The sequence below is a fragment of the Camellia sinensis genome, chromosome 11 (genome assembly GCF_055761805.1).
Source record: "Camellia sinensis isolate YWXY chromosome 11, ASM5576180v1, whole genome shotgun sequence".
Taxonomy (NCBI): Eukaryota; Viridiplantae; Streptophyta; class Magnoliopsida; order Ericales; family Theaceae; genus Camellia; species Camellia sinensis.
In genome coordinates, this window is record NC_138971.1 from 12040163 (window position 1) to 12107938 (window position 67776).

Consider the following 67776-nt stretch of genomic DNA (forward strand, 5'->3'; position numbering starts at 1 on the left):
AAGCATAACACATACTCATATCGTCCATTGTTATAATACCACGAACAAGAATAATGACACAGAATCATTACTATCTCACTTTTGGCCACGCCTCCGAATCATCAAATCGCTTCTAAGCCACACACAGTTTTGTATCACTGTCAACATGAATGTCGAGTTAATCTGTTACACTGCCTCACCATCCAAATCACCAACACAATATAAACTCCATCGATTTCTCAAAATTTGAAAACACAATACCTAGGGTTTCCTAATCTTTCTCAACTTTCCATCTAAGTGTGGGTGGATATGAAAACGGAGTTGCATACATTTGATTACAGGTGTGGATATTGTGGGTCACATGTCCATCGACCCACATAAACACTACAGCATAAAAACCCTCAGTGCGCTCTTACGTTCTATGACACCAACCCATTTGTCACGTGCCCGTCATCAACCGCAAACTACAAGATTGAATCACACCCTTACCATACCATAACCATGCAACACACGTGCTTAATCAATTACATATGTAACGCTTACACCAACAACCCATTTTCAATGGCAACTGTGTCATTTCATACACGAAAGGACCAACTGGAACATTAGAAAACATATGGGACTAATTGGATCATAAGTTCAACAATTAGGATTTATTGGTAAATTTTCCATTAAAAAAAAAGAAAAGAAAAATTACAAAAATCTCATAGTTATATCATTATAACAAATTAAATTACGAAATTTTAACTTTCTTAATTTAAATCTTAATATTTTGATTATTTTCAATTTAAATCATCAACCTACTTTCGTTAAATAAAATTGACAGAAAAATGATATTATATTAATTAAACTCAATATAAGTGTACATATAACGTCAAAAATATTTTTTTCGTTGAATTTACTGGCTAAAATATAATTTTTAATCAATTTTAAGAGACAAATAATTTAAATTGAAAACAAATAAAAAAATTTAAAATTTAAATCATGAAACTAAAATTTTAGAATTTATTTTAGGATAAATTACACTTACACCCCTAAGCTTTGGGTTTAATACATTTCACCCTCTGATGTTTGTGAATTTACATTGACCCCGTCATTGTAATTAGACGGAATTAACGTTGGTATCAAAAAGACATTGAATTCATGCACTGTCTCTTTTCTTACTTTGTTTTACTTCTATTTTTTTTTTCTTTTGCTTTACTTTTTTTTTCTTCAATGTAATTGCCCCTATTTTTCTATTGGAAGTTGTTATCTTTTATATAAAAAAGGGATTGTGAAATGAAACTATTAATCTCATGGGTGAGAATGTAATTTCTACAGGTGCTCAGCGGATATTTCGATTCGCTCAACCAACCGAACCGATCTGATCCGATCCGCCGCATTTTAGACGGATGTGTGATGACGAATGGATGATTGCGGATTGATTTTTTTCAATCTGCCTAGTTTTGGACGGATGACGATTTTGAGGTTCTTTTGGCCACAATTGAACCGCCAAATCACAAGCACCTTTAATAATTTAGATTTTGTGTTTTCAATTGAAAAGAGTTTAGATATTATGTTGTATTTTCAATTTGAAAATCCTTTTATCAAATGACAAGTGTTGATATTTGGTATTTTCGTGTAGAAAATATAAGATTTAATTTTGTCATTTATTTAAAAAATCCAAGTAAATAGTTTTTGAATAAAAAAAGTAATAAAATAATTTTGATAATGCATAGTTTTCTTATATGTATTTATTATTGGTGTTTGATAATTTACGTGATAATCTTTTGATTATGTTGATTGTTATCCAAAAAAAATGTTATTATGTCCAAAAAAATGTTATGATAATTTATGTTGAGTTGGATTGTTATCCAAAACAAATGTTAACAAGTTGTTGTATATTATGTCCAAAATTTGTAAAAAATTAAACCACCAAGCCGATTCGCATTCATTTACCAATCCATCAATTCGTTCAATCTACATCGGCCAATTTAACGGACAGATACGGATTGATTTTTTTCTAATCTGCCAATCCAACGGACAGATGACAGATTAGAAATTCCCTAATTGTAACTGAACCACAAGTACCATTAATAATTTCTATAACATTAGGAGATGAGATATAATCAGATTAAATCTCCAGAGTATCAGTGTAATTTATCCTTTCTTTTATTATAAATATCAAATCTTTTTATTATTATTTAAATTTACCCAAAAAAAAAAAAAAAACAGGAAAAGTGAGAGCTCTCCCAAAACATACTCGGGTGGGTGAGCTTGAGCTCTAGCCTCGCCCTGTAAAAATTCCCAAACATACAAAAAATAATAATAATAATAATAAAATATATATATATATATATATATCAACAACATGAAAAACATTATTAAAATCCAATTCTCACAGCACACTAGTTTTTCTCGAGAAACAGACAGTGTTTGAGAATTCAGGACACTCATACCAAACAATCTCTCATTTCCTAATTTCCCTCAAAACCCTAATCAAAATTCACATTCATCTTTCACTTTTGGTAGTATCAGAATGATCGTTGATGCTACCACTCACCGTGACGATGCAGACCTCTGCAATGCCCGCCACCGCACCACCACCACCTCCCCCCACTTCTCTCATCACTAGACCCCCTCCACCACCGCCACCACCTTCCTCCGCCACCGCCACTCCTTCGCCGCTCTCTCTCGGTCCTGTTCCGCCACCGTCAGCGGCGGTGGCCATTGATCACCATGCGAATCCCTCCTGCGAGCCTGTGGCGGCGCCGCCGCTGGCTAGAGTTAGGCTTGCTGATATGGTGGCATATGATGGGACGCTTACTCGGACCTATGTGAAGGCGGTGGAGGCGTTGTCTGGGTCGTTGATGAGGCATAACGCGGCGATTATTGAGCTGGGAAGTGAAGATGCTGCTTTGATGAGATGTGGGTTGGAGGCTGCTAGGTTGTATTTTAGGACTAGGGCTCAGAATTCTGGAAAGGGTAGTCGAGGTGTCTACATTTACAGGGCTGGAAGGTATAATTTTATTTTCACTCGCTTCTTGTTCTGTTTTTATCCATCTTTGAACTTTTAGCATCTCCAATCCAATCATTTCATCAAACTTGTAAGAGCATCTCCAATGTTGAATAAAAAATGTCATCAAATTTGAGTAAAAATTTGATTTGATACTGTTCACTCCAATGTTAAATTAGAATTTTTGTCAGATTTTTTACATCCCCGTTGTCCAGGATGACGTCGGCCTTGGAGGTCATCTGGACATGAACAAAAAAATTTGATGAAATTTGCTCGTGGGTGGGATGTCCGGCCCAACGGTGACAATTTAAATTTGAAGACAGATGAAAGGATCCTTCATTTGATGAAATTGTTGATTTTTCCCTTATTTGATATGGGTTTGATGACAAGGTTGGAGCAGAAAAAATGAGCCTCTTTCATGAAATTTAAATTCGATGAAAAGTCTGAGTAAGGGTTGGGGATACTCTAACAAATCAAGGGTGGGGCAAAATTTTCACCAAATTTTCAATAGTTATATTTTTACTCAAATTTGATGAAATTTTCAAAAGAGTGGTTGGAGATGATTTTCTTTCATAAAAAATGGTTAAAACAAGGTTTTATAGGGATAAGTTTGGATTTTTTCAAAATATTTGATAAAAACGAAGAGTAAGTAAAATCATCTCCAACCCTTCATCAATTTTTTCATCTAATTTGATTCCAAATTTGAGTAAAAATTTTAATTTGATATGAACTACTCCAATCCTTTCATCAAATTTTCATCAAAATCTTTTTGAAAATTCTCCTCTCATCCCAAATTTTCCTTTTCATCAAATTTGTTGAAAAAATCTCTATCTCCAATGCTTTATCTTTTTAAATTTTCATCATATTCACATTGGATGAAGGATTTGATGAATTCTCAATTTCATGAAAAAAAATTACTCTCCCTTTGATTAGACGAACATTTGATGAAAGGATTTGAGGTGAATTTTGAGCACTTTTTCATCAAATTTAAATTTGATGAAAGAAAAGGTGAAGGATTGGACATGCTCTTATATTTTTACTCAAATTCGATGAAATTTTGAAAAGAGTAAGGGTTGGAGATGATTTCTTTCATAAAAAAATGGTTAAAACAGGTTTTTAAGGATAAGTTTGTATTTTTTCAAAAATATTTGATAAAAAGAGAGAGTAAGGATTGGAGTGCACCACACCAGATAAGGATTAGTGGTGCTCTAAATTGTTTTGTTGTTGAAACTTAGATAAAGGGTCACGTGCTGTTGGTAATGGAATTGTGTGTTTTTTTTCACAAATTAGAGTACCGCTGGCTGTGGGCTTGACATTGTGTCCTTGGTTATTGATTAGAGTCTTGGTCTTGCATAGCATTTTTTTTTTGTACGTATTATAGAGAAGTGCCAGAAGGGGCGCAACTTTGTACATGCAGAGGATAAAAAGGCTCATCAAAACTTGAATGAGCTAGCTTTTTGCTTTTGTTGCTTTTATGGTATTTTTCAGCCTTCCTGAGCCTTGAGTTGATTTAGAGTTCACCTTCCTTTTTTTTTTAAATGTTTTGATTTTGTATGTGGGTGGTGTGCCCCATTGGTGCTCCTCATTTAATTTAAATCTCGCTTATAAAAAAAAATCAAAACCTCTATAAGGAAAGTGAAGGTAGAACATAGAAGGCCTTGCTTGGATGGTTGGATTTATGGGAGGAGAGGGGCAGGTTGGAAGGAACGTTCTTAGAGGAAGTAGTGGAAGTTTTGAAGAGTCGTAATGGAGATAAGGCTCTTCATCTGGATGTGATGACTAAGGCTTTCTTCAATTAGGTAGGGTTTTTCGAGGATGCACATCATCGTTATGTTGTGTTATTTCCATAAGCATGGGACTTTTTAGAAGAGCTTGGTTGCCTCCTTCATTGTTCTAGTTCCAAAAATGTGGTGGTGCATTTTGGAGCTTAAAAAAAAAAACTTAGGTGTGTTGGACTTAAAAGGATCTCATGCCTATCAGTCTTGTGGGTTTTTTTTATACAAACTAGTGGTGAAAGTTCTTGCAAATCAGTTGAGTTTGGTGGTGAGGAAAGTTGTTTAGAGCTACAAAATTCTTAGTGGAGACCTAGGGTAATTTATAAGCTAGACAAAGAGAGAAGACGTATGGTCATGTCAATTGTGATTTCTTATTATATATGTTGGAGAGTTTGAGTTTTGGTGAGATGTGGAGATCTTGGATTTTGTTTTGCGTACCCTTTCCCCTTTTCTGATATAGTTTGCGGTTCTTGTTAGACTTGTTATATGTGAATGTAGTGTTTATTAGCTCTTGTGACAGGGCTTTGGAAGATTGGGATTCTTCACCCCCATGCATGGCTGATATTTTTAGATGCATGGGAAAGACTGCTCGTGCTGCTGTGTCTGTAATAGCGAGGCATCTTCGTTTGCGAAGCGAGTAAGGATGGTTTTGGTGGCCCTTTTGCACTCACGTGGCATGTTTTGGTTCTTACTGTTATTTTGACATTTCGTTTTTGCTTCTTATGAAATGCATATGATGCAGTGTTTTTAACCATTTACTTGATGATAATCCATTGGCTGCTAATGAGGCATCCTCATCAGTGCTGGTTGCAACTTACTCTACTCTGTCCTGGCTAAGTAGCAAAGGTTCTGTAGGGGGAGGCAAGCCACAACAAAATGCAGAAGTTGAAAAGGGATTGTTGACATTGATTTCCTCTGACAGTCCTGGTCTTCAGGTGTCTTTTCTACTACAATTCTGTGTATATAGTGCATTTTTATTTTGTTAAGGAATAACTCGATATTATTATACATGGAGTACTTTGTTTATAAGAAGTTTTATGTCAAATATTGAGTTATACCTACAAAGAAAAATAGTTTCTGGATTTGGATGTTCTGAATATTGTGATCCTTAAATCATATTTTACAGTTGTTTTCTTCCATAGGTTTGTGATCCCAATAATCGTTGGTACCTAGCAGATGGTGGATCAGCCCCTGGGGATCTGTTGCTTCTCACAGGCAGGGCTCTCAGTCATGCCACTGCTGGCCTTCGCCCTGCAGCGTCCTATAGAGCTGCTCCTGATTGTTCTTCTGGCACAGCTATTGGTGGAAGGTTTAATTACCGTTTTCGTGTTTATGATAGTTATTTTGATTGACTTGAATGCTTCAGTAGTTGCAATTGCATTTTTGTACAAGGCTTCTTTCATTACTTATTAAAGCTTATTTTGTGGTTGTAGGACATCTTTGGCATTCAGGTTAATGCCACAGGGCAATGCTATACTGGATTGTTCTCCTATTGCTGCAGCTGGTCATGTCATTCCTCAGAGCTATGTACCAATCTCTGTTAGTCAGTTTATGGATGATCTTTCTGCTGAGGAAGATATCCCGTGCAACCATTCTGAAAATATTTATGTAAGTTTTAAGTGTTATTAAAGGCGCGCCTAGGCGTGCACCTAGGCCCAAGTCCCATCCAGGCCCAAGATTTGCGCCTTGTAGTGTTCCAGGCTAGGCGACTTCGATAAGGCTCGCCTAGGCGTGCGCCTAGGCCCAAGTCCCGTCCAAGCCCAAGGATTGTGCCTTGTAGTGTTCCAGGCCAGGCAACTTCGATAGCACCTAACTGGCCCAAGGCTTGCATCTTGAGTGCTTTTTTTTTTTTTTATTGTTGCTTTAATTGGTTTTGTTTAAACATCTGACCATTGATTTAATATAGTGTAGTTACAAAAGATCTCTACTCTTATTACATATGCCAATACATTGGGCATTCAACCCCATATCAATGATAGAAGAAAAATTAGTCCTAATTCCTAATCTCTAAAAAATACTAAATGTTTAACATTTCATTTTGTTTATGTTGAACCCTAAATTATTTACTTATATTAAATTATATATTTTTTTCCGTACAAGGTCCACCTCACTTCAGTGAAGCCTGCGCCTCGCCTTGCGCCTTGAGCCTTGAGCCTAGGCCCCAGGAGACCTTGGCGCCTTGGTGCGCCTATCGCCTTTGATAACACTAAAGAAAATCTACTTGTAACAAAAAGCAAAAAATCAATAAAACAAAATTAAAAATGTCAAACTGAGTGCAAGTGGTATTATCTTATAATTCCTCCTTTAGTCTTCTTGGTTATTGGAAGGTGTGAAAATCTGAGATGTTTTAGATTAGTCATTGCGCATTTGTTTGTGAATAGTAATTCGCATCTGATGATAAAATCTACGTTTCAGAATAATAGAGGGGAGAGCATTGACAAAATAAAAGAACTTAAAGTTTGGAAACTGAATTACGCTCTCAGAGAGGTAGGGATGAATAGAAGGCATTCATGACCTCTGTAGCCAAACAATTAAGTAGCATTATGAAAAAGCTTTATGCTTGTTTTGTGTTCAAGCATCGTAATCAATCATTGTGTAATTTTTAAGAATTGTACTAGGACTTTAGTGGAACAGGATCTACACTTCTGTTGGTTAATGACCAACTTAGGTGGTAGATCTTGCTGGCTTGTATGTTAGGGATATTTGGGAAGTTAACAAGCATAATATATGAATACATCTCTTGGTGCGCATCATATTTGCTTTATTTCTTGAAACAAGTTGCAGTTCTCTTGAAAATTATGGTGCTTTTAAATTATCTTATTTATTTATTTATATTTTTAAAGTTTAAATCTAGTTTTACTGTCAAGGAAACAAAGTTTTTTTTTTTTTTTGATAAATAAATAAATAATATTATTAAGAAAGCATCAAGATGATGCGATGAATACAAAACGGAATCCCCAACGAGGGAAAACCAGAAAAGAGCACTAACCAATCACCTCATCTAAAAATTTTAAAAGAACAAACATATTCGGATCAACCTTCCTCTCCAACCAACTATACATAATTACGAGAAGACGATTTTCTAACCAAAGGATACCATGATACACCTCTAGAAAGGTTCGTCTATTCCGCTCTAACCAAACAAGCCACATCAAACATAATGGCGCCAACAACCACACCCACCGACGTTGATGCCCAATCCGAGCACCCCTCCAAGCCCAAAGTATATACAATACCCCTTTTGGTTAAACCCAAGCAATCCCAAAGAGCGAACAAATAAAACCCCACAACCGCGAAGCCACGGAACAATGAAGAAACAGATGATTCACTGACTTCGCATCAGCACAACACATACAACACCAATTTACTAAAACATGTTCACGCCGCGCCAAGTTATCCAATGTGCGATTCTGCCCCAAAGTTGCCGTCCACATGAAGAAAGCCACCTTAGATGGAACACCCGGCACCCAAACACTCTTCTAAGGAAAAACCCTACAACAATTCCCCACCAAGCCCCAATATAATGATGAAAGTGAGTCCCACTCCAGTGATCCCCAACCCATATAAGAATCCCCATAGCTCCACCAATTGAGCAACCTCCCAATCTTGCGCCTACCGCATCAAGTATGAAATGATAGTGAACTTGCAGAAAGTTGCAGTCACTTTTAGTGGGAATACAAAGAGAGCCCTAGATTACTTTTCTCCCAATCAACAAAATCCTATGACAAGTGGTTAACCCAGAAAAGGGTTATCTCATATCTTGAACATTCAATTTGAAACCTGATGTTGTTCTCTGTTTAAAGTTAGCCTTTTTTGAACATGCCCGTGATCCATGTATCTATATTCACCTAGGTTGTGTTTGGATTTATGGGTTTGAAATGAAAGGATTTGACACTATTCATTCAAGGAGAATAACTCAAATTTAGATTTGACAGTTGATATGGAATTTAAGATTGAGTTTGCAAGCTTCCTCATGATAGATTTGAAATATCAATGTAGAAGTAGTTATTTGAAATCCTTCATATAAGAAGGGTTCTAGATCTACAAGAATCCTAATAAGATATTTGTTTACTAAAAATCATTGGGCATAATTAATCATTTCGGTATATACCTCTATTAGAACAACCTAGCTAGTATGAGATGACAACCTATGAAAGTATGAAAACACAATTTTTATGGTATTTAAGCATGTGTTTTAAAAAAAAACTGTAATCTAGAAACAAAAACACTTTTGACAACTGTTTTCACTTCCAAAAACACAAACAGTTAAAAAAATTTACAGAATTTAAGGAAATAAACAAATTGTGGCTATGTTTGACTTGATTTTCTGAAACTATTTTCTGAATTTTTTTTTTGAAAAAATCGAAACTAGTTTGACAAAAATAAATATTAAAAATATATTTTAAAATTTTAAAGAAATTATTTATGCCCTCGAAAAAGATGAAACTATTCAAAAATGATTAATGCTTTTGATTTTTTTGAATTTTTTTTTTTACGAAACTAATTTTTAGTTTTTTCAAAAAGATTTATGAAAACAGATTCTGCAAACCAAACCAAACATGGCCTGTGTTTTCCTGTAGCCTGGCTTAGTAGTTCAGATTAAGTATGTAAACGGTCTTTGATGTGCTTTTGTAAAAAGTTGTTGGTGGATTTAGGCTAGTAATTCTTTTGTTGAATTTGTGGCACCAGAGTGTTTTCATTGCAGATTCATGGGCTTTTCTGATACAGTTTTATGGACTGGCTTCACTTGAGATCTTTCATTGTTTGGTTATATTTAAGTTTTCCAGGTCTCGTTTTGTTTCATGCATTGTAAGAGTTAGCATGGCTTTTATACAGTCAAATCATGAAGTCATAGTGTTTAGCAAACAACATTAGTAAGAAGCATGAATACTTCTATGAATGTGTCTTGCCTGTGTCTTACACCCCATAGACATTTGTAAACATGTTTGTTATCACTTGGATGCTCTGTAGACACATCTCAAACACTTCCAAACACAGCCCAAAGTGTCGCAACATTGTTTTTTATTTAACATTATGCACTTGTCAACCACAAATCAACCACGCAAAGGATGGTTTTGAATATATGACAGAAACATAAAGTTGTAATACACATAATTTAGTATTAAAAAGAACTCGTCAAGCTTCATTTTCTACATCATAAAATTCTAATGTAGTGTTTGGTTCTGAAATCAAATGGTCATTCTGTCGGGATACCCATTCCCATGTTTGGTTCAATAAAAAGGAAAGAATATGTACATTAAATGAAATTATGATTCACCAATTTAGGAGAATGACCATTTCATTCCGTTAGGAGGCCAAAGAATAGCCATTTCATTCATTCCCAAAATAATTCCAACAAATCAAATACTACGGCCTTGTTTGGTTCGCTTTTGAGAAACAAATTTTGGAGAAATTTTTTTAAAATTTTGTTTGGTTTAGTGATTTTGGAAAAAAAATTCCAAAATCACTTTCTATCTCTTACACATCAATCAATCACTTTTTCTCTCTCCTCTCTCCTTTTCAATCACTTTTTCTCTCACACACATCTACTCAACTACAACAAAATATCAAATCATCCCAAACTCCGACACTCCAAAACTATTTCCAAAATATACAACCAAACAAACCAAAAAAATTTCTAAACTCTCTCCCCAAGATTTTTTTTGAAAATGTATCTCCCAAAACCAAACCAAACCAAACCAAACACATCCTACCTTTTTGCTCCATGTTACCTGGCTACATTGTCATTTAGCAAAATGGAATTTTGTCATTTTGCATTAAAAACGTAAATTTTTTATATTTATCTCCTATTTTTATATCCACAGAAGTAGACTCACCTAAACTAAAGTATATGCTAGCAGTTCCTTGATATTTTACCTAGCTTTCTGTTTATTTGTAACTAATAGATTAGGAGATTTTGATTATGATAAGCTCTTTGAAGAGGTTATTCTAAATAAGGTTGAATCTACTTTTTGGTGACCTTCCATTCACTTATAATTGTTGTGTTCACAAAAAGGAATTTTCATTTAGAAAATTGTGGTGGCTATTCTTGTGTCTCTCAAATTTATTGTGTAGAGATGTACAAAACTACTATCATCACGCAATTTCAGTATAATGATAATACTTCTCTAATTTTTTTTTTTTTTGAAAAGAAAATATTCCCATGGTAATCTGTTAACGATCTCTCTATAACTCCTCTCTCTCTCTCTACAAAGTTTTTGACTGGTATTTTATGTCTTGTTTTATCCCATGCTTAACGTGGTGGGACCAAGGTCTTATTTTCACTTGTATAACAGTTCTTGTGGATTTTGGATCACAGGTAGCTCGAAACAATTTGAATAGGGAACTGTCTTTGAGAAGCGTTCTCTCAGATCCTTTATCGTGAGTTAAAATTTATTTTTTCGTTGCTTTTGTTATGCTTCTTCTTTTTTTTGGTTAATGGAATAATTCTACCTGGAACAATATTCCAGAATTTTGGGAATCTCATGTCATGAAAATAAAATTTTGGCTCCTTGCCCTTATACATCCATGTCTTTATATATATATATATATTAAAATAAGGGCAGTCATGTTTTTAAAAGTGAGTTAATTCATACAGCTTATGAGTCAGTTTGACTTTTGCACAAGTTAAACTGGATTTGGTTTTGGTCGACAATATTCAAAGCACAATTTTGGTTTAGACGTGATCCTGATATTTATAAAGCTGTTTTATTCTCATCGAGTTAGGCACTATGGATTCTTCGTCCAAGTAACTTACGGGTCAATATAGCCCTTAAAGGGGATGATATGCGTGTGACTGACAGGTGGGTGCTTAGATATTAATTTAATAAGACGATAAACAGAGAACAATTTTCTAAGTAAAAATTCTGTTCGAGACTCCTAAAATCCCTTTGATTATCTTAGGTTGACTTTAAAAGGATTTAAAGTATCAGAAGAAAAAACCTATGAAGTTTGGTCTCTTGTTTAGGCTAATCAACGCATAATTTGACTGCTTACTCCAGTATTAGAATATACTTTATTAAAAGTATCCACTATCCAATAAGAGAAGTTCTATGTTGTAGACAGTGTATTGGTTTCTTTCAGATTGGAGTGCAGAAATGTATCAATTTTATCCCAGCAGTACATTACCATCCTAGGAACCCAAAAGATTGTTTCTAGTCCTACTCTTCACCACCATCTTAACAAATAATGAGATAGCAACAGTGCGTCGAAATTGTTGATATTTATTATATGATTCTGGGATCATCTTCCTACTAGTACGAAATTGCATGGTGACTGTTTCACTAAGCAAGTGCTTCTACCAATTTTTTTTTTTTTTTTTTACTTCAATGAAACAATCACCCCTGCAATGTTGTGGAGCATTGCTAATTATTTATTTATATATATAAATGTTATATGAGAACACAATAATTTTAACTTAATCTATTTGTACACTTCTTATGTTAGTGAGAACAAACAATCATGTTTTAGGCTCCGATCCTTTCTTTCATGTTACATGGAATGGACCTTTCATTGAATTTCTGAGATAGGGGTTGTGGCTTAAATATGAGCTGAGGCAGTAGACTATTTTGGTAAGGTAACATAGCAGGATGTGTATCTGAACATGCATGATTTGGACATTTGGGCATATGTTTGATTTATGTGTGAGTCTCTGTATCTTGCATAGTTATCGGCAGCATAAAAAAACTTGTGTGAATTCAATCTGTCATCTCAGCACAGAGTTGTAAACACATTTAATTTATGTAGTTTTAACTACTCTCTGTGAATCTATATTGAAGCACCAGGGAAACTTTTGGTTCCCTTTGTTTGAATGAATGCCGCCTATTTTAGTGTACATTCATTACAAATTAGACCAAGCCTAACCAGTCACAACGTGCTAAATTATTTTTTAAAAAATATTTATTGAGGAGTTTAATAGTGTGTGAAAATATCATTATACCCCCACTTCACAAAAATAACAAAGCTACTTTTTATATATTGAGGACTTGTGTAAATTCATAAATTTAATCCCAACCAACTAACACCACATCTACTACACAAACAAACACAATTTATCTTACATCTTCAACCTAATACCACCATGCTAGTAATCCCTTCTCTCAATCCCACCATACTAATAATTCCATCCATCCATCCAACCTAGTCCAGCAAACAAACAGGGTTAGCCCTTGATGGGGGGCTTCCTGCATTCATTTGCTGGGCGCATTATCATAGAGTTACATACTGTCGCACTGGAGTTACTAGTGGGAATGGAAGGTTTTCTTTCAGCCTACTCATTTTGGCCAAATGCATGTACCAGATTCCAGAAGAATATAGAATCACATGATGCAGCACAGTTGACATATAAAAAGCATCTCTTTCTCCCCTTCTCCTTCCCCTTTTGCGAAAAACACACTTCCTATTCTTGGGTTACTTCGGATCTAAGTCACCTAATTCTTGCATCGATCCCAGCGCTTCTGTTCTGAAGTTCACGAATTTGCCCCGAAATCGTGGCAAATTCTCAAATTATCCCCAGCCAATTCACGAATTGATTAATTACTGGGGCAAATTTGTCATTTAAAGTTGATTTTAGGCTTTTGTGTATTTATTATAGTGGACCTGATTTTGTTTTTGAAATAATTGGTGGGGGCAAATTCAATATTTAACATAAGTTTTAGGCTTTCGTGTAAATGAATATGTAGTTTGCAAAGTTGTTTAAAAACCAATGGTTCCGAAGTGTTGAAAAAGAGGCCTATTCAATCATAAATAGGTTTATGGAATACTTGGCCATCCCAGCTACAACTATTTTTGTTTCTTACAAAGTTTAATTTTATTCTTTTGAAAGTTAACTAATCAGAATATTATTTGTAATACATAATCTTATATTATTTAACATATTAAAAATAAGATAAAATAAATTTATTAATGAACAAAATAATAAAATAAATCAATATATAATCATATATAGACACTTTGGAGGTGCTCTCGCTCTCAAGATATTTTTAAAAAATGATGCTCTAGCTTCTACTCTCGCTCCCACACCCTCTCCAGGAATCAGTTAATTAGCTTTGGACAGTGACAGACAGAACAACCCCGACTTCCCCTGTAAACCCTTCCTAATGTAGCCCTAACCAACCCCAAACCCTTCCCTTGCCTCTGAGCCTTCATTTTAATCATTGGAACCCTAAATTAGCTGTTGTTCGGATCTTCCAGCAATACTGCCACTATACACTTTCTAAATTGAGCTGATTATTTCCTTTTTGAGATAGAAAACTTAAAACCTTTCCTCTACCGTATAAACCCCTGACTTGCTGACTTTTGCAAACCTAGCCTCCCATGAAACCAATTATAGAGAACCCTAGTCCTAGTCTTCTGAAGTTGTCTTAACTTATGACTACTCATATTGTGTCTAATTTTGGTTCTATTAGGATATGAAGAATAGAATTTATATTTCTATACTAACTTCTGTGGCATCTATCTGAGAAGCAGCTTTTGAATTGGATTTGCACATGCCTTAGTTTATGAAAAATTGCATTTCCTGAGGAATATATCTTTGGATTGAGGAAAATTGTTTCTTATACTATTTTGAGAATTGATTGCAAAGCAATTGTAAAAAATTTACCAATCATTTATTATCTATTAAATTATTTCTCTGCATGACAACAAATTCATTTGGTGTCACTTTATAATACGAACTTAATTATTTTTCCTCTTTTTTTATTTGTTTTCTTCATTCCTCAGTGGTGCATTCCTTGAAGATGCTACGGTTGTATCATGTGGACATTCATTTGGTGGTCAACTGCTGAGGAAGGTCTTAGAGACCGTAAGTATCAGTCTCTAAGCAATTTATTTTGATAGTTGCACATGTTATTTGCTCTGAATGTTGCTTTTTGTTGTTAATGGTCGTAGTTTTATTTTTAAGGGTTTAATGACTTCAAAATATGTACAAATTGGCCTTCATAGAATTAACAGAAAGATCTACTCAAACTCTATTGCGATCCTACGAGGCTATATTAATGCTTCCCCATTTTTACTTTTGGTATATTTCGCCATATTTGCTACAATATATGTATCATGCAAGTTTGGATTGTGAACACAATTTGTAAAATCTCACAATGTATCCATTGATATATAGAATATTGATGATTTGTATTGCAATATATACATATGTTTTTAAAATTACAAAGTATCAAGGATCTATAGAAAAAATAAAAATTCCACGAAAGGTTTCCATTTGTCTCCACCCATCTTTCCAATAACCGCAACATATTTAATATTCAGATATGTTTCCTTAAACTGTTTCCTGAAATCATCCATGAAGATAAAAAGAAGGCATTGAAATGCAAAGAAAATGGAATGAACAAGACGACATTTTGGTCATTGTACCCATGTTAAAAACGATACTTTGCTCCTCACAGCAATGGGTATGTTGCATTTTGAAATCCGAGGGTGAAAATGTAAAATTGGGCCAAGCCACCACAAAAAAAAAAGTAACTTCGAAAGAAATTGGCTCTGTAACTATTAGCTGCATATTGTGTGTTGTCTGTTTTAATTCTTGAGAAATTTGATAAATAGAGCCCTTGTGTTATGTTGACAAATAAGAGATGTATTTGGCAATTGTTGGAAGAAATTGGCTCCTTAATTGTTAGATGAATATCTACCTTATGTCAATTATAATTATTGAGAAATTTGTTGAATAGATCCCCTTCATGTTGTGTTCACAAGTAGAGGTCTGTTTGATACTTGCGTGAAGAATGATCAGTTATCCAATGTAATGGAGCTTAATTATTTGTCTTCTCACAGTCAAGGTGTAACCTCTGCAGTGCAGAAATTGACAGCAGTTCTTTGATCCCTAACTATGGTACATTTCAGTTTTTCTTTTTAAATCCATTTTTTTTCCTCTTTGATTTCTAGCTTTCCCTAATCATCTCTTTCTCTTTCTCTCTTTCTTGGCTAGCTTCTTATCTGTCTTTTACATGCCATGTTCCAACCCACATTGTTTATTTTTTGTCCACAGCTCTGAGAGCTGCGGCTGCAGCTGTAAAGCATGAGGATGACAGGAGGCTTTTCCACAATGCAGCTCTGCGGAAACGCCGCAAAGAGATGGGTGACCAGATGCATATGGTGAAGAGACAAAACAGGGTACCTTCTTCATATAAATATCTGAAGTTTGTATTCTCTCATCCATTAGCAACTAGGAAAACACCTGCTCGAGCAGTCATAAATAAGGCCTGGTAGAATTAGAAATAATAAAAACAAATTTGAATAGTTGTACTCTAATCTTTCTCCTACAAAATGGCTGTTGGATTTTTTTAAAAACTAAAAATTAATCATTTACATCTGGGTCTAGGTTTTGGGGTGATGAGTAGTGAGCTAAATTTTGGGTTAAACCCAACAACTCCTAGTTACCTATGTGGGTGTTAAGCTTGAGCTGCATCTTGAGGCATTCAGCCTTAACAGAATGCTTTCAAGTTGCTGTTGGAGGTTTAGGACATGACCCTTTTAAACATTGTATGAATTAATTGAATCTTGAAAAGAAACACAAGCATTTGAAACAAATCATGTTTATTATATATATATATATATATGTTGGTGTCAAATTCATAATAATATAACCAAAAGGCAGATTTTTGTGGGATTGTGTATCTCGTGCAAATTTTTGGGTTATTTGGTTGAAGTGTAATACTAGGATTTTTTAGGATGAGTTGATTATTTATGGGAGAAGGTTGTCATTTGGCCTCTATGTGGGTCTCGGTATCTCCCAAGGGAGATACTACTGTTTTTTATTTCTAGAGATTAGAGGGCGGTGTGTTTGTAGCGAGTTTATTAATTTATCTTTTTTCATCTCTGGAGGACTCCCTGTTCTCCCATCCCTGTACTGTTTCTTATTTTTAATGTATATTCTCATTTTGTTGCCAAAAACAAAAACAAATTTATTATAAAAAGTAAAAAAAACTAGTTTTGACTAATTGAATTTTCTCCAGGAAAATGGGGATACTGCTGGCGATGACGTGCTGCAAAAGGGGGTGCAATATCCCTTTGCAGTGAATGAAAAAGTGGTAATCAAGGTGAGTTGTCTAACTATCCTACTTACAGCTAGTTAAAATGGAAGAAATGCTAAATAACTATTCCATGCAGGGAAATAGGAGAACACCAGATAAATTTGTTGGGAAGGAAGCAATAATCACATCGCAATGTCTCAATGGCTGGTGAGATGGTTCACTTCAACTCAAATTGTTGTATAACATCTTAAGATTCGGATTGTTTAACTTGTATCGGCTACATGAATTTTATTTTTATTTTTTTGGTTCACTTTCATCACTTTCTAGGTCCATATGGCTTGTACATTATGGGTATCATGTTTTTTTTCCCCCACTTCCACATTTTTTTGGCATCCTGATTGACATTCTACCCGTAACTTACATCAAATCTCCTTTTCCTGGTCCATTCATTCTACATATTGTTGAACAATTTTTATTATTGGTGGAATGACCATATTCTCATTTGTTTGTCCATTTATATCTGAGTTTGTATTTCCACATATCCACCTCAATGTCCTCGTTTTCGTTGTATGCTTGGTCCACACTTATTTTGTTCTTCATTGTCCAGCTTTCTTACAAGTTGCTCTTGCATTTGAGGACAAATACATTTTGGGGTGGATGACCCTTGACAAAAGAAATTACTAGACAAAAATTATAATGAAAGGGTTACACAGATTTGTAATGGCTGAAACCTTCTATTTACATCAATCTTCACTAGAATATTTTAATCCTTTATGATGTGCATAGAACCTTGTGTTTGTCCGTGTCTGTGCCATTAGGTCATTTTGTTTCTCATTTTGTTCTCATCTTTCTCACAGGTATTTGCTTAAGATTATTGGTAGTGGGGAGAGCGTTCGCTTGCAATACCGCTCTCTTAAGAAGATAGATACTCAGCTGCCAGGAGGCTGTTGATGAGAGAGGCGTTCAATGCAACAAATCGTGAAAACCGGATGATTATATAGAATTCCTTTTGGTTTTTCACTTTTGTCCGTAGGTTATACCTAGTGAACCTCACCTTTGTTCGTTTCTTGTTTGAAATGCGGCATGAGCTTCTTGTTTGTGTTTAAAATCTTTAGCAACTAAAGGGAGGAGTGGAGGTTGTTTGTTTGCACTCTCCTAGAGGAGGTTTTTAGATAGTTGTAAAGAAAAGAGAGAGAGAGAGAAGACTAACGGTTACATATCCACTTTTGTTTATGGTTTTGTTAAGCTATAAACCACATATATTGAGATAGGACAGAAGGAACCTTTGATTAAAGGGGAAAAAAAAGAAACTCTTCAAACAGTTACTAGATATTGAGGGCATTATTGGAAAATACAAAAAGCGCATAATCACACCAAATGAGGTGTATGCTTTATATAATACTAGCGGTGTTTGCACACGTGCTACTAGTTACAAATTTTGATCTGAATCTGAATCTGAATTTGATTAGTTATAAGAGACTTTGATCTGAACAATTACAAAAATAGGACAGTTGCATGGGGTATTATTTTGAAGAAATTAAAAAAATGCAACATCTATCCAGTGGCTTTTCGTTTATATAAGGTATAGATAATAGAGAACAAATGTGTAACAGATGGATGTGAATATAGGAAGGTTTGGGCCATGCAATATGTTGAGATCAAAGCTCATTTCGTCCTCCAATTTTCCGTCGATGTTTCGATTACATTTGTTCATGTTTTTTTGTTTGTGTGTCTTGGAAACTATTTTTGAGATATACCTCAGCTGGTTTTGTTGCTCTTCTACTCTATATGGATGATATGATCATCATTGGTTCTGACTCTTCTGCTATCTCTAAGGTCAAGCAACATCTCGAAATGAAGGATGTGGGTCTATTACGATATTTTCTTGGTATTGAGATTGCCTCTTCTCCAAAGGGCTATTTTTTGTCTCAAGCCAAGTATGCTAATGAGGTTATTCACCATACCAATCTTACTGATATTACGGTTTCTGATACACCTATTGAGCTTAATGTGAAGCTCAACTCTACTAATGGTGTCCCTCTCGATGATCCCACGGTCTATCGCAAGCTGATGGGTTGTTTAGTTTATTTAACTGTCACTCGCCTTGATCTTGCTTGTGTTGTTTAAGTGGTTAGTCAGTTCGTTTTTGCACCTCGCTTTACCCATTGGGTTGCTTTGGTTCGCATTCTTCGCTATCTCCATGGTACCATCTTTTAGGGCTTGCTGTTGTCGTCTACTTCCTCTTTAGACTTGGTGGCCTATGCTGATTCTGATTGGGCAAGTGATGGTACTGATTGCAAGTCAACCTCTGATTTCTGTATGTTTTTTGACGATTCCTTGATCTCTTGAAAAAGCAAGAAACAAACTATTCAGCATGCTTGGTTGCCGTTTTTTGAAAAAAAATTTGAAAAAATGATTTGAAAACTGTTTTTTGAAAAAAAATGCTTGTTTGGTTTTCAAAAAAATATATCATTACAATTTCAAATTTCCCTCTAAATTAATGATTGAAACAATTAAAAAAATACAAAAAAATCACATCAAAACATTCTCTTAGATTTTTTAAATATATATATATATATATATACATACCTATATGTACCTATATGTACCTATTCTACTAAAACCTACCTATCTCATTTTCAAAGCCTACCTATATGTACCTATTCTACTAAAGCCTACCTATCTCATTTATTTTTTTGAAAACATAACTCATTTTTTAGAATAACCAAACAAGTTGTATAAAATTTTCAAAAAACTATATTAGAAAAACCACAACCAAACACAGTGATTATTATTCGCTCTACTGTCGAAGCTAAGTACCGTGCTATGGCTCATGCTACTGCTGAATTTGTTTGGCTTCGTTGTCTTCGCTCTGATTTGGGTGTACCTCAGTCTTCTCCGACCTCCCTCTATTGTGACAACCGTAGTGCTATTCCGATTGCCCACAACACTGTCTTCCATGAACGGACGAAACATATTGAAATTGATTGTCACTTTGTACGACAGCATCTGCAGTCTGGCTCTATCTCGCTTCTTTTTGTCTCCTCGGCTTTGCAACTTGCGGACTTATTCACCAAGACTCAAACTACTGCTCGATTTCAGTTTCTTCGTAGCAAACTCTCAGTGTTTTCTGCTAAAACACCTTGAGTTTGAGCGAGGGTATGAGAATATATATTATATATATGGTATATTAGGAATTAGGCAATTCTCTTTTCTTTGTATTTCCTTTTTCTGTCGTAAATTAGGGCTATATAGCTAATGCACTCTTTGTAAACGTACACAATTGAATATACAGAAATCATTCAGAAATCGTACACTTATTTGTTACCTCTTCTTTGATTGAGACAGAGAGAAAATAATTATAACTTTTATTTTAGTTTAGATGGAATAGATAAAAGAAAATAAATTATTGTTAATTATATTACCAAAATCTTTTTTCAATCTCTCCAAAGTGGTGAGTCAAAAAGTAAGTTTTAATATAATCATATACTAGCGGTGTTTGCACACGTGCTACTAGTTACAAATTTTGATCTGAATTTGAATCTGAATTTGATTAGTTATAAGAGACTTTGATCTGAACAATTACAAAAATAGGACAGTTGCATTGCATGGGGTATTATTTTGAAGAAATTAAAAAAAAACAAACGCAACATCTATCCAGTGGCTTTTCGTTTATATAAGGTATAGATAATAGAGAACAAATGTGTAACAGATGGATGTGAATATAGGAAGGTTTGGGCCATACAATATGTTGAGATCAAAGTTCATTTCATCCTCCAATTTTCCTTTGATGTTTCAATTACATTTGTTCATGTTTTTTCGTTTGTATGTCTTGGAAACTGTTACTGATCAATGCAGATTTTGACTCGGGAGGGGCAATATGAAGCCAAAGCAATCTGTTCAAAGCTTAATTTCGATCTTTAGCCCAACTTTTATGTTTGGGTTGGCCAACGATTATTTCTGTTTCTTACGTTGATGTTTTGAACAGAATATCACGTTTTTTGAAGAGAAAAATGGAGTATATATAAAAATAAAAATAAACATTCAGGGGGCAAATTGAAACAAAATTTCATGACTATAGGTTCAGTAGTAATTTTCAAAGGGTGAGGTAGTCACTGCCCCTCCCGAGCACAAGATGACTCATTTTCTTATTTGTTCATTTATTTATTTTTTTGTATCTAAAGAATATGATTATATTAAGCTGTATCAATTGGTCATAAAACCAACAGAGTGTAGAACAATATTGCAAAATCTTATATGTCATTGTAAGTCATATAGATATATGACAGTGGACTTGTCATATCATGTCTCTACGGTGTTAGCTTATCATATCACTTTATTTGGTTTATGCACATAAATGTAATCATCTTTTTCTTTCTTTTTTTAAATACTACGGAATTTAAAGATAATAGAGTTTTACACTAAAAAGCAACAACCAACCAAGAAGAAGAGAAGCTATATTCTCTCATACAAGGTTCTAATCATATTTGCTATGAGAAGTGGTCAGATTGCATCAGGTGGGTCTTCCGTGACGACCCACCCAGTCTTCGAGTTGCTCGGCTCCAATGTTCGCTAGAGCATCTGGACATTTGTTAGTTTCGCGGTACACATGTTTGAGAGTGCATCGAGTTTGGCCATGCCTCATTGCAATTCACTTCAATTTCCATATCAATCCAGGTCTTTTCAAAAATGATTGTCTACAGATTTCTGCCTCCAGACTAGTTCCTCTTTCAATCTTCCCGGAATAGCCAAGGATCCACATTCGTTTTTTTTCATCTCTGAACAGCCCTCCATATCCCAAGAACATACAAAGCATTCATGAAAAGAAATGTATATTAGCAATCCAAGTCCACAAATTTCATTTGGCACTACTAAATCCACTTAAGCAACTCTAAATCAGCAATTTAAACAAATATACTGGTTGAAAACAAAGTGCTTCAAAGAATTGCAGCATCCCAAAAAATATTGAATCAAAAAGTAACATAATTTTTTTCTCTCCAAAAACTCTCGTAGTCAATATTGTTGGTCCTTTATGCAAACATCATGCTATTGAGAGTTCCTCAAGTTATTAAAATTTGCAAAAATGCTTGCTCTTAATTTGAATCTCTCCCCTTGCATGGGTCTGTTAGTGCTTTGCCCAAGATGTATTGTTAGAAGATCTTAGTTTTCTTGGTGTGGTGTCTTGTCCTTTAGTATCAACCAACGAATCCGAATTCGTTATGTATCCTGTAGTTTCAAAATGACGTCATTTTGAAACATAATAAAATAAACCTTACCCTTTTCCTCTTTACCTTTCTCCACCAAAACGACGTCATTTTGAGACACAAGAAGGTGCACTACATGCAATTGACTACAAAAGATTCGGTTTCCAACCTTGGAACTCTCTTTTAGTATTAGGTCTTACTATCTTTTGTTCTTTTGATGTTCTATTAGATGGCTCTCTAGGATGACTCTAATCCATATTTTTGTATCTTGTTATTCTATGAAAATTTATATAAAAAAAATCATTGCTAGTGAAAATACTTAATGCACAATGGGGTGATGCAAGTTTAGCTTATATGATGTGATCTCATCTTTCAGATCTTGTGTTCATCTTACATCTTATGAGAAAGGTCATGGAAAGCATTGATGATCTTTGTCAAGATTTGCAATTAATGCAAGTTTCAAGATAAACTGAATGCAATGCATTTGGGGTCGAGCAAAAATATTCATCCAAAATATGAGGGACAGTAAAATTATTGTGTGAAAAATGACATAGAAATTCCTACTATTAGCAAACAAGGTTAAGATCAAAATGATTTTTTCCCATCAAATAACCTTATACACCTTGATTCCGTCCCAAAGCATCTTCCCTATCAAGAAACAAGCAACAAAAAAGTCAATTTTGGTTTGAAATTTTCAAAAATAATTTTCTAAATTTTCAATTAGTATTTTTTAATTTTTAGTGATTTTTTTAATATTTTGATCATTTTTTTTTTAATTTTTAGATTCATTTAATCTAGATACACTTAAAAAGTATAAAATTTATACAAAAAATCTTTTAAAAACTCATTGAATACAAAAACAAACAAAAAAAAAATATACAAAAATTCGATACCTTAGTATATTTTGTATTCAATGATTTTTTTAAAAATTTTTCTACAAATTTTGTATTTTTAAAGTGTATCTAGATTAAGTGGATCTAAAAAGTAAGAAGAAAAAAATTGATTAAAATGTAAAAAAATTCACTAAAAACAAAGAAATATGGATAGAAAACTCAAAAAACTATTTTCAAAAACCCAAACCAAAACATTGTCATCACAGAATGTACAATATTGTTCACAAAACCCAAATAAACCAAATTGTTCTTCTCAGTACATAAACCAGATCATTCATGAATTTCAACCCCAAAAAATATACAACACAAAAAGTAATTCATACGATTCAATTACATGTTGCTGAACAAACTTCAAACCATACAGTGCAACAACGATAAAGATGGACCAAAAATATCGGCAAAAGCAACTAAATAGTAACGGAAATAAGTACCGAGTAAATCCTGGAATTCTTGTCTTGCAAGGCAAGTACATCACAGATGTTAATAGTCAGTCACAAAATTCGAGCAGGTTCTCCCAATTATAATTGCCAATCTATAGGAGCCATTCCCATTTGCTCCAAAAGCTGGTTTGTGCAAGAAAAATGCCTGTGTACATGTTAATCAATCGAAGGCAATAAGTATATCACACCGTATGAATTAGGTTTTAACCCTTGGAATATAAAATTCATCTAATATCAATAAAATTAGTTTACATGAAATGAAACCGTCGTGTGTCGCCTAGTAACAACTGCCCAAGTCTTCAGAAATCCGGTACATGCTCAAAACTTAATAAGCATAAACAAATAGAAGTAATCACAAGGTAACATCCACAGTTGAGATTCTATAATGTGACAGCAAAGCTCGGGATTTAGTACTACAGTGAACCCCATTAATGAATAATGTCAACTAGGACAGTTCTATACTTAAATCAACTTTATTTTTAAATCTGCTTCACCACGAAAGTAACATCTTTCTTTGTTAGATGAATTCTGGTCAACCAATATTGATATCGCTGTCAACCAGGGTACATGACATGTAAATTCACTTTTTAGGCTAACCCTAAGTGTACCTCAACATTTCTTAATAATAAGATCAATATCTCCTAGTAATGTCAATTACATACATCAATCTCATCCATCGCCCATTCAATTTAAAGTGCAATAATGTAAAGATTATAGTGATTTGGCACAACACTGTCCTACGTCCATTCTCCGGCTTTGTTGTTGGCATAATCCAGTTATCAACCAGGGTTTTCCCTAGGTTAACAAAAAATCTTACAACTCAAAGAGGTTTTCAGTAGAACAAACTCTAACCTTTACAATCCAAATCACAAATTAAACATTAGGTTTTTTTTTTTGTTTTTTGTGTGTGGCTCAACCCGAAACCCAAAACCACCAAGAAACACAACTTATCACTTAACAAAGATGCTCACTAAGAGCTTCACAAGGAGCCTCTCTATGTGAGATAAGAGTGTAGGTGTGTGAAGGTGGCACTAGTGTATACAACAAAATATTTATAACATTATGATGAGAAATTATACCTCCAATGAGAACTTTCAAGATTTCAAGGAAAGAAAACTCTCCACACAAGGTACAATGGAAGTTTCTTAAGCTCACATTCACTCACATAAAGTGGATGCATTGAAGAGATGTGATTTAGAATGTGCAAGAAGTGCATAGACACTTGAAGAGTTTTTCTCATCAAAAAATACCAAGTGAGGGTACCTTGGTATTTATACTTTCCCAAGGAGAAGGCTAGTCCAACGATTAGTTTTCAGAAACAACCAAACATGGGCAGGCCTACTGTAAGTCCTAGTTGGCCAACAAACTAATGGGAAAGTCAAAATGAGATCCAAGAAGGTTGACCCCTCCACACATGAATTCAGATTGCATAAATTCGTTCCTCATTACTGCATGTGCAAGTTAACTACAACAGTTACAAGGATGCACTGACTACTTAATTGATTTTTATACATGAAGTGTATCATTCCTGTTATTTCCACATGGACTCACAATAAAATGAAACAACCTTTTTCTTTTATTTTTGCTCAAAAGAAACATAAGAAACAGAGCTCACTAAGATGCTCTATACCACACCCCAAGTACACCACTGTGGAAACAAAAAAGTTTACCGTCAAACAACTAATTGGAATAAACCATGCATCAATAGTTAATTTAATCAGAAGAATTAAAATATTGAAGAATTGATAGTAAACAACTCAAAAGGCATGATTTTTGCTATTCAGTGATACCATGATAGACAATCACATCCCAAAAGCAAGGAAACAACATTCCTGAACTAACTCAGGAAGGGCTTGGAGACAATTATTTTGGAGGGGCTCCTCTTAAGGGTAATCTCCGTAAATTTTTATTTATTTATTTATTTAATTTTTAACAAGAATTCAACATGCTTGCTGATCCCAAAAACTAGAATTTGACAAGACAGTTCATTAATGTTACTCGAGCAATCCAAGGGAACAAACAGGGTATGCAAGATTAGAATGGTAATAATAATTTTGGTCAAACATATATTCCCTATATGGAAACATTTATTGCAGAACTGTAATCGCATTCATATAAGGAAAAAATGGACCTGCACCCAAAGAAGCCCCTATTTGCAGATAAACCAGAGGGATGAGCTGCTTTGAGAATATGGTGCTTTGTCTCATCGATCAATCTGCACGAAATTAATAATCATTAGTGTAGCAAAAAAAATTATAAATTATCAAAGATCCCAATATAATTGCTTAAAAATATAATTATAATTAACCATCTTTTTAGTTATAAGTTTCCTACTGACTACAAACTCATCCCAACATCTTTTTTCTTTTTCCCTATTGAGTCCTGTAATTTCTCAACTTCAAAACTCACAATATGTTTACACCAATGTAATCTGATATAAAACTATATAAAACCAGAAGCTCACGCTTTCATTTTGAAGACACATGACAGCTTTATAGATATGGTTTTGAAAATTCAGTTTGGAAGCCCCATGAGAATTCCACATTGTGTCATCTAAGTTTTGTCGTAGTGGAACCCATCAAAGAGTTCCAAACATCACTCTCCTTAAGATGTCATTTGACCTCTCACAAAAAGGTTATAAAGAGACTAAGGCCTCATTTGGCATCCAGCTAAAAAAGCTACATTTTTTTTTTTTCTGAACTTTTGTCTTCAGTGATTTTTTTTTTTTTTCAAATTTGTGTCAAAATTTTTTACTTTTCCGGTCCGTCTAGTGTGGAAGAATCTAAAAAGCAAAAAATAAAAACTCATAAAATTTAAAAAAAAAAAGTTCACTAAAGAAGCTACAAGTGAAGAGGTCAAATGTCTACTCAAGTAGATTCTAAAGTTCACTACAAAATGGAGAACAATAAGTTCCATTTATCTTTTGCAATTGCACAGTGAAGCAACAAGTGGTCCACTGTCCTCCACCATACAGTGCTTGCAACACCTAGTATTAGGTAGTCTGTCGCCTCTTTTTATCAAATTGTCAGTAGAAAGGATAGAACTTAAAGTGGCTGTCCAAACAAAAAATGACACTTTAGTTGGAGCTCCCGACTTCTAAATGAACTTCACAGGAAAGAATTCCTCAACCTTCCACAGATTATTAAAAAATAAATAAAAAAATAAAAAATAAAAAAGGTGATAGGATTTAACCAAGAAATTCCCATTGCCACACCTCCACCGATAGACTGAAATATTATGTAGGTCTAGGAAAACCACAATAAAGGAACATTTTTGCACCACCCCATGCAAAGCTGAATCCTACAACCATCCCCAAGCTCAAACGACATATGCTTCAAGTTTCTTGGAAAAATTCATTTTAATGGTTGCCCTTCCCATGCGCTTCATGGATGCTACATTTCATCACTAGAAGCTGAGATAACAAATAAAAAAACACTTCTCCAAATTTTAAATTCAAGATAATAATCCAGGCAGGAAAAGCAAACAAGTAAAATATTAAAAGCTAAAACAACACCAAAAATCCCCCAACAAAGTTTAGGACAATATTATCACATTAAGCATCAGATGAATAGCAAATTTTTTGTAAGCTAGAGAAACAATGCCAGATTGTTTCATGCAAAGTTGGCTTCATTTTTAACGATGATTAATATCCTGCAGAAACTAACACTAGAACCAATCAATGATGGCCTAAATTCTGCTTAAGAGATTCCATTTAAAAGAAAAATTTAAAGGATATTCAGATTCTTTCCACCTGATTTGAGTGGGTATAATGAACAAAACATCAAGGACTGAACACCAAAAATGATGGATTTGACACATAGAACTTGAGAGCAAAAGAAAGTGAGAGTATTAATATTTCATTTTGTAGTGAGTGGAGATAAATTTAGCATATTTCTTGATCAGCCTTCAGATTTGCCACAATGCCAAGCTTATGACACGAGGTTACCTGGATTTTGCTTGAGCATAATTTCCCCACAGAAGAAATACTACTCCCTTCTTCTTCTGTGAAATTGCTTTGATGACAGCATCAGTAAATTGCTCCCACCCTTTCTTTGCATGAGAATTTGCCTGATGCTGCCTAACTGAAAAGAGGGGAGGGGGAAACAATAAGAGACTTATGGAACAGAGAAAGTGGGAAAGCAATGTAGCAAAATTCATAACTAAGACTATATGACATTGCAGGATTTGGAAGTTCAGAGAAATTAGGAATTTTACCAGTAAGAACGGCATTGAGCAGTAGAACACCCTACAATGTATAGTATTATTGTCAGATACTATTTAAAAAAGAAAAAGGCATCACCACAAGATAACATGCCATTTTGGATGAAATAGGCTAGCATGCACTCCAATGTGGAAAAAAAAAATGATATAGTAGAAAGAGTAGTATGTTCCAATATGTAGTGTTAGAATTTACCATCACCTACCACCACTACCACCTCACCTACTCCACTAAACCTAACCCACTACACCACTACCACCTCACCTACTCCACTAAACCTAACCCACTACACCACTATCACCATCCACTACACCTACATCTATATAAGGAACCATTTGTAATAGACAGAACAAATCAAAAGATCAATCAATAATATACATCAATTTTTACATGGTATCAGAGCTATAAGATTTAGGCCTATACTCCTTTCTTTCCGGCGGGCAGCCGACCGGCAACCTTGCCTTCGCTGCCCGCGGGAGTTTTTCAACACATACCAGAAACTCTCTTTCTCTGACTATCCGTCTCTACTCCATCCTCTCTAATCATCAGAAATATAAAATCGATTGCAGCTTATTACACCCCTCAGAAATTGCACGGAGACCCACATCAGAAACGGGGCCCTCACTATCCTCGCTGGCATCAATAGGGAAAACCCGAAGTTCACGGAGATCCTTACATGTTGCAGCCACCGCCTGAAGTCCTTCATCACACACCGAATCGAGCACCCAAAAGATCTGGAGTTTCTGGCTGATTCGTTTCCCTATTTCAAAGAGCTCGTGCTTGTCTGTTGCGATGGCTTCGGTACCAGTGGTCTCGCTGTGATTGCCAACAAGTGCAGGCAACTTCGAGTGCTTGATCTGATTGAGGATGAGGTTACGGATGATGAAATCGATTGGATTTCTTGTTTCCCAGAGGGTGAAACTTGTCTCGAGTCTTTCATTTTCGACTATGTGGAATGCCCAATAGATTTTGAGGCATTGGAACAGCTGGTGGCGAGATCTCCGTCTTTGAAGAAACTTAGGTTGAACCGGTTCGTTAACATTGGGCAGCTTTACAGGCTGATGATCCGAGCTCCACAGCTCACACATCTTGGTACTGGGTCATTTAGCCCTTCGGAGATTGCTGCTCAAGGTGATCATCAGGAGCCAGATTATGTCTCCGCTTTTGCTGCTTGCAAATCGCTAGTTTGCCTCTCGGGTTTTAGGGAAATTATACCCGATTATCTGATTCAGTTCTAGCCTTGAAACGGTTGTGCGGAACGTCTACATTCTCTTCTCCAAAAGTGACAGACCAATAGGTGGAGAAAATAAAGAAATCATGGATTTGGTGAAACTGTCTACTCCTCTTTTCTTCTTTTCTCTCTGCAACCCACATGGGTTGGTTCCACTTTTCATCATCAATATTCCCACTCTCTTCCACTTTCTCTTCTTATTCTTATTATTATTATACAAAATCAACACCGACAGTCCACTTTCTCTTCTTATTTTATTATTCACTATTTCAATTCACTACCTTTTTGTCTATTTTTTTTTTTATTTTTTTATATCCCCTTTATTCGCTCACCGATTCCCACGCCTTCTGATATTTCCACTCTTTCTTTTATTTCCTTTCCCAAACAAAATAAATAAATAAATAAATAAATAAATTTAAAAAAAAAAAAACAAAAAAAAAACAAAACAAAACAACACAGAGGAAGAAGACGAACTTATTTTATTTATGTCGGGCTCACCCCGATCACCATTTTACACCAAAAAAAAAAAAACAAAAACAAAAACAAAAAACAAAAAAAAAAAAAACCAAACCAACACAAATCGGCACAGTGGGATTTTTCTTCTCTACTCTGCTGTAGGTCTCTTCTTCTTGCCTCCGTCTTGGACGGCCCTTGCCGGTGTTGCCTCCGTGTTTGCTTGACCACCAAACAAGTTGCCTCCTCCTTGTTCCTCCACTGCAGCATATGGCGGACCTCCAAAACGGAACATCGCAGTGGCCTTCCGCTTCAGCTCCTTGTTTTCCGCTTTCAGCGTACTTATCTCTGCTCGCGCATCCTTATACATGCGTTGGAGCAGAGCCAGCTGGGAGTTTAACTGTTGCACCTCATTTGTCCTGCTCTGCAGCCGGTGCGACAAATTTGTGACCGCAGTCATGGTTTCCACGCATGACTTCAGAGTATACTGATTGGCCTCAATATCAGTTTGCACCGCCATTTTTTGCTCCACCGACCGCATCGGAAAGTTCAACGGAGCAAAACCAGAGGTGTTTGGTTGAGGTTCACTGGCCACCGCACCAGTTATTTCTCTTGTGGACTCGTTCAGTTCTGGAAAGAGCGTGAGCAGCCCACGGGAAGAGGAGGCCATGTTCTGGGTAGCTGGACGGGAAGAAGAGGCCATGTTGCTGAGTGTTTCAGAGACGGGTTGGTTACAGAGTATTACAGAGTTTCTCTCTCAGCACAGGAAGAGTTTTTTTCAGAGGATTTTCAGAAGTTTTTTGTCTGCCTCAGCCTCTGCCTCAACCTTGGTTTAAATAGCCAGGGCCGATCCGCGCATCGCGCGCCACTTGCCGACAGCCGACCAACGGGCGCGCAAGCCAAGGCGCCCACGTGCCTCGCCATCATGTCAGGCACACCTTTTTATGACTTGGGCACGCCTTTTGATGGCACGCCTTTTTATGGATTGGGCACGCCTTTTGATAGCACGCCTTTTGAAAAATTGGGCACACCTTTTGAGGGTGCGACTTTTTAAGGGTCCGACAAGACTCTGTAAACTGTCCCGACATAGATTTCGATTAGTTTCTACAAGGGTCCGACAAGACTCTGTAAACTGTCCCGACATAGATTCCGGTTAGTTTCTACAAGGGTCCGACAAGACTCTGTAAACTGTCCCGACATTGATTCCGGTTAGCTCCTTTATGGGTCCGACAAGACTCTGTAAACTGTCCCGACATAGATTCCGGTTAGTTTCTACAAGGGTCCAACAAGACTCTGTAAACTGTCCCGACATTGATTCCGGTTAGTTTCTACAAGGGTCCAGCAAGACTCCGTAAACTGTCACAACATTGTCTGCTACAACGGTCCGACATGACCCCATAAACTGTCTTCTACATCGGTCTGACACCGCCATCCAGTGTCATCTACAACGTTATGACACCACCATACAGTGTCCTCTACAACGTTATGACACCACCATACAGTGTCTTCACCAACGGTCTGACACGACCATACAGTGTCTCCTATCCTTTTTTTATGTATTTTCTTGTTTTGTTCCTCTCTTCAAACTCAAGTTGGTTAGTTTCTATCCTCCTTGAGTTTGCGGGGGACTGTTAGAATTTACCATCACCTACCACCACTACCACCTCACCTACTCCACTAAGCCTAACCCACTACACCACTACCACCTCACCTACTCCACTAAACCTAACCCACTACACCACTATCATCATCCACTACACACCATCCACTACACCTACATCTATATAAGGAACCATTTGTAATAGACAGAACAAATCAAAAGATCAATCAATAATATACATCAATTTTTACATGTAGCAACTAGCAATAGGACAAATGTTTCCTTGATATAAAAAAATAAAACTAAATCATTATTACAGAGGCCTTACTTTAAAGAGAAATTGCTTTATAAATAGCATATTCAACCAAAACTCATCCAGAATAATGACCCCCATTGTCCTACGTCATTTAGTGAGGTGGACCACATGATTCTCTGTAACGATTTATGTGCAGTAACTCTTTAAATGTAATGGCCAGAGTCACTCATACACAAGAATATTTCCTGGACTTCCAGGCATGATCCTGGAGCCTACATAACCGAGCGCATAGATTGTCTCTGATACCATTAATAACAACCACAGGAACTTACCCAAAAGAGCTAGCCAATGAGATGTCATTTGGGTTAATTGTTCCTACTAACAAACCCAATATCATCCATGCAAACTTCCTATGTGGGATGGGATCATTAGTGTGCATTTTTTCACATTTACATTTGACACAAATTGCATATTTAATGATTGACTTTTAGAAATTTAAGAAGAATAAGAAAGGATCAAATTGCTAGTTTATTATTTCTAAGCTTCAAAATATGTCAGTTGAAGGAAGAAGTGGATAATAAAAGGAAAAAGTAAAAGAACGGACAACATTCATAACAGACCACATGAGAACAGCAGTTTATAACAGAAAATACAAGCAAGAAGTGCTAGGGGGAGAAAAAGGGACAGCAATAATTATAAGAAGAAACACATTCATAGTAACATCACTAGATCAATTGGTACCTGGATAGCCCATTTTTCCAAATTCCCGTGAGATGGAATTAAGCAGCACAAATCTTGCTGAAGCTCCTTGTATATGTTTTTCAGACTTGAAGGGACTTCCACGCCTTCTGGCACAGAAAAGGAAAGGCCCATTGCTTGACCAGGCCCATGGTAGGGATCCTACCAAAATAAAATAAAAAATAAAAACTTAAGCATGGCATTATCTACTTAGCAGAGCAATTGCAAACCATAATAAGGCTCCGTTTGGTTTAGTATTAAAATCATTATTTGAGTGTGGAGTTGTATTTTGAGTTTTTAAATTGAGATTTGAAAAGAAAAAATTTGTTTAGTTATGAGTTTTGAAAAGATGATGAAGTGATTGATTTTTGAGTTGTATTTTGAAATTTTTGGGGTTTATTTTTTTTTTCAATATTTAAAAAATGTCTGAATCTTATTTTGTTTAGCGTAAATATTTGTTATTGTAAAATGTAAACAAATTTCCATTCTAAAATTTTAAAATTTCCATTCTTAGGTTTGTGATTAGTTGAGCTCCATGTAAACAAATAGCTACATAATACTGATAGTACATAGGGTATATATGGCTTGGCTTGGCTGGGTGAGCTTTGGTTCTATCTTTTTCAATAAAAATTACTTTATATTATCTTTCAGTAGCGCAGAAAGTAGGAAAACAAGTATAGAAAGGGAACACAAACACAACACTACATGGAGGAGAAAGAGCAGTATACCTGACCAATGATGACAGCCTTGACCCTGTCAAATGGGGTAGTATTAAGAGCATTGAAGATCAAGTGCTGAGGCGGATAGATTGGCACACGGCTATTCCCACCGCTGCTGCCACCATCACCTCCACCACGTAGTTCAGTTTGGACAAACTTGCACAACTCCTTTGCATAGGGCTTCTGAAACTCTCCAGGAAGAGCTTCCAACCATGTCTCCTCCACCAACAGCTGTTCCAATTTCACAAAATTCACCCCTTCTGAAGATACAAAACATATTATAATTTTACAGCCTGTTTGGTTGAAAAATGAAATGAAATGATTTGTTACAGTAAGATAGAAAAGAAGCAAGAAAAAGAAAAGTTGAAAGAAGATTGTGTTTTCTTTCGTTCTTATTTGTTACCTCTTGTTTGATTGAGACAAAGAGAAAATAATTATAACTTATATTTTAGTTTAGATAGAATAGATAAAAGAAAATAAATTATTATTAATTATAATACCAAAATCATTTTTCAATCTCTCTAAAGTGGAGTCAAAAAGTAAGTTTTAATAGTAGTTATTTTTTTTTCTCATTATTGACTTATAAATTAGGTTTTAAAAAATATTGAAAATGATGCGCTTTTTGTCTATTTCATTCATTACCAAAGTTGATTAAATTTAGTGAGAAACAAATTAATTGGATATAAAATTTTCATAATACTAACATAACGTTGCTCATTAAAATACAAAACAATCAAAACAAAAAAAATCTCACTCATATCTCTCACATGTATTGCTGCATCTCAAATCCTTCACCAAATTCTTCATCAAATTTAAATTTGATGAAAAAAATGGTAAAAATAAGATCCAACCCATTCATCAAACTTGTATCGAATCAAGTTTTCACCAAAAAAATATCAAACGAGGGATTGAGTGATTTAGAGAGAAAAGAAAATAAACGGAGAAATATATATTTCTCTTACTTGTGTGGATAACTTAAGTAGAGAAAAATAAGAAGAAATAAAGAGAAACGGAGACAAATTCATTTCTCTTATAACCTGCATTTTCAATCTTTTCAAAAGTAGAGAGATTGGAAGAGAAAAAGAACCAACATATTTTTATATTTTCATAATATTAATTTTATCCCTGTAAAAATAAAAGAAATAAAATGATTGACAAAATATAAAAAAGGTTATTTTGATAATATAATATAAAACAGTTTATTTTCTTTTCTCTTATGAAATCTAACCAAATAAAAATGAGAGAAATCACAATCATTTCTTTTCTTTTATCTCTTACTTATCCAAACAAGAATGAGAGAAATCGCAATCATTTCTTTTCTTTTCTTTTCTCTTATAACTTATAAGTAACCATTTCTTTTCTTTTCTCTCCTAGGTAGGTTCCCAAACATAGTGGATTGGAGATCAATTTTTTCACCTAAATTAGTTAAATGAGGTTTTTGGAATAGGTTAGGTATTTTTAAAAAGATTTGGTAGAAAAATTTGATTCTCAACATTAGAGTGAGCTATATCAAATCAAGCTTTGATCTAAATTATTAAGTTAGGTACTTATGACTTAGAAAGTATGAAATTATTAAGTTACTTTCTTCTTTAGTATTGAGTTTTAACCCCTAAACTATAAAACGGTACAAATTAGAATAACTAAACTATAGTTTAGGACGTCTCCGTGTAACTAACCCTGAGAAAAGTACAATATTTATTTTCTTTTGTTTTCTCATCAAATTCGTCGATCCAAACAAGGTATTAGTACTAGGCGACTGATGATTAATAATTAATTAGAGAAAAATAAGAAGAAGAAGCGAACCAGAAACGGAGGAGTTAGAGAGACGATCCAAACAGATTCGGAGGTTTCTTCTGGATTGAGCCTGTAATTTCTTGAATTGGATCCTCGATTTCTCATCGGCAGTGAGACCAGAGGAAGAAATAGGGATATCTGAATGATCAGCCGATTTGCAGAGGGTTGAAGAAGCGATGGGGTTAACACGATTTGGAACTGATTTTAGGGTTTTGGAAGAAGAAGAAGAGTCCTTTTTTAAGCGTTTTGCAGTGGGTTGGAAGAAGTCCATCAGAGTTTTGGAAGCAGCCATTGATTCTCTCTTCTTCATTCAAACAATCAACCAAAACAGAGAGACATCGGGGATTTTTTGGCGCCTATTTGTGTCTTTTTGCCGCCTTTTCATTTTTATTTTTTTTAATGTGCAAAAAAAAAAATAAAAAAAAAGGTAATATGATTTAAAAAATATAAAAAAATGTATTCACATAAGTTATTGGATAAATTATACTGACATGAGCCTCGTTTGAGACGTAGTTATTTTAGAAGTTTTTTTGATTTTTTTGTTATTTTAATAAGTTATTTTAATTTTCGTATTTAGAAAGATATAATGAATTTTTATTTAAATTGTTATATTGAAATAATGTTTAAAGTTAAAATAATAAATTTATCCCTAACATCATATTTTTCAAAATTAATGTAAAAGGGTAAAATCGTCATTTACCAAGAGAAGGGACAACTTTTCAATGTAACATGTAGGCCAGCACTGTCCCATGGTTTTAGCTTTATTTTTTATTTTATTTTTATTTTTATAAAGTGTTAATTTATGAGCTTTTTGGCTTTTTTTTTAATTTGAGACTATTTTAGCCTCAAACTCATCTTTTCAAACACCCCCATTGAAGTTTGATTCAATTATATTATATTTTTATTTTTTTGACGTTTTAAAAATTATTATTACTTTTTAGGTTAATATTTTCATTTCATAACCCTCCTATTTATATAAACGAAAATGATTGGTAACTCGAAAAAAGTGACCCGATTTTGGCTCGAATTCGAAGACAAAGACAGAGGAGAAAGAGGGAGAGAAGAGAGGAAGAAGATAGGAGAAGATAAAGAGGAGGAGAGAGGGAGAAAAGAGAGAGGAGGAGATGAGATCGTCGCAGCACCACCGCCGTCGCTTCCGGCCCCGCCTCCGCCTCCGCCTCCTCCTCCCCATGTGATTACGCCCCCTTCAGTCCTCCTCCTTCCTCTTCCTCCTCCTCCTCCTCCTTCATTCTCTTCTCCTTCTCTTCTTCTCCACCCTTCTTCTTCTTTTTCTTTTTGCAACAAAAAACACAGGAAAAAAAAAAAGACACCAAAACGACGTCGTTTTGGTGTCGAGCCAAATTCGAGCCAAACTCTTTCGAGCTACGTAGCGGGGTCGTTATATAAAAGACAATAGCTCTCAATAAAAAAAATAGATAAAATTATATTAAAAACGAAAAAAGTAAAGCAAAGGGAAAAAAAAACAAAAGTAGTAAAGCAAAACAAAGTAAGAAAAAAATAGAGTGCATGAGTTTAATATTTTTATTTCGTCTAAATAATTACAATGACTAGAGTTAGTGTAATTTCTCAAACGTTAAGGTATGATATGTGTTAAACCCAAATTTCAGGGATATAAGTATAATTTATCGTAAGTTATTCCAAACAGTCAAATCCTAGGGTTTAGCTTTTTTTAGTCAAAAGGTCTACATTGAGATTTTATTCTTTCTCAAAGATGTGTACAGAGAATATTTTTATATAATATTGTAAGTGTTGGTAAATGTCCATTATAATTATTTTAATTTAGAATATAATTGTTATTAAAATAAAATTTTATTAAGTGTATGTACTAAAATAATGTGAAAATAGATTTTAGATGATTGTTTATAACTATTCATACTACTATACAAGAACAAGAACACGTTTTGAATAGTAAAGAATTGACTCCTTATGCAAAAATATAAAAAAAATCACACGATTTGTTTTCAATTTTTAGAATTTACGTTTAAGAAAATTTTATTTTTTTATTTTTCATATTTTTCTATTTTTACTGAATTTTTTTAATATTTTAATTAATTTGTTTTTAATTTTTAAACACACCTAATATAAATACACTTAAAAAGTATAATTTTCATGAAAAAAATCTTTAAAAAATTCACTAAATAAATAAAAATTCAATATATTTTTCATATTTTTGTGTATTTATTAAATTTGTTTATTTTTTTCACAAATAATTTACTTTTTAGATATATATATATATATATATAAGTAAAATGCGTCTAAAAAAAAATAAAAAATGCTTAAAATTTTAAAAATATTTACTAAAAACAAAACAAAGCAAAAAACAAAAAAATTAATTTCCAAAAAACTAAATTCAAAAAACTGAAACCCAACACCCTGATTACTATTATGTAGAAGTCTTATCAGTCTATAAAATCATGGATCAAACTGTAACGCCCTCAAAATAATACATAAACCCAACATTCATGATATTCATAGACAAGAGAATAAAGCATATTTCCATTCATCAGAATATTCTTACAAAAGTAACACATGTTGACAACAAAAGTAAATGCCCTGTAGGTTTACAACTTTCCAAGTCAACACTTGATTACAACAAAAAAAGAGTTATAACTCTCTACACAAAAAAGCCCTTGGCTTGAATTTACATGTATCACCAAAATATTAAAACAACCAAAAGAGCCTTTAGCTCCCAAAACCATCCAAGCTAAGGCCTTGGAGGTGACATAACACCTGAACCTAAAAATGATGTCCCATATAGAGTGAGCCAACGCCCAGTAGACATATGTTAAACATAATATGAGCAATAACTAAAATATTGGCATTTGATAAATGCTTAACTCATATAAACAAACATACATCTCTTTCAATTTCATTATCCAAACCAATTCATAGATGTGGTTCCTTGTTCATCCAAACAGTTTAAATGAGACTACAACTCATATCAACAATACTTCGGTTATGATCAATTAACATGAGACTACAACTCACATAATTAACACTTCAACACTTCAAGTTTAAATGAGACTACAACTCATATTATTATCATTTTCATATTTCAATTTATCTACGTTATACAAACGCAATTAGGATTTCGGAACTTTCACCCTGGACACTCCGGCCAACTTAGTTATCACTGGAGTCCATCCCTTATCTTCTCCCAAATCCGGTTTAGGAGTACATCCCCTATCTCCTCCCAAACCGTGGAGTACATCCATTATCTCCCCCCAAACAATATACATATACAATGTATTTAAACACTTATCATATACAATGATCAAGCCAAGTACACATTCAATGTGTTATCACATCCGTCATATTCAATGACATATTCAATTGATTAGTTTTAATTCACCTAATCATCATGCAGTGTCTATAATAATCAAGACTATCCTCCACCGATAGCCCAAAACAATTATTTCTAAACAGATAATAAATTATCGAACAGATAAATTATCTACAATTTCAAATGTGAGTGATCAATCAATCCAACTCCACCATTAAACCTCATAATTACCCAATTTCATTATTTCCAACTCAATTTCATATTTCCATAACTTTCCCAAATTAGTTATACAAATTAATTCATCACAATAAATTAGAGCTTTTCTCTCCATTTTCTCAACATTGACCCAAAGGTCCAAATACCATCAATAAACATCAATAACCTTATTTTATGACCCAAAATACACATGTATTGGTCAAAAGAACAAAACCCCTCTTTATACATTTTGAAGCCTAACACCCAAAATTTCCCAACTTCAACATTAAATCAAAATGACCACAAGTTTATGTGAAAGATCATAAATATGAGTAGTTATCCCTACCTCAAATTTCGGAGCTCCAAGGAGAAGATGAAGAAATTCGAAGGTGCTCCAAACCCAAAGATTTTCAGATCCAAACGTAGCCCACACCAAGCTCTATACTTTTTACAAAGGGACAAGGGTGGAAGATCACTAAAACTATATAACTTCGTAGAGAGAATGTGTATTCTAGAGAAAGGAGCTCTCAAAATAGGGTTTTGGAAAGTTAGAGAGAGAGAATGGCCCGAAAAAGTTACAACTCGGACTGATATAAAACATAGTCCGCTCGAGCGTGGAACACCTTGCTCAAGCGTCAGATACAGACTTCCGCTCGAGCGTGAAAAGTGACGCTTGAGCGTCGAATGCACACTTCCAGAAGTTCTGTAGACGAAGGTCCCCGCTCGAGCGTGAAAGTGGGCGCTCGAGCGTCTGATGACCTGTAGAGAAAAGATACTGGAGACTGAATAATCCTGCTCGAGCGCCAAACTGCCCGCTCGAGCGGAGGAACAAAAGCAAAGGGCCCGCTTGAGCATCAAAAGCCTCGCTTGAGCGTGAAGGCCAAAATCTAGGCATCAACTCTTGGTTTCTAAACACAACCAACATGTTTCAAACCTATCCAACACAACCCAAGACTCAAATACAAAGGGTAAATGATGGAAACGAGAATAAGACAACAACTAACATCCATGGACCCGAGCCCGGGATACACTTAAACAATGAAGGAAAAACCAGGATCGCTATAACCTCCCCCCCTTAAAGAATTTCGTCCCCGAAATTAGATGAATAAGTTTCAAAAACATGATTTCTCAATTCTCAACAATATTACAATTTAATATTCAACATCCTGACCCATTACCAGTCATCCCATCTCTTTTCAAGAGGCAAATTACAACATAACTCAATATGCATTATTAACATGTTTTTCTTTGAAATTCAACAATTTCAACACAAGTATTCCACAATTCGATAACATATTCAATGTCAACAATATATTTGCATTTCCAAAACATAATTAACATATGCAATGTTAAAGTAAAACTTCTATTTCCGAACCATATTCAATTGCTATAACATTTCCACAATCCAAAACATATATGATGTTTCCAGAATTCATTAACAAAACAAAATTCCCAATGCATGGTTAAACATTAACAAACAAGTCCGGGTATTTCTCGCAGACCTCCAACTCACGTTCCCAAGTGGCTTCCTCCACTCCGTGATGTTTCCACAAAACTTTCACCAAGGGTATCGTCTTGCCTCGCAAGATTTGATCCCGCCTATCCAAGACACGCACCGGTCTCTCCTCATACGAGGCATCTCCATCCACCTCTAAGTCGGTCCAATCCAATACATGTGACGGATCCGGATCGTACTTCCGAAGCATACTAACATGAAACACGTCATGCACCCCGGACAACTGCGGCGGTAAAGCTAAACGGTATGCAACCTCCCAAACCCGTTCAAGGATCTCAAAGGGACCAATAAATCGAGGGGATAACTTCTCACTCTTCCCAAACCTTATCAAACCTCGTCTAGGTGATATTTTCAAAAAGACGTGATCACCCACCTCAAATGCCAAAGGCCTCATCCGACGGTCGGCATAACTCTTTTGGCGACTCTGGGCTGTAACAAGCCTCTTACGAATAAGCTCAACTTTCTCCGTCGTTTCTCGCACCAACTCCGGGCCCAACAAAGGTACATCACCCACCTCGGCCCAACACACTGGAGACCTACACGGTTGGCCATACAAGGCTTCAAATGGTGCCATACCAATGCTCGATTGGAAACTATTGTTATAGGCGAACTCCACTAAGGGCAAGTGCCTCTCCCATGACCCACTAAAGTCAAGGACACAGCCTCGAAGCATATCCTCAAGGATCTGAATAGTACGCTCGGACTGCCCGTCAGTTTGAGGATGATAAGCTGTACTAAAGGTCAACTTGGTGCCCAAGGCACTCTGCAAACTCTGCCACAACCTAGCAGTAAAACATGGATCTCTATCTGAGACGATCGACACCGGGACTCCGTGCAACCTCACTATGCCCCGAATATACAAGTCGGCAAGGTGATCTATCGAATCTCTCATGAGCATAGGGATAAAGTGCGCCGACTTAGTCAACCGGTCTACAACCACCCAAATAGCATCACTACCCCGCTGAATCCTTGGAAGGCCCACAAGGAAGTCCATCGTGACATGCTCTCACTTCCATTCGGCAATAGGCAAGGGTTGCAACAAACTCGCTGGCCTCTGATGCTCGGCTTTCACTTGTTGACAAGTAAAGCACTTAGATACAAAAACTGTCACATCTTTCTTCATACCCCGCCACCAAAACTGGCGACCCAAATCGCGATACATCTTAGTGCCTCCTGGATGCACCGCAAGGCGTGAATGGTGAAACTCTCGGATTACTTCCTCTCAACAAGACTCCGGCACAACCAGACGGTCTCGGTACCTCACACTCCAGTCGGGATACACAGTCAAACCCTTCTCAACCTTCCCATTGGAGATCTTCTCCCGGAGGGTTTCTACCTCAAGGTCACTCCTCTGTGCCTTTAACACTCGATTCACAAGTGTGGGCTGAGCAACTACCGAAAACAAGGCCGCAGACTCAACAGATTCACCTAGAAGCAGATCAAACTCGCCAAGTGCACCCAACATCTCCCATTCTCGGATGGCTACACAAGCTACATCACTAATGGATTTCTTACTAAGGGCATCGGCCTTTCCCGGGTGATAGTGCAACTCAAAGTCATAGTCCTCAATAAACTCCATCTACCTTCTCTGCCTCAGATTTAAGTCTTTCTGTGTAAACAGATACTTCAGACTCTTATGATCCGAGAACACCTCGAATTTCTCACCATACAGGTAATGCCTCCAAATCTTCAAGGAAAAAATTACAGCTGCTAACTCTAGGTCATGTGTAGGATAATTCTTCTCGTGTATTTTCAACTAACGTGAGCCATAGGCTACTACTTTCCCCTCTTGCATCAACACACAACCCAAACCCTCTCGTGAGGCATCACAATGTACAGTATAACCCAAACCCTTCTTCAGAATAATCAAAACTGGAGCGGTGGTAAGTCTAACTTTAAGCTCTTGGAACGACTTTTCACAAGTCTCACTCCACACAAATTTGATCGCTTTCCGCGTCAACCTAGTCAACGGCGAAGCTAGCTTGGAGAAATCTTTCACAAACCTACGGTAATAACTAGCCAATCCCAGAAAACTGCGGATCTCAAAAACACTCTTTGGCTGTGCCCAATCCTGCACTGCCTCTACCTTGGATGTATCAATAGACATCCCTTCCTCGGAGACTACATGGCCTAAGAATTTAACCTCTCTTAGCTAGAGCTCACACTTTCCGAACTTAGCATACAGCTTATAGGCTCTAAGTAACTCAAGCACCACTCTCAAGTGTTCCTCGTGGTCCTCCTCCAAAGGTGAATAAATCAGAATGTCGTCTACGAAAACGACCACAAATCGATCTAAGAATTCCCGAAAAATCCGGTACATCAAGTCCATAAACATTGCCGGTGCATTGGTGAGCCCAAAAGGCATCACCAGAAACTCATAATGGCCATACCGCGTACGGAATGCCGTCTTCGGGATGTCTTCCTCCCTGACCCTCAATTGATGGTATCCTGATCTCAAATCTATCTTAGAGAAACAACGGGACCTTTTTAACTGGTCAAACAAATCATCTATACGAGGCATAGGGTACTTGTTCTTAACCGTAGCCCGATTCAATTTCCGGTAATCAATACAAAGTCTCAAAGCCTCATCTTTCTTTTTAGCAAAGAGGGTCGGTGCTCTCCACGGCGAAGTACTAGGGCAGACAAAACCCTTATCCAATAACTCCTGGAGTTGAATCTTCAACTCACTCAAATCGGCAGGGGCAAAACGATACGGTGCCATAGAAATCAGTGCCGTGCCAGGCACTAAGTCAATAGAGAATTCGATCTCTCGATGGGGTGGCAAACTAACGAGATCCTCGGGAAAGACGTCCGAGTACTCACAGATCACTCTTGGTAACTCGGCCTGGGTCTCACTTCACTCACTATTCATACAGCTAGCAAGAAGACAACTAAGCGTACCCCGCCCTCATGGATCATACACTGGTGGTAAAACACTACCAACCCGATCTCCCAAGAAATGGAAACAGTCCCCGCTCAAGGTACACACAGTAACCCTCTGGCGGTAGCAGTCGATAACAGCCCGATATGACGATAACCAGTCCATATCCAAAATCACATCAAAACCCGACATATTCATTACTACAAAAGAAAATGGAAGCCGGCGGTCGGCGACCTCTATATCACAACCTCTACACCTATGTTTCAAAATCAACTCACCCCCAACAGGTGATACAACACAAATAGGAGAAGCTAACTGTGCCAACTCCAACCCCAAAACAGATGCAAATGTAGCAGATATAAAGGAATGAAATGCACCCGTATCAATCAACACATTAGTAACCGAGTTGCAAAACAGAAAGGTACCTTTCACAATAGATGGAGCCGGTACAAAATCCTGCGCGGTAACAGCATACACACACCCTGTAGGCCCCTGATCTACCTGCTCACCTCTCGGAGCAAAATACTGCTGCACGGACTGAGCCGAAGAGGCTCCCTGATTGGGCCTCGAGGACTGAACTGACTAAGCTGGTTGAAAACTCTGCCTCAACCCAGATGCACCAGATGTGCCACTCAACTGCAGGCAAAACCTCTTCAGGTGCCCGCCTGACCACATTGGTAACAAGAGAGCGGTTGGCCTCTGCCCTGACTTTGGCTCTAAGGACGAGCCGAAGATGAAGCTGCTCTTTGCCCTCCTCCCTTCTGCGGGCAAGTTGGAGACTTGTGGCCTAGCTGACCACACTTGTAACAGGTAAAGTCTCCCTGATTGCCTCTCCCAGAGCCTGAACTCGGCACTAGAAAGGTAGATCTTGCAAACGCACCCTGGGACTGCTGAGGGTTAGAACCCTTCTGCCTCCTACCATCCCCCTGGCCATCCTGACTCCTCTTGGAGCCCCTCATCCTCTCCTCCTCCTCATGCATAATAATCTCAAGATGGGCCACAGCTTGGAATGGCAACGGGGCGGGGCGGGGCCGGGGATCACACTCCCCGTCCCCGATCCCTGATGGTCAAAATTTCCCCGGCCCCGCCCCCGATCCCCGACGGGGAGCCTATTACCACCCCCGCCCCCGCCCCCTAACGGGGATCGGGGATCCTCGACCCCGAAGATTCCCTGGTCAAAAAAATAAATAAATAAATTCAACATAGATCTGATACAGTCACACAAATCGCACCCATACATAGATCTGAAACATTCACAGATCTGAAAACATAGATTTTCATCATCAACAACAACATTCACAGATCGCACATATCGGCAAAATTAATACAGATCCAAAACCCAACAAATCATACAGATGGGAAATCAAAAAATAAAAAATAAAAAATAAAAAATAAAAAATAAAAAATAAAAAATCAGAAATATTCACAGAGAGAGAGAGAGAGAGGAATCAAGAACAAACACAAGCATGACATCGGCGATGAGAGAGAGAGGAGGAGGGAGATCGGCGGGGAGCCCGAACAGAGCCGCCGTGGCCAGCCTCTTAGGGCTGTGGTTGCGACAGTGTTTGGAGAGGAGGGAGGGTCTCATTCGCCGATCGAACTGAGGAAGAGGAAAAGGGAGATCGGCGAGAGATCTGCGGGTAGAGAAGGGAGATCGGCGGGGAGAGAGAGAGAGAGGAGGAGGGAGATCGGTGAGATCGACAGGGAGACGAGGGAGCTCGGCGGGGAGAGAGACAGAGAGGGACGGTGTGACTCAGTGAAATGAATGAGAGGTTATGTGTGTTTAGGGTTTGATAAATATATATATATATATATATATATATAGGGATAGAATAGTAATTTTGTATCGGGGAAACGGGGCGGGGGACCGGGGAACGGGGACGGGCCGGGTACGGGGCTGAGACACTTATCCCCGTCCCCGGCCCGAAACTGATCGGGGATTAATTTTTGAATACCATCCCCTTCCCGTTAGGGATATTTTTCGGGAAAAAACCATTCAAATCGGGGTCGGGTCCTCGTCGGGCCGGGTTTAAATTGTCATCCCTAGCCGCAGCATCCACAAGGCGCCCATACTTTAAAGTCATGGACCCCGCAACTCTCATCTTGAGTCCGGTCCTTAACTTATTCTCAAACTCAAGACAACGGCGTTCTTCAGACGCCACTAGCTTAGGAGCAAACCTCGATAAGCTGGTAATGCGGCCTCCAACTCGGCCATTGGTGTGTTCAGCTGCTTGGGCTGACAAAACTAATCCCTCAATTTCTCCCTAACAACGGGAGGCAAAAACTTCTTCTGGAAAGCATCTACAAAGGCCTCCCAAGTCCCACCAATACGGCCCCGCATAAACTTTCACCACTACCCCGCGTCTACTTTCAGCTGGAAGGACGTTAAGGTCACCTTCAAGGCTCCATCTTCGATGCCTAGCATCTCAAACGTCTTCATCATCTGCTCAAGCCACTCATCAGCCTTAAGTGGCTCTTTCGGATCCTCAAAAAACTCATCCGGATTAGATCGAAAAAACTCCCTCTTTAGAAAGGAAGGCCCTGCCTTAGCTACATAGGCCTGGGCTTGATTCTCAGCACTGAGAATGCCCATAGATTCCCTCAACGCTCCTGCCATCTCGCGGGCTAAGGCGCCAATGGCCTGCTGACCTACTGGCTCAGCCACATTGGATTGACCAACTCCCTCTTGCTGCGCTGGAATTTCATCTAGTATAGGCATCTCCTGCCTCCTAGGCCTACCTCGCCTACCACTACGTCCTCGTCCTGACATCCTAATAAAGGTAACGAAGACATTAGCACATTTACAAATGTGCCGAAGCTATTTCACTCACGTCCTAATGTAATGGACAACTGTAATTCACTCCATGTAAGCACATTATCACGTAAGCACTTACGAATTTCATTTCCGGATAATGACAGTTCCGTAGCGCTGCTAGAGTTCCAGTTAGAAACGGCAGTGATCAATTGCCTTTCCAACAGGACTCCCAGAAACCCAATGATCCAATCAATATCCTAGAAACTAGATTCCATACCCATTTAGTCACATAAGCATGATATCAAATAAACACATAACATCATACATAAGCCTCTAACAAGCGAGACAAACCCAATGTGGTACTAACCACTCCCTACGTACCCAAGGTATTCAAACCCAGTACGCTCTGATACCAAGTTGTAACGCCCTCAATATAATACCTATAAACCCAACATTCATGATATTCATAGACAAGAGAATAAAGCATATTTCCATTCATCAGAGTATTCTTACAAAAGTAATACATGTTGACAACAAAAGTAAATGCCCTGTAGGTTTATAACTTTTCAAGTCAACACTTGGTTACAACAAAAGAAGAGTTCTAACTCTCTACACAAATAAGCCCTTGGCTTGAATTTACATGTATCACCAAAATATTAAAACAACCAAAAAAGCCTTCAACTCCCAAAACTATCCAAGCTAAGGCCTTGGAAGCGGCATAACACCTGAACCTGAAAATGATGTCCCATATAGGGTGAGCCAACGCTCAGTAGAGATATGCTAAACATAATATAAGCAATAACTAAAACATTGGCATTTGATAAATGTTTAACGCATATAAACAAACATACATCTCTTTCCATTTCATTATCCAAACCAATTCATAGATATGGTTCCATGTTCATCCAGACAGTTCAAATGAGACTACAGCTCGTATCAACAATACTTCGGTTATGATCAATTAACATGAGACTACAACTCACATAATTAACACTTCAACACTTCAAGTTTAAATGAGACTACAACTCATATTATTATCATTTTCATACTTCAATTTATCTATGTTATACAAACGCAATTAGGATTTCGGGACTTTCACCCTGGACACTCCGGCCAACTTAGTTATCACTGGAGTCCATCCTCTATCTCCTCCCAAATCCGGTTTAGGAGTACATCCCCTATCTCCTCCCAGACAATATACATATACAATGTATTTAAACACTTATTATATACAATGATCAAGCCAAGCACACATTCAATGTGTTATCCCATTCGTCGTATTCAATGACATATTCAATTAATTAGTTTTAATTCATCTAATCATCATGTCGTATCTACAACAATCAAGACTATTCTCCACCGATAGTCCAAAACAATTATTTCTAAACAGATAATAAATTATCAAACAGATAAATTATCTACAATTTCAAAGGTGAGTGATCAATCAATCCAACTCCACCATTAACCCTCATAATTATCAAATTTCATTATTTCCAACTCAATTTCATATTTCCATAACTTTCCCAAATTAATTATACAAATTAATTCATCACAATAAATTAGGGTTTTTCTCTCCATTTTCTCAACATTGACCCAAAGGTCCAAATATCATCAATAAACATCAATCACCTTATTTTAGGACCCAAAATACACATGTATTGATCAAAAGAACAAAACCCCTCTTTATACATTTTGAAACCCTAACACCTAAAATTTTCCAACTTCAACATTAAATCAAAATGACCACAAGTTTATGTCAAAGATCATAAATATGAGTAGTTATCCCTACCTCAAATTTCGGAGCTCGAAGGAGAAGATGAAGAAATTCGAAGGTGCTCCAAACCCAAAGATTTTTGGATCCAAACGTAGCCCACATCAAGCTCTACACTTTTTACAAAGGGACAAGGGTGGAAGATCACTAAAACTAGATGATTTCGTAGAGAGAATGTGTATTATAGAGAGAGGAGCTCTCAAAATAGGGTTTTGGAAAGTTAGAGATAGAGAATGGCCCGAAAAAGTAATCCAAAAAGTTACAACTCGGACTGATATAAAACACAGTCCGCTTGAGCGTGGAATGCCCCGCTCGAGCGTCAGACACAGACTTCCGCTCGAGCGTGAAAAGTGACGCTCGAGCGTCGAATGCACACTTCCAGAAGTTCTGCAGACGAAGGTCCCCACTCAAGCGTGAAGTGAACGCTCGAGCGTCCGATGACCTGTAGAGAAAAGATACTGGAGACTGAATAATCCCGCTCGAGCGCCAAACTGCCTGCTAGAGCGGAGGAACAAAAGCAAAGGGCCCGCTCGAGCGTCAAAAGCCCTGCTCGAGCGTGAAGGCCAAAATCTGGGCATCAACTCTTGGTTTCTAAACACAACCAACCTATTTCAAATCTGCGAAACACAACCCAAGACTCAAATATAAAGGGTAAAGGATGGAAACGAGAATAAGACAACAACCAACATTCACGGACCCGAGCCCGGGATACACTTAAATAATGAAGGGAAAACCGGAATTGCTATAAAGCTGTAAAACACAGCACTCATTTGGCATAAAGAGTTTGGAAGTTGTTTGACTATTTAAGTTATAAAAAGATAAAATAAAATGTCACATCCCAAACATAATCATTTTATTTTTTCCCTCACAAAATAAAAATTAAAAATTAAAAATCTATCCCAAACAAAACTTTTAACCCCAAATTAAAATAAACAAAAAATTAAAAAGTCAAAAACACAACCTACATCCCAAACGTATCCACAATTTGCCTATTTTAAGAACTTGAACCAAACCATGCACTGGGAAAAAAATCAAATCAAACAGTGCTATTTAATCTAGATTGGATTGACTTACAATTTTTTCAACCGGTTCCGATTGGTAGCTCGAATAACACGGCTCGAAATCTGGCTCGACACCAAAACGACGTCGTTTTGGTGTCGATTTTTTTTTATTTTTATTTTTTTCTTTCCTCGTTTTGGTGTCGATTTTTTTTTTTTTCTTTCTTCCTTGGTTTTGTTGCAGAACGAAGAAGAAGAAGAAGAAGAAGAAGAAGAAGAAGGGAGAAGAAGAGAAGGGAGAGGGAGGAGGAGGAGGAGGAGGAGGAGGAGGAGGAAGAGGGGAGGGGGCCATAAAAATCGGTTGAAGGAAGAAGGGAAGCTGAGCAAACGACCGGGGCTGACAGACGACGGTGGTGCTGCGACGTCGGCGGGGCTGGGCAGACGACCAGGGCTGGGTGAGGCGACGGTCTGCTGCGACGATGGCAGCGGCGAGGCTCTGCTTCTCATCTGCTTCTTCCCTTCCTCCTCTCTTCTCTCCCTCTTTCTCCTCTGTTTCCTCTCTTCTCTCACTCTTTTCCCATTTCGAGCCTCTAAAAGTCGAGCTACGAGGCATTTTCCTTTTTCAACTTTTCCATAGTCAGATCAAATTTATCGTATAACTTCTAAAAATATATCATATAAATTTTTTAAGACAAACTTAAGTTTTGTAGCGTACTCATGTTCAATTAGCTTAATTTTTTATATAAATAATCAAACTAAATAATAAATTATTCAAATTTACTTTTAGAAACTATACCAAATAATTTGTAATGGCGGTGTTTGGAAAAGATTTTTTTGTAATTTTTTTTATTTTTTTTCACTAAAATACTATAATTACAAAACCAAAAAAAAAAAAATCCAAACAAAATATCACATTAAACTTCATAATCATTTCACTTTTTCTTTCACAAACATCACATCCAATCACAAAAAATTCCAACTATCTTTCCAAACATAAAAAAAATTACTCCAATAATATCCTATAACTAAAAAAACTTACAAAAAAACTCACTTCCCAACACCCACATAAGCAGCTTACCCAGCGGTTGGGGACTTGACTACCTGATCTCTAGTGTGTAAGCAATTGACACATAATTAGCCGGAAGAAAAAAGACCACAAAGCTTAACATCTTATGGAAACCTCATTTGTAACCAACTTAATGCAACTGAAATTGTTCAAAGGTAAAATACAAGAAAAAAAAATTCTTAAAAACAATTTACTACTGTCAATTCCTCACTAACCACCAAAAAAAAAAGGGGTCATAATGCATCGATCACTCCGTTAAAAATCCAAACCAACAATGTCAAATATATATATCAATCCTTAAGATAAAGAGTCATGATTGTCTTCCATACTGTCCCCTTGCAATCTGTGAAATGACACGACGCGACAATGTAGAGCATCAGACACCGATTCAATAAATACAGAGTATGACAGTCACTCAAATGTTTCTTGTTACAAAACCTGGAAAACTACATACCGCCAGAGCATGGAACCCATCACCTAGAAAACATCCAACCAAGGTCCGGAGACACTGAACACAATCCTGTTCACACAATTTTAAGATTTGCCTATTGGGTGCATGCGCAAGTGGTCGTTATATCAAATCAGCCACGTTCATTGGCATTTCATCAATCTGGGTACTGTAATACTGCTCAATGTCTCTTAGAATCTTGATATCATCACTTTTGACAAAGTTTATTGCAACACCCTGCATTACATCAAGAAGCCAATTTCCATGACAAATGGGATGTCAATAATTATGTACCACTAGTAAGTTTGGCAAAACAGCTAGTAAGAAACACAATAATGCATGCAGATGAAGCAAGAACACATATAAGGTCAAACATTTCAATAAACCCCATTGAACATGTCATAAGTCAAACTCAACACATGATACATCTGTTCTCACATGACAATCTAGGTTATAAAACTAGAGACATTATCCTATGAAGCAGAACAATTGCAATTTGATGCTAAAAACTACAGGAGTAAGCAGTTCTGTTTTGGTCAGGGTTGAGGGAAAGTTTAGCACTGAACTGAACCTTTCGGTTTTGCTAGTTGAGGAACCAAAACAAACTCCATGCTATGGTTAAGTTCTTATCAGTGTAGTATAGAGGAGAGATTCACACGAGATTTTAATGGTTAAAACTTGTAGAATTGCACACTGGGAATAAATGAAGAAAAATGGTGAAAGTAGCACTATAAATGCTTCCCTCCCTAACTTTTATTACAAAACGACTTGTCTTTTAATGCTCAAAGAAATAAAATATAAGTGACCAAACAAAAATACATTGAGTGACTGAGAATTTAGACACTATACAGACCATATAGTGTAAAAATCAAGATGCTATGTAGGCCGTACATTATGTTGGTCACTTGTCGATTTTGTTAACAGCATTATATTTTTGGTCACTCAGCGTAACAATTTTGAAAACCGAAACAGATCATTCATTGTGAAAAACATGCTGAAAATCGAAATTTCGATGGGTTTTGACTGGCTAGTTTGGTTCCATCGGTTTTTTTACACCCTTGCTAAAAACTATGCAAATGCTGTTAACAAATTGCTGGGTACAGTGTACACAGCGATGAAGGTCATGCACATAAATCAGACAATATATCAATGAAGACTACAGGTATATGAGCCACAATTCTATGCATAATGCAAGCGCGTCAAGAAGATAAACAATCTCTTAACATGAATATTACAATATATAGCATCCATCAGGCAGTGTATGACTGCCTGGTTTCTTTGGGCTGTAGCCAAAAACAATAGTCCCACTTTTGATGAAATAAAATCATATCCACTTCCTGGTGAAAAAAAAAAGTTCCATGCCCTAGGCAAAGCCCAATATCTATAACACATACCTTGCGTCCAAAACGACCAGACCGACCAATGCGATGAATGTAAAGCTCTCGATTGTTTGGAAGGTCATAATTGATCACCAGAGAAACCTAATAAGGCAACAAAAAATGAGAATCAAATTATAAAATCGTACAAATACTTATGATCAATGCATTTTGTGAGCTTAGATGCTCAATTGCATGATACACCCAATCAGTTTGGTTACATAAGGAACCATATGCACTCCAAAAAGGTTGGTGCCCACCATTATTCTTAAAAAACAATAATGCCAAAAGTGTCCTATTCGCCCTCTGTTGCGGATCTCCACTTGTTTGCAATACTTAGATCTACTCATTTGGAGCTTGAAACTTCGAGATTCAAACTTGATATTGAGATCTAAGATGTGGTTCTTCTTAGTGTTGAGGCAGACTTGTGCACTTCAATAAATCTGGTTGATATGAGTTGTAGATGCCATAGCTTTTATACATGATTTGCAGATAAATGAATTTGTATTGTGGGTTTTATACAAGCTGTTTGTGACTCTGTACACTGCAGTGGGTCATCTTCAAGCTCTCTTTGTTTGAGGATATTAATGTTTATTTATTCTTATGGAATATCTATTTTAATGACATTTCTAATTATTCTAGATAGTGAAATTCTTTTACCAAATGAAACCTGCATTGCCCGCCTTAAAAGTAATATAAAACTCAATATCATTTATAAATCATGTTTTCAAGAGCCACATTGCTGATTATAAACCATTACAAATATCAAAATTGTGATAAATAGGCTCAGCACATGCTCATGAATTGAGTTTTTTTGGCATTTACCAGTGATTAAAAAAATTACGAGTTTGGTTTCTAATTCACATTACACATTGGCCAATACTCCCAATAATAATACACAATGACCACGCCCATTATGCCAACTGATACCGTGATTTAAAACCATGATCAATATAAAACCATAATGCATACCATAAGGAAACAAAGTAAATAAATAAAAGTACTTGCCTGTTGAACATCCAACCCCCGAGCCCAAACATCTGTTGTGATCAGAACACGGGTTTCACCAGCACGGAACTCGGCCATTATTGCATCTCTTTCCTTCTGGGGCATATCTCCATGCATAGAAGAGACAGTAAAGTTGTTGCTACGCATCTTCTCAGTTAGCCAATCCACCTGTCCAAATATACAAGTGCATTAACTCCTAATACTAGGACTTATTGAAATTAACCATCATCCTGTTAATGACTATGAAGTAGCAAAATTCAATTCAGGATATAAAAAAATCCCTCACAATGCATTGCAGTTGAGAAACATAGGTATCCCCAAACCATTCCCCCCTCACAATGCATTATTGTTGACAACTGTAGATATCCCAAAATTGTAATGTACGGTACAAAAATAATCTGTTGAGCTCACAGCATCTCAGAAATTATCTAAAGAACTCAGAGAGGTTCAGCAGCTAATGAGTTCCTTGGTCAACAGCACTGGTATCAAATTGTTTACTGATGTTAAACTATCAGGATGTTAATCCTTAAATAAACACAGGTTGAACATCAAGAACACAAAAGCCTTAAAGGTTAATAGTATCCACGTTTTCAATGTATGCATGAATGGAAACATATTTTTGGCCAACTTTGGGAAGTCATAGTTACTTGAATTTCAAAATTTTGGTTTCTTGTATATACAATACAATGGAGGATCAATCATCCAATGGAGAAAAATTCGTCAAATACTTAGAAATGTTGGGCCTTATAATTTGAAGGCACTGAATCATCAAGTGCACCAAAAATATTGAGCAAAGTCCGCCAAAAAAATCAGATGTTTAATATGTATCTGGCTACACTATGGAAACAGCAGATCAGTAATATTACTCAGGTATTTACTAAGCAAACAATTCCAACTACAAAAATGAATCTGGAGATAAAGAATTCTCATTCAATTATACATACATTCATAATAGCATTACATTTAGTTTTATATTAATATTGAGCTGTCTAGCAACCAGAACAAATTATGCGAAGTGGGCCCATCTCATACAAAATAGTAAGCAATTAAGCCAAATGGCTTTCAATATTAAGAAAAAAGCAACTGAAATATTACCTTCCTCTTTGTGTTGCAGAAAATAACAGCCTGAGTGATAGTAAGGGTATCATAAAGATCACACAAAGTATCAAATTTCCACTCCTCCCTTTCTACTGCAACGAAGAATTGCTTGATTCCCTGTCATATTTGGGATAATATAGTTAAATTGCAATATAAAACGAACAACGAAGAAAATTTGAAATTTTAGATTGTTTCTCAAAGGCAGCTGATATAAGAGCAAAACAATTAGTTACCTCAAGAGTCAACTCATCACGTTTCACAAGAATCCTAACAGGATCTGTCATAAATTTGCTCGTCATCTCCAAAATTTCATTAGGAAGGGTGGCAGAAATCAAAACAACCTGCAATTGAGTTCATATATTTTAGATTCAAAATGCCACTCCCTACAGGCTACAGGACATGCACCATACTGGTCTTACTTAGCAACAAACTACCATTAAAACATTCCCATATTATGAGTAAACATAATGTGTATGTGAGATAAAAGAAGTATATACAGATGAAATCATCATACAAAAGACACGACATATGACAAGGATCAAAATTACCACTAATGCAAGCATGTTAGCAGCATTATAAAAACATGAGAGAGAGAGAGAGAGAGAGAGAGAGAGAGAGAGAGAGAGAGAGAGAGATGATTACTTGAAGCTCTGGTGGAAGGTATCTGTAGACATCATAAATTTGATCCTTAAAACCTCGGCTCAACATCTCATCAGACTCATCCTGTTTAAACATCAATCCCATGAAAATAATTTCCCACATAAATACCTCAATATTTAACAATAATGTTAAAGAAAAAGTAGATTAAAATAATTTTTTTAAAAAATAGTAAAAGCAATAAAAAAAATAACACACAAAACATGAAGTCATGTACCCACAAGAATCAATAATTTGATAGCTCTAGTCCGCAATGTCCTCCGCTTGATCATGTCACAAACTCGACCTGGAGTTCCAGACACCACATGAACTCCATATTCTAGTTTTCTGATATCCTCACCCACACTTTTGCCTCCAACGCATGCATGGGCCTGTATATTAATGAAATTCCCAATGGCTAATATAACTTTCTCTGTTTGAGTTGCAAGTTCCCTTGTAGGTGACATTATCAATGCTTGGACCCTGCAGAGGAAACAGGATTCATACGAATATTATCAAGCTGTAACACAGACTGAGACTTTAAGGAAGTAAGGTAACTGAACTGTTAATGCAATTAGAAGGCAGAAATTGACCGAGTAATTATAATATACTAGGCCAGTCAAAACCATCTTTAGCTCTCTCTTATTATTTTCTCCAAGATATAGCATCTCCGCCCCAAGTTGCAGCACTTGTAGGAGATTCTACATGACATTGCATGAAAAACTCAACATTTTCCAGTTATTCCAGGTCAGTTCCGAAAAGAGAAGATGGGAACCAGGGCTGAAAAAGTTGCAGGAGTACTTTTATGCAACTCATTGCAATGGTGCCAGCAGCCAGAAAATAGATAAAAGTTTTTTAAAAGGACACAACGGCAAAGCTAGCCTATCCAAGACTCAAATCAATAACCAAAGGCAAACAACATCAAGCCGCTAAAACTATGTATAGCATTTGACCAAAAAAGGCCAATCTAAAACTTTCACATAGGCCTACTTGGAACCCTGCCACACCAACTTGGGTTCAGTATGGGTCTTATTGTATGCTTTTATTGGTTAGCATGCCACTGGTTTTTACAAGTGATGTTTTTCTTCTTGTTGATTGAAACGAGTATTTTGAGAATATTCGTTCAAAACTTCAAATTGCAACAGTGGCCCACGATTTTTCTATGTCAGCTCAATGATTGTTGACCTGTTAGTTGACATGGGAAAAGGGTGTAAGAAGAGTTTGACCGTATGGTCTTGTAGCATTTAAGACCATGTAGGACACTATTGACATGATAGGGGCATTATCATCTTATAGAATCAGATAGAGTGATGGAACAATACTTATAAAAAAGGGTGACGGAATAAAGAACTCGCAATGACCAAAACCCAACTTAACCAAAGTACCACATTAGATCATAGAATGATCACAAAGAAAATACTATAGAGAATCTCTGAAAATAAAAACACGTTGGGAGGTTTAAAAAAAAAGACGTCTTTATTGCACTCCACCCAAAAAGCAATTAGAGCACTCTTCTTGCTTACTGAAAATAACTTTACAAAGCCCAAGCAAACACTAGCAAAATTACTTTTAAAAAAATTCAAATTAAAACCAGGCAGGATATGCCCCCTTTTTTAGGGTCATTGCTTAGCTGCCACTTCAAGTGGAGGGCAACCACTATGTGAACCTGCGAAGCACGAACATGTAACACGACACAAGACACGCTAATAATTTTATATATTTATTATACGTCATATATATGAATATTTAAGTCAGAGATAATAATTTTTAAAGTTTAAAGGAGTATGTATATAAATTTATATTATTTTTGTTTTATAATTGAATTTTAAGTTAATTTATTCAAATTTATAATGTATTTCATATGTGTATTTAAGTGTTGAAAAGTGTCCGACAAGTGTCATGTCAGTGTCGCACATGACACATTACCTTCTTAGAAGTGGTCGTGCTTCTTAGATGTGAACCTAATTATTGACAACTAAAACTATAGATAACCCAAAAAACCCACTAGAGAAGCAAAACAAATTGTGACACTTCTTCAGGACAACTCAACATAATTTTGTTGATGCAGCTTTTTCATTAAGCCAAAGAAGCCTTTCCTCAACAACTCATACTTAATAGAAAACCAAACAAAAGAATAAAGTAAAATATAATACAATGAATTACTTCAAACTCAAAATATGGTTCATTTACTAACATCAACTATTAAAAGCTAGGATTCGGGTAATCAAACAAAACAAAATAAAAATATCTTCACATCTGTGAAAATGCACAAAGCAACTTAAGCCCACAATAGAAGGCTAAAACAAGTCAACTGAAACTGAGCCATGCTTTCCAAGAACTCAAAAGCAGCGCAAGTCGGCTAACCAAAGAATACTACCCCAACCAAAAGTCCCCTTACCCAAAAAAAATCTCAGATCCCTCAGTTTGACATAAAAAGTACCGAACTTGAGTCCGTGTCAATATGAATAAATGCATACCAGCAGTACAGGTGATCAGGTCACAGAGGGAGGGGGGGGGGGGGGGGGGGGGGGGGGGGGGCGGGAAAACTAAGAAATCATCCAGGATTGATGGAAAAGGACTTTGTTAGAATCACATGGGATAATGGAATAGCAACATCACAATAATCAAATTTGCTAATTTGATCCTTCAGCATGGTAGATCAAAAATCCATTCAGAGCTACTTATAGGGAAGAGAGTTAAGGGGGGAAAGAAAGAAAAGGCCACATCTTTTTTTTCTGCACGTTGCCAAGAAAAGCATATTTTTGTTTATTAAAAAGAACTTCAGAGAGCCCAAGCAAATATCAGAAAAAATATTATTATTTTTATGACAGTATCAATGCTTGAACCCTGCAGGAGAAACATGACTCATGAATATTATCAAGCTGTAACACAGATCGAGACACTAAGGAAGAAAGGTAACTTAACCGTTAATGGTACTAGAAGGAAAAAATTGACCTAGTAATTATCATATATTAGGCCAGTCAAACACTACACTGTATTTTTCTTTTTCTTTTTCTTTTTTGTCTTTATTTATTTATTTGGGTTAACCATCTTTAGTCCTGTCTGTCTCCTAGCCTTTTCTCCTATTTATTTATTTTTTATTATTATTTTTTTTGATAACTGGGTGTCCGGGCCAGCTCACGTTTTCTTTTATTTATCTATTTGGGTGAACCATCTTTAGTCCTGTCTGTCTCCTAGCCTTTTCTCCTATTTATTTATTTTTTATTATTATTTTTTTTGATAACTGGGTGTCCGGGCAAGCTCGCGTTTTCTTTTATTTATCTATTTGGGTGAACCATCTTTAGCCCTCTCCTATTATTTTCTCCTGGATATAGCATCTCTGCCCCAAGTTGCAGCACTTGTAGGAGATTCTATAGGAGATTCTACATGACATTGCATGAAAATCTAACCTTTTCCAGTTACACACATGCTCTTCTGTAAAAATTATAGTTTTAATTCGAGTTTGAAAACTCACAATTAGAACTCCAGAAATCACACTAAAATTAACAATCTATACTGTTGTACAAAGCACATAACTCCCTTCATATGAAAACCTCATCACACAATTTTGATTCTCAAAAAACCCACAAGAAGACTATTTATATTTTTCCCGAATATTTATCTTGCCTATGAATTACTAGAAGAATCAAAAAGTAATATTTATCCAGCCCCACCATGATTTTCTGCACAAGGCAACAAAGGTAGCCTAATACAACAACTTATAATTTAATGGAACCTCCAAAAAAAATTGAAAAAAAACACAAAAAAAGCATGTCAGGTTAGGGTTCAATTACTAACATCATACATGAAACACAGAAAGATGAGAGTTGGGTAATCAAAAAATAAAGCACATAACTAGAGTTTGGAAACTCACAATTAGAACTCCAGAAATCACATAAAAAATAATCATCTATACTATTGTACAAAGCACATAACTCAATTGTTCATCACACAATTTTGATTCCGAAAACCCCCCCACAAAATACATATTTTTCCCAAACATTTATCTTGCCTAAGGATCAAACAGTAAAATTACCACAACTCTCTCTCTCTCTCCCATGATTTTCTGCACAAATTAGTGTAGTTTGACAACAAAAGTAGCCTTTTGCCCTCAATTCATATATACCCGAAGAGAGAAAAAACAGTTAAACCCTAAACATAGAAACAAATAGGGAAAAGCAAATTAGGGTTTTGAAGAAGAAAAACGTACTCTCTCGATGAAGTATCGACTATCTGGCAAACAGTGAGAGCAATCATGGAGGACTTTCCGGTACCAGACTGAGCCTGAGCAATGACATCGCGACCCTGAATAATGGGCAAAACAGCCCGTTGTTGGATCGCCGATGGCTTCTCGAAGCCGTAGTTGTAGATACCTCGAAGCAAATCGTCCTTGATACCCATATCGTCGAAGCTCATGATGGGTTCTACGCCCTTACTCGTCTCGAAAACTAGCTTCTCGTCTTCGTCCATGCGACCGCCGCGATTTCTGTTCGCCGGCACCACCACGGACGTTCCCGCCACCGCCGCCATTGATGCTTGTGGATTTCACGCTCAATCGAACGCAGTCCAGAACAGCTACGATTGTGTTCTCTCTGTCTCTAGGTCGCTCGCGCGAATGCAGAAGAACCCTAGTAGTACGCGGAGACAAGAGAGACCGAACTAGGTTTTTTTTTTCAAAACAAAGAAGTTAAAAATGGGTTTTGGGGTTGTTGTTGTTTTCTTTTTTTTTTGGCTTGTTAATAAAAAAAATTATTTTTTAATTGCCCAACCAAGACGGGCAGGAAAAGTAAAGTTAAAGCATCCACACAAATCTCGTTAAATTTTTAATTAAATTAAAATTATTTTATTATATTAGTTAGGCACATTTTAGCATTCGTCGCACTAAATATTTATTCTAATTTATTTTTATTAAATATTATTTTTTTATTAGGTTTGTTAGTTTTTTATTATTATTATTATTAAATTGATAAGTTACCAACCAAACAATTCTTAGGCCCCGTTTGGTGTAACTGTTAAAACAGCTTATAGATTATAGCTTAACAGATTATAGATTATGACTTTAATTATAAATTGTTAATCTGTTTGGTATAGTCGTTGGATTATAGATTTAAGTTGCTGAGTAGTGTTTGTTAAATAAGCTGTGAAATAGCTTTTTCAATTAATTTTATTTTTTGTTTGTCTACATTTCTCATAAAAAATAATAATAATAATCTATAGTCCATTTGAATCTTTTTCTATTTTTAAAAAAATAAAAAATAAAAAAATTTAAGAGTATAACCATAAATTAACATGTCCACAGCAGAAGCTGATAATCAGGAGCAAGGGGTGAGCAGCTTCTCAGAATCAGTTTTTTTGAGTTAAAATAAGTTGTTAGAATCAGAAGCTGTTTGAAATAAATTTAACCAAACAGTCCAAAATAACTTTTTCAAAGCTAAAAGTCATAAGTTGGTTCTGAAAAGCTGAAACAAACACCCCCTTAGGGTTGGTTTGGGAAGTGTGTTGACTTTTTAGGCTTTTTAACTTTTTGGCTTTTTTGGCTATTTTAGCATGGACAAAAAACCTTAGTTCGGGAAGGACTTTTTGGCTTTTTGGCTTTTTTGACTTTTTGTGAGAGAAAAGTGTAATGATTATGGGTTGGATGTGATGTTTTGTTTTTTTATGACTAAAATAGCCTATTTTGTCTTTTGTGACTAAAATAACCAAAAAAAAAACCCATATTCTTCTTCCCAAATGGTGTCTTAAAAAAAATAAAATATATATATATATATATATTGTCGTTGACTAATTGATCGGCCGGACGTCCGGCCAGACTTCTGGGCAGACATCCGGTAGTACACAAGTAGCAATGAACAGTGTCTCACTTGTTGTAACGAGTTACTGTAACCATCGTAAATTTTGAGGAGCTGCGAACGAGTTTGATAAAGTTGATTTTTTGAAGTTTATTAGCTAAAAAATAATTTTGAAGAGCTTAATGAGGATGCTTTAATAGGAGTGAGCACGACTGTGTAACATATGCTTAATTTGTTAAAATTGTATTGATTTCTATTATTTTATATTGTTTTATTTGTTAATTATGGTTTAAATTTTAAAATTTATGAACCGCTTTCAAAATTGTTCTGCTCTACTACAGTTAATATATATATATATATATATATTAACCTATAATAAAATATCAAAGTAAAAAAAAGTGTTAGAGAGATTTAAAATGTAAAATTTATTATAAATTAGTAGTTATATATAAAATATTATGTAAAATTAATTTTTGTTATATATATAAAAATGATTATACAAATTAATGTTATATATTATGCAAAGCGTTGATAATTTGTTACAATATTTTTCAATCTGTCCAAAACTGCTCAAATCACAATTTGTCAGTCTAGTAATCCGCTAATCCATCATTCGATTTATAATTTTACATTCAAACAACTTGAACCGCACTGCGCACTCCCCTAAAAGTGAGTATTGTCCAAATTTATTCAATTTCGACTAAAATCATAAGAAACTTCTGTTTGTACTTTAAAAATTAGATTGGATATCCCAATTTAATTATATATTTTTATTACAATTAATTAAGTCCCTATTTAAAAGGAAAATATTATGGATTCTAAATAAATTACCAAATTTTCTACCAAATCTCTCACGTGAGTATGTGGCCCACACAAATCACATATGTCCCACACAAATCACATGTGTGTGGTTCCCACACCTATGAGAGAGGTTTTGTAGAAAATTAGATAATTTTTGGGTTCCTAGCATAACTTTTATTTAAAATGACAAAAAATATTTGACATTGGAAAAAGTGTAAAATGTGTTTTGGATACCTCATTAATCATCAGTCTCAATATTTATTTTCTCTCTTCTCTTTCTACTTTCATCATTTTACGTCTTCATATTCAATCCAAACCCAACTCTATTTGCTTTAATTCATCACTCTTACATTCTATTTCATATTGAAATCAACAATGGACAACAAAGATGTTTCCAAACAATTTTCTATAAAGAAAGTAGTTTTTAATTATTTTTCATTGTTTGGTTTTTCAAATTTATTCAGAATTGAGTATCTGAACAAACTCCGTACATTTGGAATTAAGTATCTGAACAAATATATATTTACTTGACACCTACTATCCATATGAAACAACTATAATCAAATTTTTTTTTTTTCCAGCACTGAGTATCCAAACAAACTTCATATGTTTGGAGTTAAGTATTTGGAAGAATATATTTTGCTCGGCACTGAATATTCATATGAAACAACTGAAACCGATTTTCTTGTATTCGGCACTGAGTATCCATATGAAACACTTGGAATCAATTTTTCTTATATTTGGTACTAAATATCCAAAAATCGGTAGTCGTCAGTAGGTGTAGAGTTTGTTTGATGTAGAGTGTAAGGAGATTGTCGGTGAATATAGAGTGGAAAGAGACCTCCGTCGCTTGGAAACCCTATTCGCCTCAGATGAAACCTCTTCATTGCTTGAAATTCTCCTTTGATTTTTGTACGAGCAAGAAATAATCTTCTCGTATAATCCTGTTGATCAAATTCGCGCTCCTTCGAACGTCGTTGCTTTACTCCCTGAAAACACAAACGTGAGCTAGCCGGCGGGTGTGTGCCGGATACCTCTCCGATGCCTAAGTCAACAAAATAGACTAATAGACAAAAGTTCTGTGTATTCGAGAATCAAGGTTGTGTTACCTCTCCATAGGTGATGTTGTGAGCTTTTATAGGTTCCGCGTGGCACAATCCAAGTAGGACTCTTACTCCTCCATGTAAAGTCCTCTTAGGAATCACATTCCTGAAAGATAATGCTTATCCTTCAACACCCCCCTCACTGCTTAAACCAAGTGAGATGGTTCTACCATGGTTGGATGTCAATACGACCGAGATAACATGGCCATGCTAAAGCCGCAGACTAGACCGAGCTCTCACTAGCTCGGTTCTTCCTTTCACTGCGTGTACCTCGGTTTGACATATTCCAACTGGGTTGTCTGAGACCGCACTAATCACATCGAGCTTGGACCGAGCTAACCAATAGCAAGGTTCTGAGAAAAGCTCAACATACTTTGGCTCAATATGGTATGACCGAGCTAACTGTTACCGTTCTAAGTGTGGTGACCGAGCTAACTGCAAAGCTTTCTTGGACCGGGCTAACTTATAGACCCTTTTCCTCAACCATTCTTACTGTGGTCCACAGAATGGCCCATTACCCAGCTCGGCCCAATTTACACACAAATTACCCTCTCAATTGTCCCTTAATTCCATCTGCGCAGCATGATAGGGATTACCTGTTACCAACCGAGCTAAAAAAGGCTTTAGCCTTCCAACCGAGCTAAAAAACTTTTAGCCTTCTAACCGGGCTAAATTCATACCGTGCTATCAATCTGTCCGGTCAAAACGTCTCCTTAGTCTCCAACTGAATCGATTTCTATTCCAAGGACACGTGGCAGACTTTGATTAGCCAAATGCAACTGTCATGTCGTCTTCGTACTCCGCATTTTTTGAACAGTCCCGCATTTTTGTCATTCCCTCTACACAAAACAAACCCTTCGTTTTGAATCTATCACTTCACTATTCATCGTTTTCTCTCTCTTCGAACTTGTTTGAATCTTTATTTCTCCAAAATACTGTGCCTGAAAAAACTCGAGTTCTTGCTGAGATTGCTTCCATCCTCAATCCCTTCACCTCGAACTGGTATGTAACTCAAATCTGTTTCCTTTCTGTTGATTTCGTTCTTGTTTATATAGCATGCTTAGTTGTATGTTTTTTCAAAACATATGCGATGTTTGCTTCCATGTTTCTGTGAAAAACCATGTAACATAACCACTGTCTATATGAATAACCTGGGAAATGGTAGTTTTGATCCAAAATCACACTCCAACCGAACTAGGATACTGTTTGTATTAGGTACGAGCCTAGCCACAACCAACTACCGCACTAAAACTTATGCCATACTTGTGGTTTCCATAAGTTAGGGATCTTTCATTTCTTTTAACCGAACTATCGCACTGTACTAGGTTTGCGCTATACCACGCTAGAAAGCCTCAACCACCGACCAAGCTAAATCTTGGGACTAAACCAGCTCCCTTAGTTCAAACCGAACTAAGAATGTTGCCCCAATGGCTCAATCGGGCTAAAGCCCCTTGCTTAAACCGAGCTAAGACTGTATAGCATCCCATGTAACCGAGCTAGGACTTCATTTATCTTGCCTATATTTCTTGTAGCACGGTCCCACAATCTGTGCTTAACACCTTTATTTTTTACTTTGCAGACTCTAACTAGGTTGCCCAGGCACTCCTTTGAACGTTCGACCGAGATATCCAACATCTTCTCAGCGCCGAGCTAACACTTGGGCTAATTTATACATAATTTAAACACATAGGAAAGTATAGGTTTTTATTAAACTCACCAGGTGCTATGCCCGAGTTCTGAAGGGACTACCATATCCCTGATGATGTCCACCTCACCCTAGCCGAACTAGATGTCACACATTGGGGAAACCCTGGTTTTGTTCCCTTTACCCTTCTTTCCATTGTAGAAACCGGACTAAGATTCCCTGTATAGCCTCTTCTCTGTTAATTTCTTAGGCAAACCAACCTCTGCCCTACCCAGCTTTCAATAAATTCATACCGTATAATAAATGGTATCGCCGAGCTAAACCGCCGGGCTGGCCTTAACCTCGGTTTAGCCGAGCTTTTCCACTAATATTCCATAGGTTCAAATGAAGATGGCTGGGTTTATTATTTAAGAATAAGGCGCCGTCGTGAAAAGATAATAAAGAATACCCCAGATAAGGACGTAAACGATGATGACTTCTTCTGGGTTTCTGGGAATTTCGAAGACCAACAAGCCCAGATCCCGGGTGACCGAATAAACTGGAATAAGGGAGTCGTCGGTATAATTACCTCGGCTTGGTTTTCTGCTTTATTTTACCTTGGTTTTCTTATGTTTAACCGCACTGACTGTTGTCTTCTTTTCTTTATGCAAATTTGAACTTTCTTAAGTCCCAGTACAGCTACCCCACCTTAAACACACTTCGCACCGCACTGCAATATCCTAATAGAAGTTGGGCCAAGCTACTGAATTTTGAATCGACGTGCAAATACAGTAGTAGGCGAAAGACCAGGGTGATTGACTTTTTGTTTGAAGCCTCTCCTGAACCGGACCCAACATTGCATCAAATCAACCTGATCCGACTAACTGCTGAACAAGAAATGGCTAAGAAAAGAGCCGTAAGCGCCCTTCTGACTGAGATAAACCAGCCCGAGGTACCCCCAGCCGGTCAAACACAAGAGACCGTGGTAGCCCTACCATCCCACCAGCCTTCATCGTCTCGGTCTCGCAAGCACGCTCGGTCTTCTCCACCCGAGCCACGCCTTGTCGATGAGGACGAAACTGTGCTTCCTCTAACTGCAGTACCAAGCCCACAACCTGAGAGCTCGGATCGAGCTAACTCTTCTGATTGGGCACCGAGATTATCATACCAGAACCGAGCCATCCAAGACACAGATTCAGTGGTGGCAGACAAAGATCACATGCTAGCCTTCAATCTGGCTAAGAGCGTGTGTCTACCCCCCGATATGGATCATCATGCCTACCTTACCAAGCTAAAAGTTATCCGTTCGGCCACCAAATCAATGGTGCTAGTGAGTATTCTTTCATTTATCTTCCCATTTTATGCATCTGTTAGCTCGGTTCTTACTAAAAATATTACTTACCACCCTTATGCAGGCCATGCAAAAGAACTAGATTGTATATAAGTGTGTGCTGGAGCTGCGGAAGACAACGAGGCAGGCTGTGGTTGATGCTGACAAAAAGGCGGTCGAGGTAAAAGTGGCCAAACCAAAATGGCCGAGCTTCAATCTGAGATCGCCCGCCTCACCGGTGTAGTTAACTCAGTCGAAGTAGAGAAAGAAAAAGCTTTGACCGAGCTGAAGGACTACTACCTGCGTGAGCTTGCCACAATTGAGAAGGAGAAGAAGACCGAGATAACTGAGTTGGAAAAGAAGATTGAAGAAGCGGAAGACCGCGGCTACAAAGAAGGCGAGGCAACCTATATCCTGCAGTGCGAAGCTGGGAAGGACTTATTCTTCAAGTGCGGGTGGAAAGCGGTGGTGGAACAGCTCAGTCACGGTCCAGAGACTAAGGTTTTCGTGAACCCTCCAGCGTACTTCATACCGAGCTGTATGGCGGAGTATGCATCCGCCATTCAACAAAATTTCCTTGAATCTGAGGATGATGAAGAAGAGACCATGCCTAACAATGCCCCAGTCATCAATGATCCTACCATCTAGTCAGCTCGGGTTAACCCACCTGTGGAAGACCTGACAACCGAGCTACCAACTGAAACCGGGCTCCGAGTTGAACTGGATGCTGATCTTGACGACCTATTTGCTTGACTTTGTATTTTATTCTTTTTATTTTTGGAAAGAAAATTGTAACCGGGATGAAATCCCACCCTTTTGTAACTCTTGATTTGCACTCTTAACGAAATCTTCTCTTGTTCCAACTATTATTTCGGTTTACTTCCATGCATGTACTTTACTCTGTAATCTGAATGAAGTATAATATTCTCTGGCCGAGATACTTTATCCCGGTCTTAACTTTGCAATCTAACTGGCCATACATGCCAACCTTTTCAGCCTAGATCCTTATCTCGGCTAAAGAACAATAAGTGTTGGTTTTTCCAGCCAACCTCTGCAGCCTAGATCTTTATCTCGACTAAAGAATAATAAGTGTTGGTTTTTCCAGCCAACCTTTACAGCCTAGGTCCTTATCTCGGCTGAAGAACAATAAATGTTGGTTTTTCCAGCCAACCTCTTCAACTTAGATCCTTATCTCGGTTGAAAAACAATAAGGGTTGGTTTTTCCAGCCAACCTCTGCAACCTAGATCCTTATCTCGGCTGAAGAACAATAAGTGTTGGTTTTTCCAGCCAACCTCTTCAATCTAGATTCTAATCTTAGCTGAAGAACAATAAATGTTGATTTTTCTAGCCAACCTCTTTAGCCTAGATCCTAATCTTAGCTGAAGAGAGCTCAAAGTTGGTTTTTCCTGCCAACCTAGAGTGAAGTGTTTGGTTATTTCGACCAAACGTCCTGTAGCCTAGATCCTTATCTTGGGCTTAGGAGAAGTGTTGGTTTTTCCAGCTAACCTCTAAGTTGGTTATTCCTGCCAACCTAGAGTAAAGTGTTTGGTTATTTCGACCAAACGACCTGCAGCCTGGATCCTTATCCCGGGCTTAGGAGGGGTGTTGGTTTTTCCAGTCAACCTTTAAGTTGGTTGTTCCTGCCAACCTAGAGTAAAGTATTTGGTTATTCCGATCAAAGGTTCTGCAGCCTAGATCCTTATCCTGGGCTTATGAGGGGTGTTGGTTTTTCTAGCCAATCTCTAAGTTGGTTATTCCTGCCAACCTAGAGTAAAGTATTTGGTTATTCCGACCAAACATCCTGCAGCCTGGATCCTTATCCTAGGCTTAGGAGGGGTGTTGGTTATTCCAGCCAACTTCTTCAGTATTGACCCTAATCTTAGCTGAAGAGAGTACAAAGTTAGTTATTCCGGCCAACTATGCTTTTAGTGTGCCTAACTCACTAAAACAATCTTTTATAGAAGGAAATAACTATACTGAAAAGGAACTACTTGTTTTATTGAGAAAGAAAAAATTACATATACTTGAAAGAAAAGCTAAAAATAAAATAGTTTGAGATTGGTAGTGTTCCATGGCCTGGGAATGGCTTTGCCGTCCTCGTCTTCCAAGTGGTATGTCCTTTTGCTAGCTAATCCAACCACTTTGTAAGGTCCTTCCCAATTGGGCCCTAACTTGCCATCTCCGGGTACCAGGGTGTTCCCCATTACTTTGCGCAGTACCCAATCTCCGATCTTGAATTGCCTTAGATGTACGGTTTTGTTGTACTTCCTGGATAACTCCTGTTGGTATGAGGCGATGTGAACCAGTGCTTTTTCTTTTCTTTCTTCTGCAAGGTCGAGCTCTAATGTGATGGCTTCTCCATTTAAGTCTGGATCAAAATTTTCGCTTCGAATGGTGGGGAGGTCAACTTCCAGTGGGATTACTACTTCCATGCCGTAGGCTAAGGAGAATGGTATTTCTCCCGTTGATCGTCGATGTGTGGTACGGTAAGCCCATAAAACATGAGGAAGCTCCTCAACCCACTTTCCTTTTGCTTTCTCTAACCTTTTCTTTAATCCATCCAAGATAACTTTGTTTGATGCTTCTGCTTGGCCATTTGCTTAGGGATATGCCAGTGTAGAGTTGTAGAATTCTATCTTGTACTCTTCACAAAAGTCTCTAAAGATTTTGCCGTCAAACTGAGTGCCGTTGTCTGATATTAGCGCCTTGGGTATGCCGAACCGAGTGATGATATTTTGCCAGACGAACTTCTTCACATCTTTCTCCTTTATTGATACTAGTGTTTCTGCTTCTACCCACTTTGTGAAGTAGTCTGTTGCTGTGAGGAAGAACTTTTTGTTGCCGGGTGCTGTCGGAAGTGGTCCTACTATGTCCAAGCCCCACATTGCGAAGGACCATGGACTAGTTAAAGGTAGAAGCTCTCTGGCTGGCTGATGTATTTGGTGTGCGAACTTCTGACATTTTTCGCACTTCTTGACATACTTCTCTGAATCTGCTTGCATGTAAGGCCACCAGTATCCCTGCAAAATTGCTCTGTAAGCCAATGATCTCCCCCTTTGGTGGCTTCCGCATACGCCTTTGTGAATCTCGAACAGGAATGCTTCGACCTTGCTGGGATGGACACACTTCAGGTAAGGTCCTGTGAAGGATTTCTTGTACAAGGCCATTGATGGGGAGAGCCAAAATCGCTATGATTTTGCTCTTATCTTGTTGGCCTCCTTCTTATCTTCGGGTAAATTGCTGTCTTTTAGGAACACTATGATGGAATCCATCCATGAAGGGCCTAGTTCGGCGCAACATACTTCTTCTATTTCAGGTTCTTCAATGCTTAGTCTGGGTAAGAAGTCGATCAATAGTGGATGTGGGATGGATGTATCTGCCATTGAAGCAAAGCCTGCTAGTTCGTCTGCTCTACTGTTTTCTTCTCTGCCAATCTGCTCTGTCCGCACTACTTCGAACTTCATGATCTCTTTTCTAGCTAACTCATGGTACTTAGCCATCATTTCATCATTTGCTTCGTAGTCACCTGAAATTTGATTTACCACCAGCTGTGAGTCACTGTAAGCCATTAGCTCGGTGGCCTTCATATAGAGTGCTGATTTTAGTCCTGCCAGAAGTACTTCATACTTCGCTTCGTTGTTTGATGCTAGGAAGCCAAGGTTGACTGCCTGTTCCACTACTAGGCCATCTGGTGAGATGATGACTATGCCGAGTCCTGCACCGTGCCTATTGGATGCTCCATCCACAAAGAGCTTCCACATCTCTCCAACAAACAGCTTCCAGCAAGTAGAGGGATCGG

General features: G+C 36.9%; 3 protein-coding genes across 5 annotated transcripts; 1 reads left to right on the forward strand and 2 right to left on the reverse strand.

The window, feature by feature from the left end:
• The first annotated feature begins 2191 nt into the window (after positions 1-2191).
• LOC114317454 (RING/U-box superfamily protein) lies at positions 2192-18129 on the forward strand. Of its 2 annotated transcripts, none has more exons than XM_028264178.2 (12): positions 2192-2977; positions 5270-5386; positions 5492-5684; positions 5892-6058; positions 6183-6357; positions 11069-11130; positions 14470-14551; positions 15532-15589; positions 15746-15870; positions 16713-16796; positions 16867-16937; positions 17588-18129. In XM_028264178.2, exons 1-12 carry the CDS (start codon positions 2508-2510, stop codon positions 17679-17681), a joined length of 1698 nt encoding a protein of 565 aa, XP_028119979.2. In that variant the 5' UTR covers positions 2192-2507; the 3' UTR covers positions 17682-18129. The 2 variants fall into 2 exon arrangements, with proteins under 2 accessions (XP_028119979.2, XP_028119977.2); XM_028264176.2 differs by having other exon boundaries at positions 2224-2977; positions 5258-5386.
• Positions 18130-23062: 4933 nt separating this feature from the next.
• Positions 23063-34664, reverse strand: UNG (uracil dna glycosylase). 2 transcript variants are annotated; one of them, XM_082893593.1, is made up of 8 exons: positions 34287-34655; positions 32493-32743; positions 31768-31926; positions 27483-27513; positions 27214-27349; positions 25399-25482; positions 23520-23591; positions 23063-23412 (listed from the first exon to the last, which is right to left on the reverse strand). In XM_082893593.1, exons 1-7 carry the CDS (start codon positions 34585-34587, stop codon positions 23567-23569), a joined length of 987 nt encoding a protein of 328 aa, XP_082749719.1. In that variant the 5' UTR covers positions 34588-34655; the 3' UTR covers positions 23063-23412; positions 23520-23566. The 2 variants fall into 2 exon arrangements, with proteins under 2 accessions (XP_082749719.1, XP_028119980.2); XM_028264179.2 differs by lacking the exon at positions 23520-23591 and having other exon boundaries at positions 34287-34664.
• Positions 34665-49018: 14354 nt separating this feature from the next.
• On the reverse strand, positions 49019-58132 carry EIF4A-III (eukaryotic initiation factor 4A-III). The gene is made up of 8 exons (XM_028264180.2): positions 57540-58132; positions 53572-53812; positions 53336-53416; positions 52927-53034; positions 52691-52810; positions 51596-51763; positions 50606-50692; positions 49019-49448 (listed from the first exon to the last, which is right to left on the reverse strand). The coding sequence occupies exons 1-8, from the start codon at positions 57857-57859 to the stop codon at positions 49335-49337; spliced, it is 1239 nt and encodes a 412-aa protein (XP_028119981.1). The 5' UTR covers positions 57860-58132; the 3' UTR covers positions 49019-49334.
• Positions 58133-67776: the final 9644 nt, after the last annotated feature.

Coding starts and splice junctions, on each gene's coding strand:
- EIF4A-III (XM_028264180.2), bottom strand. CDS start 57,859: ATGGCGGCGGTGGCGGGAACGTCCGTGGTGGTGCCGGCGAACAGAAAT. Junction 53,813..57,539: donor GTCGATACTTCATCGAGAGA/GTACGTTTTTCT, acceptor TTTCCTCTGCAG/GGTCCAAGCATTGATAATGT. Junction 49,449..50,605: donor CTGGTCGTTTTGGACGCAAG/GTATGTGTTATA, acceptor GATGTAATGCAG/GGTGTTGCAATAAACTTTGT.
- LOC114317454 (XM_028264176.2), top strand. CDS start 2,508: ATGCTACCACTCACCGTGACGATGCAGACCTCTGCAATGCCCGCCACC. Junction 5,685..5,891: donor CTGACAGTCCTGGTCTTCAG/GTGTCTTTTCTA, acceptor TTTCTTCCATAG/GTTTGTGATCCCAATAATCG. Junction 16,938..17,587: donor TCGCAATGTCTCAATGGCTG/GTGAGATGGTTC, acceptor TCTTTCTCACAG/GTATTTGCTTAAGATTATTG.
- UNG (XM_028264179.2), bottom strand. CDS start 34,587: ATGAAGAAGAGAGAATCAATGGCTGCTTCCAAAACTCTGATGGACTTC. Junction 27,514..31,767: donor TGGAAAAATGGGCTATCCAG/GTACCAATTGAT, acceptor TATACATTGTAG/GGTGTTCTACTGCTCAATGC. Junction 23,413..25,398: donor AGGGGCTTCTTTGGGTGCAG/GTCCATTTTTTC, acceptor ACATGTACACAG/GCATTTTTCTTGCACAAACC.